The sequence below is a fragment of the Anopheles bellator genome, chromosome 1, assembly GCF_943735745.2.
Source record: "Anopheles bellator chromosome 1, idAnoBellAS_SP24_06.2, whole genome shotgun sequence".
Taxonomy (NCBI): domain Eukaryota; kingdom Metazoa; phylum Arthropoda; class Insecta; order Diptera; family Culicidae; genus Anopheles; species Anopheles bellator.
Window position 1 is genome coordinate 49,332,690 of NC_071285.1, and position 71,220 is coordinate 49,403,909.

A 71,220-nucleotide genomic window follows, 5' to 3' on the forward strand; every position below is an offset into this window, starting at 1 on the left:
ACCGTTTACAGTAACTTTAACTTTACCTTCGCTTTCTTTGGGCTACACTAACGTCTCATTTGATCACTTATCGAAAATCGGTACCATCACGGCCATCGCTTCGTGCTTAATTTAATAATTTACTAGTTAAACGCTTTAGTACCTTTTCTTTCGCGGGAGAGGGTTCCGGTGTATGATGAACGCTCCTGCTGTATTAAATATTCTAGTAATTATGTCAATGCCTATTGTTTCTTTTCCTGGTGTGTGTTTGTGTAGTGGTAGGTGCGTTATAATACCAGCATTCTGTAACGTTTAGCAACCCGGGGTATTCGCGGTATCTCTTCCTTGCCTGCGCGCCGGATTAGCAGGGATTTCTTGTGTGTTTTGTATGTGGTAGTCTGAGTAAGGATATGATCCCGTAACAACGTATGCCACCTGGTCAACTTGCAGCCACCGGATCAACAATGATTCGTGGGACCAGCATCGATTCGACCGTTAAAAAACATTCCGCCCCAAAAACATTGTCACTTGCCTTGTGGTTCCGCTCGCCACGTTCATGTTCCGGCATGTCCTGGAAATTAAATTAAATTAAACAAGTACTGTTCTCCCTAGGAAATGAGGAAATTGGAAATTCTCCCTGTGTTGTGAGAGCTGAACGCATTCGATGATTTAACGGTCGATGTCGATGATTTATCGGCTACTAGAGTCATCTACCGGGGAACAATGACATAATTCCACTGGATTGTTTCCTTGCTTTTTCGGTAGATGGCTCTCTGCCAATGTTGTTGTCTTGGATAAATATTTTTCTAAAATAAAATAAAATATATGTGGCCGAGCGGAACAAGTTTTGAATGGGATTTGAATCGCAGGACTCGAGGATCCTCTGAACAGCGCAACAGATAGCGAAAATATAAGATGTTGATGGGAATAAAAAGAACGTTTTATGATTGTTGATGTTGAAAGAAACGGATACCTTGACGGCAAAGTAAAGACTCGTAGCTAACGTCTTCCGCATCCCAAAATCCGGGGTCGTCGGGTGCGATCGGGATCGGTATTCCGGAGGTTGATCGCGGCTTTAAAAGCCCGCCTACTGATGTGTTCTATTTTAGTTTACTGACAGGGCCAGACTTGATATCTGCGCACAGTTGGCTTCCGTGCTTGTGAGAGGTAAGGGGGACGTCTTCTTCCGGTGGATGCGACTGTGGATCTGGGATCTGTACTATACACTGCTCGGGGGTGTAGGCGTACTGCTTTACACACCTTTTGGTCCCGTTTGGTTCACTGCTAGGCCCGCCACCAGTCTTCTGTCTCAAGTGCACGGGCTGAACTCACAGAAGAAGATGCTTATCCCGTGATCGGGATCCGGGTTCGGGTGTCGCGTGAAAAAGTGATCAGGGCAAGCAAAACGGGTTTGAGACCGATTGCGGTAATAAATTTTTAAATCGTTGCCTGAGGCAAACAGCCGGATTGAATGAACCAAAAATGGTGTCAAATAACTGAAAGGATTGCCCACAAAGCTTGTGACGGTAACCAACCAAACGTGGCTACGGTTCCCAGAAATACTAACAGAAAGGGACCGTATTTCGGGCATAATAAACTTGCCACACTTTTCGACCTTCTCGCGAAAAAGCGAAATGGAGTGGAGTCGTTTTTTTTGTGTCGTGTCGGTTTTTCTTACTACCTCTAACTATTTAGAATATGCAGTTGTGTGCCCCTTCAAACCCCAGTTCGCAAACATTACGCCAACCGACGATCATCGTCTTATCTTGCGTTTTGTTTTATGTATTTACAGATCTCGTCATAAACTTTAACCTACCGCTCTCTGCTAGGCGTCGGACTTTGGACTTATTTCGCTGCTAGGTAACCTGTATAGGGGATGGCAACTCAACAGAAGAAAGCCGCAGAGAAAGGAAAGTGATAACCGATTTTCCGAGAACTGAATGCCCGCAACTGTCTAACAGCGCAACGTCGGGGGCAACGTAACCATCAAGCGATAACGCACTGCTGGGGGTGCGATAACTTTAACGAGCAACAACAGTTGACGCAGGATGGTTCACTCGGTGAACAAGCCCTGGCCAATGCTTGTAGCCAACACTGCCATGAGCCTTCCGTCGGTGCCCCGGGCGGAGGTCAGGATTTTAAATCGCCAAGAATAAAATGGCCGATCTAACGGCCTTACGTGGTATCAACAGTTTCAACGTGTGAATGGGTTCAATGCCTCAATGTTTTTTTTGTGTTTTTGGTTCCGTTTTCTACAAACAACTCAACGCCTTTTGCGGTGGCGGCGGGGCGATTGGTAGATAGGTCCACCCCCCGAGGGGGCTGTCGATGCGATAAATGGTCACCAAATGTTACCCACTCATTGTTTTGTTAGTAGTTGGTTTGGTAGTTAAAACGCAATTTGTAATCAAAACTTGTTGTCTCTGCTCGCACCAGAGCTGGAACTCCTTAACGCCTAACGTCGGTATCTTGAAATCGGGTTTTCGCTGGCCGCTTTTCCCGGCGTAATTTTCTTAGAATCGAAACGTCTGGTAACATGTGATATTGCGGTGTAGGTCATAAATTTTTGGATCAAAAGTGTGCTCCTATAACTATGCGATACGCTCAGAAGTATCGGTTGGCCGCTCTCGCCAGTGATGAATAGTGAAAATATGGTGAGTTTAGTAATGGACTTTGATCAAGCGGTGGTAGAGAGAGTGTTTGGCGCACGGAACCGGAATTTCTTGGGACGAAAAAAAAGGCAGAATGGCCATTCCGAGAGGGACACTCTTCGCTGTCTTCGCTATACAACCGTTTTCCATCGCATCTACTCCGGCGTGTGTGTTGTGTGGGATGGCGCATGAAATGCTCTGTACAGTGAAATATTCACAATTCTAGTGCCGAGCCTAATAACGGCTCGGCCGCTGTCCCAGACGGGTGGAAATAACTGCTTCCCGTAACATATTGTCCTCATCGTGAATGCGAACGGCAATGAGAACACAAGTCAGGCAAAGAAAACGCTACCCTTCACGAAACCTGTGCCCCGGTGGCAACACTTCTAGGAAGTACCAATTTGTGTATCACTTGGGTCGATTTTCCTACCCCATTTGCTTTCTCAAATACCTTTTGGCCGGCCATTTTACATCTTCTTCGGTCTCGTAACGCGTTCGCGTTTTTTAAATGTTCTGTGAATCGTCAGCACCGAAATCGGGTGACTTTGCGGCCACCTAAAGTCGGTCCAATCCCATCCCGTTCGTTCGAGATCATTTGTCGGCGCCGGCGTACTCTCCACGGTATGCTAATATAATTGATTCCTGCGCGAATGCTTCCACTCGGTCGGTCGCACGCACGGTCAACGGGACTCCACTCTACATTTTCGTATGCAAACGTTTGAAAACTCGTCTAGGATTAGTTTATGGTGCAGCGGAATCTAACACTTTCCTTTACGCGCCGTGCGCTCGTTCCGTGACAACGGACCCCACGGCGGTCCCGAAATGGAAGCAAAACCTTTTTTTCTCTTTTTCGTTCGGTTTTTTGCTTTGGCTCACGAAGAACGAAACCTGCTGCGGCGTGCTGTGTGTGCCTAATTTGCATACCTCAACAGCGAGCAAAAAAGGACCCCCGTTACGTGCAAAGGGCTCGCCCCCGGGGGCTTCCGTAGGCCGTGCTTTCCGGAGATGACGGGAATGTATTCCTTGCGTCATCTGTTTTTGTCCTTGCTTCAGAAATTTTCTCCCAAATTCCTGGGATCCCGGCCCAATTGGGAATCGGGCGTTCGGTGTGTGTTTTGCTCGTCTTAGCCAAGGATCACTACCCCATGCTCTCGCCGGCTGCCGTGGCCGTGACTTTTCCTGCACATCTCCGTGTGTGCGTGAGTGTTGTTCCAGTATTTCCAACTAGCTGCCTTTGCCAAAGATGACCCGTCGTCGTCATATGCTGGTTCCGGTTGTATCTCTCTGTTGGTTGGTTCGTTCGGTTCGTGGTTCGTCGTCTGGCGTTCCGTTCGCGTCGTGTTGCGTGCTCCGTGCGATCGGCGTGCGATGGGCCGCCGTTCGCCAACTGGGCGCACACTGGTTGGGATGGAGCTGGACGGTGGGAACTGGTGGTTGGGAAGCGGGGTGGGAACGGGGCTAGGCGGTCCGCGGTCAGCAGTCGGCTTCGGTTTAGGTCATGCAGCGCACATACACCAGGGCAACTTTTTGAGGCAGCTCGCTTCCGTGTTATATGATGCTTTCGCGGTTCCGCTCCAGATCCTCGGTTTCGTTTTCCTGGCTGACGCTGGAGGCGGACGACGCGCCGCAGATCTGCATCTCGATCTCGGCCAGCCGGTGCTCCACCTCCCACTGCTGCTGCGCCAGCTTCGCGTTCAGCGAGAAGTTCTCCGACTCGACCGTGTGGAGCCGCTCGCGCAACCTCTTGATCTCGCCCTCGAGGGCCTCGTGCGAACCGAGCAGCGGTGTTGCGCCGGACGATTCGATGTGCGTCAGCGAGTCACACGGCAGTCCTGTGGCCAAGAGAAAGTGGAAGAGTTTTATTAGAAGCCAATGGGCAATTGCTATGGATTACTTGAATCGGTTTGAGCCTATAATTTACTTTATTAAATTTCATAGCAATTTACGAACTTTTCATAAAAAGTGAGGCAGTCAAATTGCTCCTAAGGATATGAGTTCTAGCATATTGGCATCCGACATATGGAACTGGATCGTGAAATGCCACGTATGGGTCGAGAAACGCATCCGAATTAAGGTGCCCAACGGAAAAACGGAAAGAAAACTGATACTCAGGTTCAGATACGCAGGTGAATCTCTAAACGGGGATCAAACCGCGGCATCGACTATAAATAAGAAACCGAAAATATACTCAAGCGGCCGATTATTGCGACGACCGTCGAAGAGTCTCTTTTATTTTAAGCTTTCACGCAGTCCGCCTAGAACATCGTGTTGTAGTTTAATTTTAGAAGCTTCTATTTGAGACACGTTTCGGTAAAAATACCAATTCGACCTAGAAGTCGGCCTGAAGACTCTGCGTTTCCACTATCCTGGCAACAGTTGGATTATTGACCGACAGGATAAGTTCCGTTCGAAACATTGGTACGGATCGTTCGCTTGCTAACCTTTTTATTGGAACTACAATGCTAGTGTTTTCGAACTAATTAAGAAAAAAAATGCGATGCTAAAGAAATTCGGCCCACGAACCGAGAATTGGGTGCAAATAAATTCTAAAGTGAATTAAAGTGAATGAAGTTGATTAACAAAGATGAAAAGAGCGAACATGAGCCCCTATGAATCACTAGCATTCGATGATACTTTAAGAAAGAGAGAGAAAAACATAACTAAGAAGGTGCCAAAAGAGTGAGAAAAAACAGTGAGTAATGTAAAACAATCAAAAGCCGCCTGGGGAGTGGATCGTTCTCCAGGATCGCCACAAACGGCGAACGGGTGGCCGTGGTGGCCCCAGGCTTACCTGTCCGACACGGCTGCGATTGAGGGCGGGCCAGATGGGACGTGGTTCGGCTGCGGGGCCGCTCCTCGGAACTGTGAACACTGGGGCTGACCGATCCGGGCGACTGCGGTTGGCGGCTGCTGCTCATCTCGCCACGGTGCGACCGGGGGCTGGCGATGCGACTGGGGGCACGCGGGAGGACCCGAAGGGAAACACACGGTCAAACGGACAGCACACGAAGGGCGTCAGAGCGTCTGCACCACTTACCTGCCCACCGCCGGTGGATACGATGGTACCATCATCGAGCCCGCCGACGTAATGGCCGTCGTGGGCGATATCCACATGTCCTCGATCGTGGTACGGCCCTTCGTCTCCACTAGACCTGGTGTCGATTGGCAGCGTCCCATAGCAACTTTAGTAAATTAATCACAAAAAATGGGCACACAGTTAACACAGTAACACTCTAAGACAAACGAACAACCGAACCAACACTGACGAGACCACAAACGGCTGGCTACGTAAGCTGGAAAAAGGGTAAAGGGCACACCGTCGGCCGAAGCCGATTTGAAATCTAAGCTGCTAGACTCCTGTGGGCGCACGGTTGGCGCGGTTCCGATTCCCGGAAGCCAGCGACTCGCATGCGGAAACATCAAAAGAAGCCCGTTCCCTGGGTCCGGAAGTGTCGTGAAATTATTTCACAACACACACTTCGGAGCGCAGGTATCGGAAATTGAGGAAGCACGTAGGTGCCCGTTGTCAAAATGTTCGCTTCCGGGAAAAGGGGTCCATTGTGCGCTCGGGATGCGGGGCAACAAGAAAGCTCACTTCCGAGAATGGGCGAAAAAAGTGTATTTAAAATTGTGAAACAGCCGTGAAGGGTCTTCCAAGAACTGCGCTGGTCACACTCTCAGACCGGTTTTTCGGAACCCTTCGCCCGCCTTCATAGTAAAGCGCTCCGATTTCGGCCAAAAACAAAATTATCCTGTTCAGCGGTTCTGTGTAGTTCTCATGCCTCTCAGTGTGTGTTTGATGAATTTGTGTTCGAAACTACCATCGAAAGCAAAGAAACGAAGCAAAGCAATAAGAAAATGTTGCCCGTGGTCGGGTGGTCCAGGTGCAGTCCTAGTCCTAGTCGAGCTGTGGACGGCCAACATCAAACGGTCTCGGAGGGCGAAACCGTACAGTTCCGCAGGCATCGGAAAATGGAAGCAATTTCAACTGTCCAACCCATCTCTAGGATCGGCTGTGTCCCTGGCCTGTGTCAACACCGAGCAGATACGTTTACTAGCTTCAGTCGCACTGGCAGCGGTATTGGTGCATTGATTGTGTTTAAATTTGGGTCCTCACCGCAGGCTGACTGCGATGTGTCCGGCTGGGTGTTCGTGAAATAACTGGTTTAAGTGTCTCGTCGGTGAGCCACCGCAGTGACACATTGAAATCAAATCTCTACAGGCTTCGAACGGATTGGATTCCGATCGAAATCAGGTGATTAGTGAATGGAAGCGTGCACAGAAATAGGAAGGGCCCTGTTGCCCCCTAACCGACTGAGCCTACCGCAAAGCTTTGGAATTAAGATTTATTCACCATCTAGTTCGCATGATGGGGTGAATGTTCGGGACCGGAAAATATCGGAATTTCGCTTATAGCTCGAAAAAGCTTTCTTCATTCTTTTAAATCTATGTTAAACCGTCCGAAAGGTCCGTTTTTGGTACAGATTTTTTAAACATTCTTTGTTTCCTCACCGTTCTTAAATAATGACTGTAAAATGTGTTCTGGGGTCGGTCAGCTTAGCGAATAGCCCGAAGCCACTTATTACCAATAAGTCGAGCAAATACGATGGTTGCGGAACGATATGGATCAAGTTTGTTTCGGAATCGAAAATGTGATGCCAAAACATCATAAGGAAGTTGAACTAAGAATAGTCTCTCCACAAATCCGATAGAATGGCCGATGGCCATAGTAGTAGCAGCCATTTATAGCCCATTTCGCTTAAATATCTTGTTCCTATTAAATAAAATTAGATCCAGTTACCATTTCGCGTAATGATTGGTTGCAGCACTTTTACCCTTTTCACTGAACCAATTCGAAGTGCGACGTTCGCAAAAGGGTTCACAAGACATCCATGTTTCCAAAATGAGGTTTCCTACATTTTTCACTCACTAGATGATCCCCAACACCCTAATTTTAGTGTACATCTGAGCTACTTCCTCTTATGATCTTTTTTCTAGGCTCTGGTTCAATAAAGGTCGGACATTAATCAAAGAATCTAGAGAAGGGCTTACGATCACTAAATTATTCCCATTCTTTTGCTCAGTTTATGTAGCTTTTTTCTCGACTCTCATCATTCACTGGTTCCCTGAGTGGGATCCCAAAAGAATTGTCGAGGTACACAAACATAACAACATAACATAACAGTTGTGTTTTCCATAAAAGAAGAGAAGAATTGGTTAAATCTACCAATTTCAATATTTTAGTACCATCTGCTGCATCTTTCTGCCCTGCTTTCAGTAAGAGTGTTTCTATCTTTTGAAACGTTTCTTGGTAGAAACAATATCACACAATGAAGAATGTTAACTAGTCACGATTCAGTCACGTCAATGTGAATGTTCTCGGTTAGTACGTGCGTTAGTGGTTGAAACAAATATTATAAAGCACCGACTAAACATGTTCAAATAGAGCAAGAAAGAATTATTCTATAGACCTATAGCGATATTAGTAAGAGTATCGTAATAAGTGTAAAATAAAGAAAATGAAAGCAAAGACTACGTTACCATCAAAATCGGAACCTCAGAGTTGTGGCGTCTGTATAACCGAAAAGAAAAACATGTTTCAAATAACAAACCTTATTCGCAACTCCGAATTACTAACAAAAGCATGACCTAAAACGCTAACAATTGCGTGCCCAAAAACAGACAGTAAATGTAGGCAAAACAGAAACAAATCGAGCATGGATGCAGCATAACCTCGGCAATTTCGAAGCGGAATCCCGCAATCGTTTCTCGGCAAAGCAGGACCTCTTCCGAGGATAGGTAAGCATATAGGGGGGCATTTAGCAGCAAGCGCAAGCCGAAAACTAAGCAACCAATAAAGGGGCAATCTATGGGCACCATTTACGAGTAGTCTCACACATTGAGATTGGCCACCCGGATGGGGGTGCCATCGCGTGCCCTGCGTCCCCGGCCACCGGCAGCATGCGGTGGGTAAAAGCGGAGAAAATAAAACTAAACAACATAAAAAAAAACCGCTATTCCAAGCAAAACTCGTCCGTCGGCGTATGGCCGCGCGTTATCATGGGCTTACCTTTCTCCAGCGGTGCCTTTTTGTACTTCTCCAGCCGCTTGACGGCGATGGCCTCGAGGCGGACGCGGGCCGCCGGATACTCCTTCAGCACGTCCCACATGTCCTTTTTGCTCAGCACGAACAGATCACTGTAGCCGACCGAGCGCACGCTGGCCGTGCGTCGATTGCCTGCCGAATGGTGGCATGTGGGTGGGGGCCACAAGTTCGGAGGTTCCAGATGGAGATTTTCCCGGCCCGGTCCCACCGCAGGGCAGGTAACGATCCGTAAGTTTCGGTGGCCCATCATCACGTGGCGGCGATCGCCGAATCCGCCGGAAGGCGCAGATTGGCGTTAATTCCGTAACGATGTCGTTCAAGTGTCGTGCGATAATCGATCCGCAGCGGTGTATATGTGTGGGTGTATGTGGGTGGGTGGGTTAGATTTTTATCGTGTTTTTTAAACGGGAACGTGGGGCGCAAGAGAAGAGAAACATAAGAATCCGATTAGTGTACGGGGCCGAGAAACGGGGAGCCGTTTCGGGTCGCATTTAGTGTCGAGGGTACGAAATGTGGACAAAATGTATCAAGATATACTTAAATGGAAGTATGTGAGTAGGATCGAGAAAAATAAATTCAAAAGAAGGCATAAGAAACCGATCGAAAAACGAGAGAGCGAGAGAGAGAGTGAGAGAGCAAAATAGAGAAAACGACAGCAATGAATGAAAACGAAAGGAAAAGAAAAGGTTATAAAAACAAATAAATACATCCGTTCAAATATGCAGTGTTGCGACACCGACGAGCGAAAGAAAAACTTGTCATGTCAAATTTAGCAATCGAGCAGCATCAAAGAATTGACCAAAGAGGCGCAATGGAAACGAAACAATCGAAACATTTAGCCAGTGCCGTAAGGTAGTGGAGTGGTTACCAAATGGAAGGTACAACATGGACAACTGAACACGGTAAAAACTCTATCAACTCAACTATCCCTAGCGCACACGGTGGGCGCACTAAATTCGGGGAAAACGGGGTGCACAACGGAGCAGCAAGGACACGAGCGAACCGACCGGAACGACGACATAAAAGTGGAAAAACTTCCTCAAAATAACATAAATGTTGACAGAGAGTAAAAAAGCAAAACGGAGAAACAAAGAAAACCGACCCACGTTCAAGAGCCCACAAAAGGGTTCATGTAAGAGAGCCGAGCAAAGACGGATGGGCAAAAAATGCAAATGAGACCCGTATGTTAGAGTTTGCTGTGGCAAAAGTGGGAAAAAAACAACGCCGACCACTCGAGCGCGAGAAAGCTTCCCCGAAAGGGACCCGCGGCCCTGGGTTGATGCAATTATGTTCGCATTAGCAACGGTGCAGTCCCGGTGCACCTTCGGGCTTCGGGATGGTTGGAGTATCGATTGATTAAAAATATGCTAATTTCGAACCGTTTCATCCGTTTTTAAACAGGCCCCGAACCCGCCCGGCCAGGTGATGCGCTTTTACCCGCGAAACAAGTTTGCCGAGGGTGGACCGCGTGGAAGTTTTATAATTAAGCAACTTTCAAATCGTCGCCGGAACCGGAAGTGGTTCGTTCGGCTCCGAAGTCGAAAACCCTTCGGCGAGTGGGCGCAACGATGAACAGTTCAAGTGAATCGCCTGATCGGGAAAGGATTCCACCGGCAAAAGAGTATCTTCAACGAGTTTTAAATCGAACAAAAAAAAGCTCCCAGAACTAGAAAAATTAGTGAAGTGCCCGTTATGTTGTCAGCCACTGGAATATCGTCGTAGGGTGGTGCGGATTCATGTTAATGATTACGTTTTCATTACCCGAAAAAGCCCACCGTCTGTGGTACTTCAATCAGCGCCCATTCACCACACCGTACGCACACAAAGCTCCCCAAGTGTGGGCTGATAAGCCAAGCAAACCGCCAACGGTTTAATCAAATTCATCCCTTTCACCCGTGGATTGGATGTACGAATTGAATTGTCCAATTAAGCGAGCTCGTTCAACGGAGTGGCAAGTCGCGAAGGCTACATGCGCGTTGATGTGCTCTGGGTCGCCTGTCGCTCCGTGTGTGCGTGAGCGAACCAGTGACATAATTTGGTTTACCCTTAGATCCCACGGCCCACCGTTGGTGGCACAGATGGATGCGAGATACGGAAGATGGTTATGTGCTTTGAGCACTTCATTTCGACATTTTTCCCGTTTGTTTGGGATGTTCATACGCACGCCGAACTTCGCGAGTGACAATAATGGAAGCGCTAACATGGAAAATTTTGGGCGTTTGAAGAGTGATTACGCAATCCACGCTCCCGAGCCGCCCGTTGAGGATGAGTACCGCGTGACACCTGAACCAAGGCGAATTTTACTCCGAGTACTTGTGACCCGGCCCGGGGTTTTTGGTGATAAATTTTGGCATTTATTTCGACACTTTGTTTTATTTTCAGTAGTCATGGATGTTATGTACAGTTTGTACATAATACATATTGATCTATTTATCGGGCTCTCGAAAACTGCCCTGAATATAAGACATCATTCTGGATGCATGCGATGTGTTTTTTGCCCCTTAAAGCCCCGTAAAAGTGGCAAACGGACTCGTTGGCTAGCACGTAGCGGTCTTCTAAGAAATGCCTTAGCTCAAGATTATAGCTGATTAATCGGCAGATTTGGAATGGAAATTTAACGAGCGGCACCTCGGAAAGCACCCCAGATTCAACAAGCGTCCGGAGATAAGCCAATAGGATTTAATTGTGATTTAGATTGCACCTCGAGTCGGGTGTGCGCAGACAAACTACGGTACGGCATTCGGCCAAACGTGGGGGACAACTATTTGCGTGCCTTATTTATGGGCACACTTCCTGCACCAGGCGTTTTATGTTTCCATTCAATTGGACAGTATTTGTTTTCGGGCCCCCTATTTAGCACCTTTAACCCTGGGATCAAACTATTTAAAACATGAGAACGGAATGAACTGAAATCAAACCATGTTGTACCGAGATTTGGGGCGCACAGCGCATTCGGGGGAGCGATGTTGTGCATTTTAGACTTTCGAACAATCGTAAGAGAGTGTAGAGCAAGGAAATCAAAACGAAAACCCATAACACCATACCAAACACACAACAACACGCACACTCGTTAGCCGATAATGAAGAGCGATAAAGATATTAGCATCCAATCGATCGAAATAGCAAAAGTAAAAGCAAAGTTCATGACAAATGAGCAAAAATAAAGAGAGGAAAATAAGAGAATGCTTGAGTAGAAGCACGGGCTCACGTGCAGCCACGGTTTCGGACAGTCGTTCGGGCAGGGAAAAACTAAACTAAACGTAAGAAGTAGAGTGAAACCGAAAGAAACGGAAAACACGAATGCACAATCGGATACACATCGACAACTGAACGGGGTCCGAAAGGGGTATAGAGAGTAGAATGAAACATTCAAAATGAAAACTGTCGGTGAATGACCCGTATCTAGTGGTAATGGTACTTGGAAGGTAATACTAGAGAACACGATATAAATATATTGTACTGATGTTGGTAAAGGTATAATAGCCAAGCAAAGCTTCTGAACGGAACGCTAGTTATTGATTACAGTTTCGTTACTTTGTTTGGTTTCGGTTTGTTTTCTTTTTTTTTTGCGGTTTGCTTTTCGCTGTTTAGTTGAACGTTCTGTTATTAGTTAGCTACTCGGTCGGTTCGGTTCTTGGGTGGCGGTGACGCGCCGAACCCACCGCCGGCGAACATCGAGAGGAATGATGGACTACTTTACGGAGTATGCAAACTAATTAGCGCTACATCTGCATCGCCCAGCCCCGTGGGGCCGCTGACATCGAACGGTGTCAACTGTCTTTCGCTACACTAGCATTACACGGGACACTAGACTTTGACTACACAAAGAAGGACACTGAGAGAGAGAGAGAGACACAGATAGAGAGTGAGAGAGGAAGAGCCGGGGCGGGATGATTGAAGATTACCAATACGCAAACACACTGTCACGCCACTAGGATTGTCTCGGGGTGGGGTTGCGCATAAAAAAGGGGGCTAATTTACTGGAGGCTAACTGTTTCGAACAATCGGCTGACGGAGAAAGTACGGACGGCGAATCCACCGAGGTGGGCTCGCCATGCGTCTAATACTTTCTTCCTTCGGCCAACCACGGGCACAGATTAGAGATTGGGCGAGCGAGCAGGACTCTAAACGGGGAGCAAAAAGCAAAGGGGCGCACTGTTTTCGGGACGGGATCGCGAGGCGTTTTGGGCGCGCAGTTGCGCCCGTTAAAGGGCTTTTTTGGGGTTTGTTTTTAGATTTAAATTTGATTTCTAGCTACTTGAAGGGGGGAAAAACGGTACGAATAGGTATAGGAAAGAGCAGAAAAAACCAGTGTGTCTCCTAGCTTTGGGCCGCGGCGATGGGGCGGCGACGGCGGCACAGCGAGGCACGCTCCTGCGTACGTCACTTGTTTGCATAGCTTGTTATCTATTGAGTCCCTTCTTGTTCCGCAGTTCCGAAGACACGTCGCGTTCGAAGAAACGACCACACCGGGCACCACCACGTGGGCCGCAATTGCGGCCCGCGGATCGGAGGGGCGGTCGGGTCGAGTTGCGTGGCATCTCGTGGCGGTGGCGCTGCACGATCTTCCACAATTGTTCTGTTATGTTCTATTATTTTCGCTTTTTGTTTTTGGTACGAAACCAAATACCGAGCAGAGCCGGGGTTAAGTAATTTTTTCTTTCCTTTTTCAGGGCGGGCCACGTGCACCGTGAACCGAGACTTGGTTCCGGGAGGGTCCTTGAGCCATGTTTGGCAGCACGAGCACGACAACAGCACGACATTGTGCGGCGTCCTGTGCGTCCGGCGACTCGCCACGAGTTGCGATCGAGTTTTGGCTTTCGAGGCGCTTTGGGTCCACCGCATTTTTTCTTTCTCTCTTTTTGCTTTTCTTTTCTGTTTGCTTACAATCTACACGCGTCTTGTGAGTGGTTTTAGTTTTTCGCGTTTGGTTTTCGCTTCTTCTTCGTTTCGAACACGATGAATGAGAAAAGATACAACGTCAATAACAACAGTATTTTGCTTGGCTATCATATTTACCGAGCGCTTTACCTGCCGTACCCATGTTGAGGATACTGATCTCCCCGAAGTACGAGCCGGCCTTCAGGGACGCCATCACCGTCTTGCCGTTGTCGGCCACCACCTGCAGCCGGCCCCGGTTCACTATGTACATCTCCTTGCCGACTTCGCCTGTTTGTGTGGGAAAAAATCGATCATTAGTAAAACAAGGCGCGTAAGTTAATTATCGAACGGGAAAGTCGTTGATATTTGAACGCCCGAACTTACGTAATTGGCAAGACGGGTATCAATCATAATTATAATTTTTTAATAGAAAGTCAATTGAGTTAATATTTATTAAAATTTATTATTAAATTGAGTTAAAATTTATCACTTCGGGGTGAAAAAACTCAAAGGAATAATGATTAGGTGATTGCTTTCATCCAAACTCTTATCAATATTGTCTACTTCCTAACAAGGCTCAATTTGCCTTCTTTGAACGCCATTTATCTAAGAACAATATTCAATAAGCACATTATCGTCTAAAAACCAAGCACACGATCGCTCGAGTAGTTTATAAAAGTTGGCTTAAAACGAGCAATTTTGTCGTTCTTTTGACTTTGACAGTTCGATTCTCGGAATCTGTGCAACCTAGAAGGTTAAAAATTTCAGACATCATTCAGAAAAAAAACGGACATCCTCAAACCTTAAAGTCGGTTTACGAGCGCCATTTTCCCCATAGTGCTTAACAAACCGCCAGCCTCTAAACGCGACAAAAATCTAATTGTGGAGCACCGACCAGCATCGAACGGTGTTCAAACCGGGGCACAGGGAAATCCCACGTCCAGCCCTTCGGAGAACGATTTTCTTCCGACCCACCCGCCGAAAACCGGAAACCGGGCGCCCAGCTGAGCGCAGGGCCGGAGGTCGGTCGGAAAGGAAAAATTAAGAAAATTGCAAACTCCACTCGGCGGGCGCCAACATCGCGGAATACGACGCACTTTGACGGCGATCTTCCTGTCGGCGCCGGCGCCACCACCGGGACGACTTACCTTTTCGACAGATGAAGTCACCGGGAGAGAACAGTACCGGCCGAAGTTTTAGCACCAGCTCGCACAGGAATCCGGCCTCGGTATTTTGAAATATTTCTACTCGCTTAAGCGTATCTAAGTGAACATTTATCGCTATCTCAGCCTGCGAACGACAGCGAGAAAGAGAGAGACAGAACGAGGGAATGAACAGAAAACGCAGATTATTGAGCCACGTGGCCAGCCGCCGTTTCGCTCCGTTGCTTACCTTTAATTTATCAGGAAGACATGATACAGCTCGCTCCTCGTCCGAGCACTTTTGCGTCAGCCAGAGGTAATCAAACCATTTTATGACCTTCACCTGCAGATGGTTGGGCACCCGTCGCATCCGCATGTAAGTCTTGACACCGTCCAGCTTGGCTGCGAATGATAAAGGGCGGAAATCAATCGATATCGGTCAGATAAAAATAGCCCACCCCAGGCAAAGGACGAGGAAGGGCAAAAAGAGAGAGAGAGAGAGAGAGAGAGAGAGACAGTGAGTGAGTTAATCAACCAAACCGGTCACGGGCAGCCCCCATCTGCGCGGTCGATCTGGAGAGCTTTGATTAAAACCGATTACCCAAGAGACGTACGTTACGTGTCTGCCCTTCTGGTCACGGTCTGACCTTTCGAGTGGGCTGCACTACTACGCCCTTCTGCCACCTGTTACGCGCCGTCGTCCTCATAGTCGGTCAGCATGCGGTTGCAGCCTGCTTCTTTGTTGCACCATTTAGTGCACCAGAGCTGGCACCGATCAGCCAGCGACCAGCCAGCGGCCAATGGCAATTGTTTCTCGGCGGGCACCACAAACCCTTTCCACGTCGGGCGTGAGTGCCGGGAACACCGGGTGGAGCGCTTCTGTTCCACTGGCGGATGGAACTGACCCTCTGGGGTGGGCCGGCTGGCGCTCGCATTAACTTCCGGTGCAATATTACAACAACGGCAGCTCGCTCGGGATGCATCCGCCCGCTGCTATCTGAGTGAGTCGGGCAAAAAAGGACACACTTCGGTGGAAGGAACCAAGCAGAAGACGAAGAAGAAGAACTGCTCCGGCTTTTACGAACTGCAAAAGATCGTCCCCGTCTCGTCGTCGAGCGAAGGGTGGCACAAGTTTTCCAACATTAAGCAGACTTTATGACACTTATCTTTTATTATGCTTGGCCTCGTCTCCTTCTCTCGCTCCCTAACCCCAAGCACCCACACACTCTCTTCCTCGCTTCTCTTGCTTGCTTCACCGAGTAGCGAGGAACCGGCCGGCAGGACCTTCGGCGATGGAGCGATTAGCAAACGATAGTGCAACAATGTTCCGGCAGCAAAATGGCATCCATCAGTGACCGATATTATCGTGTGTCGATAAAATGTGTGTACCGACCGCACCCACAGCTTGCCTGTCTCGCCTACGTCTGTGTGCCGTACAGAGGAAGCACATGCTTGAAACATTGTTAAGATTATCTCCCGGGGTCGGCCACGGCATTGTTTGCGGTAGACTGACGCCGGTTGGCACCGTAGACCGATTGAGATCGATCGTTGAAAGCGTCGAGCCCTTAACTGATTCTGAGTTTGTTGAAGGCCTCCGAGAAACGAGTAACGAGTTGCCAATAAATTACCGACCAATGAGAGGCAGTGTGTTCCTCCAACAAAAGGGCCACGCTTCCTGGCTTCCGATGATCCGATGCGGATTTAACACCCAAATTCATAATTTAAATCACAAGCGCCAGAAAAAAGAGGCACAGAACGAGAACCGATGGTGACTTACCCGTGGTGGTGGTGGTGAAATCGATCGTCACCGCAAAACCGATTCGTTTGCCCAAACGTATGTTGCCAATTGGTCACCCTCGGTACTCGGATCACCCGGCCGGGCGCTTAATAAATCACGTCCTTTTGCACGTCCTCTCTCTCTCTCTCTAATTATCTTTCGCCCGGTTGGCCACATGCGAGTGAAAATAACAAAAAAAAAAAACATAGGAAAAGTGTCACCAACAGCCCACCACCGACACCGATTGGAAATCAATCCAATTGTGGCGCCCTTTGGCCACGACCCCAGCAGCAACATAACGAATGCTGCGTGAGGCAGTTAAAAACACGTGCTGCCACCCCGATCCGGTCCGAGCCTTTCTTATCCCCGTGGCGAGTGGTTCGCGGTTCGCGAGCTGCCAATCGCTTTGTCCATTATTATGACCGGCCTCCCTCCTGGGCTCCACTCTCCGGATCCGCTTATGTTCGTTTCGATGATTTATGAAACAAAATCGATGCCACGCGCGCGCTTGGGCCATTTGTGATTGGAAGCGCCAATGGAGCAGCAATGATTTTGGGGTTGCTGTTCCCGTTTTTTCTGTTGTTTTTTGCTGCTGTCGCCGTTTTGTGTCCTTTCGGCCATTTCCGTTGGCCGGAAAGGGCAAACAATGGCCAGGCGAGGGCCAGCCGAGTAATTGCCACTCTGACGGATCGGCGTGAGGCGTGACAAATGGGTGTCAAACTTTGTTTTAAGCCACTGGCCACTGGGCTGGTGCCGTGCCCAGTGGTCGGTCGAACACGCGACACGACAAACACGACGCCAGGGGCAGGTGTGTTAGCACGCATTGTGCATTGTTGTTTGCCGTTCGCCTTGTTTCTTGTTTGGGTCAGCATTCGCAATCGGGTCCGCGTATCCTGGACCCAGCCGGTCGGGCCCCGAAACGCTCGAAACGGTAGACGAAACGGTTTGTCGGTCCAGCCGGCGAGAGCGACGAGTTTAACAAACCAATCGCCGGAAGTGCAGCTCGATGGACGGGTTGTGTAGCCTTGTGTGCCTTCCGGGAAACAGCTGCGTACTCGGCACCGTCGAGGTGTGGGCCATTATTTACGCAACAGCTTTCGTAGAACGATTGCTGTTCGCACGGTAGTTGTTGTTCAAAGTTCCAAAAAACAGACACACTTCCAGTTGATTCTCATCGTCCAATCGGTTCGTCGGTTGGCTCTTTGGTACTTGGAACGAGAAGTTCGACAGTTAAACGTAAACGAGGGTTTGTGGAATGTGCGTAAATGCTGCCGAACATGAAGAACATTGTCCAGTAAGAGCGCGTTTTCGGTTTGACATTCCAATCCCTCAATCAAACTCTGCCGATCATCGTAAAAGTAATGTCAATTTATTCCGCAAACAGTTGTGAGTAGGGCAGCGTCTATCAAACAACAAACGGAACTAACAACTGATTCTATTTTCTTCTTCTAAACAGTCTTCATCAAGAGTTAAACGGTGACTCCACTGACTTTGTAACTGGACGAGTAGAACCCAAAGAATCGATCGATTCCTAGGAGAAGTATCCAGGTGAATCTTTATTTTATCACAAAACAATATAATTTCTTTTCAATACTTGCATCGATTTCGATGCAGGCTGATCACGTCGATCGCAACTTGGTGAACCTTTTCCTATGTTGGACATCATTCAAACATCTTTTAAGTTAAAAGTCCTTTGCTGGTTTTATGGTCCCGCTTAAATTTGTATTAGTCTCATTCGAAATCTAGTTTAACTTCTAAAACAATCATCCTTCGACTGTCGTCCAGCTGGCCAGCGCTAAACAAACTTCCGAAGTGCAGGGAAGTTTAATGGTTTGAATATTCCACATTTTATCACTCATATTGACGTTTGCATGCGATTACCTCTTGTCTATCTCCCAAAAATTACCTCTACCTTGCTTCTAGCCTTTAGCAAAAGAGTCCTGAACTGAGTATGGAAATAGAATCCATTTAAATCGCAAGCAAACGATAGCGCCACGATAAGGTTGATATTATTACACTCGGATGCCCCATTGCTTATTCATAAGCTGCCGCATGCGAAAGCAATGAATCTTTAATTTAATTTTTATTTACAATATATATTGTTACCAGAAACAACATATGCCTCCATTGGAGTCCTAAATCTGCCGGACACTTCCTTCCGCAGGACGATCGGGCCGTATCGGAAACTGTCGTCAATATCTATTTCCGGTTGCCACCCCCGGTGCCGTGCCGGAAATTTTCGGACAACTTTGGGCTTCACCGAGGACGAACCCGTCGATTTCTTTTATCCCCTCGCAGGCGCTAGCCTATTATATAGGCCCCGGTCGGTCCGGTTCCGAGGTTGTTTGGGGCAGAAATAAATGTTAATCCCGCCTCCTGGAAACAGCCGGCCTGGGGCGACCGGATACGAACCTGCCTACCGCCTTTGTGGGTCACACAGGATTCGCTTCGCAGGTGTCGGATGACGCAAGCATCAGCACCATCATCATCATCATCGTCATCAACGCCAGCGACGAGCGAGCGAGAGAGGTGACAAACAAACCGGGATGCCGACGTCACGGGGCGCCCGTTGCCAGCAGCAGGACAGCGGGCAGGAAACAGGGAAGCTGTGTGATGTGACGGTAGGGGGTAGGCCGGTCGATCCTTGTGGGCCAAGCCAGGGCTTCCATTGACGTAATCGGCGAGAGATTTCCTTTTTGTTCTCGCCCGAAAGGATACTCAATGGCGTGCGAAGGGGCTCATTGGCCTTTGTTTCAACAGAAGCGCATCGGGGTTCAGCGCCCCACCAACCCAGGCAGGCCCCCAAGTCGACGTTTGATGACGCGGCCACCATGATGATGACGGTGCTCCGGGCCGGATGCTGAGCACGCAACAGAGTGCTCCCGAAAGCCGCCGCATGCAACCGAGTGCATCGGTGTTGGTGCAGTGTTGGTGCAGTGTTTGTGCTCCATCGACCGGCGAAGCGCCTGGCGGCCCTCGAGGCATCGAACTGGCGAACAGCTGTGGACGGCCACTCCGCTCGCACGCGGCCATCCTTAATGTCCTTCGCAGGTGCACTCTCTCCCTCACTCTCTCTCACTATCGCTATCTCGCTTTCCCTGGCCAGAGTTTGAGTCGCGGAGATTCGGACTGCTTCCCTAATCAAGCCAAGCCGAACCAAGCCGAGCCCACCGAACCCAGCAGCAGCAGTCATTGCCTGCGATGTGCTCAGCGTGTACATAACCTACTTTTTATCCCAACAACAAGCGCACACAGCGACAGGCAGCGAGGGATACGGGCACATAAACAAAGCTTTGCAGGGAGGTCACACTGGGGCGGAGGCAGAGGAACCGGAAACGAAAGCCAGTCTCTGCGGTGATGCTAAAAATAGACTCGCCTCGGAACGCGCCGCTTTTCGGCTGTCGCAGTGAAACGGTCGATAAATGTACGTCGGCAGGCCCCGGCCCCGGAGCAGGAGGGCTCCACTTTTATTTGCAAAAAGTGTACGTGTCCGTGTCCGAGTGTGTGTGTGCGAGAGAGAGAGAAAGAGAGAGAGATAGTGAGGGATGTTTGAGTTTTCCAGCGAGTCTAAAAATAGACCTTCATCCCTCATCGATTCCAGGCCATCCAGAGGAACCGGAAAAGTTTCACTGAATTAGGAATTCTTTCTCTCTCTCTTTCTCTTCAGCGAGCGCGTGCTTGGGTCCGCCAAGCCCCTCGGCGTTTGCCTGTGTTTGTGTATGTGTGGCACGATTGCGAGTTGAAGGCAAAGTGCACGCCGAAAGGAAGCTGCGAAGCCTGTGAAGGCAACCATCGAAAAAAAGAAAGGAAAACTTCTCAGCCGCTCAGCCTCGCCAAGAAGTCCAAGCTCGACAGAGAGCGAAAGAGAGACCGGAAAAGCCAGGCACGTCGGCGAGTCCTCTGTTTTGCATCATGTTTTCCTTTCACACTCCACACTCCACTCGCTGGCCGTTGGCCGTGTTTTCTTTTCCGCCCATTTCCAGGGACCAGGGCTTTTCTCGGCGCCTTTTTGTCGAATTTATTTTTGCCCGATTTTGTTTACGCTTCTCGATTCGAAGCCGATTTCGGTTAAGAAAACGGGGCCCGGTCCGGGTCCGGATTTGGCGCCGTTCTTGTTTGGTGTCCCAAAAATAAATGGACGATTCTGTTCCCATTTCCTGCCAAACGGGAGTGAGTCTGCCCGCTCGCTTGTCATTGTGATTAGACGTGAGCGGTTCAGTGGCGTGCGGCATTGGACTGACATTCCGGCAATCCGGTTCAATCGGTCTCGAAAGCGGATCATTGTCGGTCGACTCGGATTGGCCACAAGTGGGGAGGCCGGTTGATGATGCGGAACGCATTACGAGTTGACGATTCGGCGACCGTATTGAAGAAAGCTATATATACGTATGGAGTTTCTTTTGTTTTTTGGTAACATTTTAAAGCTGATTATGTTCCACGACCGGTTCTCACTTTGCCCACATGAAAGACCGGTTTGGTTAGCATAAAAATATGCTCGTTTTTATGGCTTTAGGTGCGAAACTTTCGCTGAACAAACTGTAAACTGGTAGCCCCCGGTTTTGTGTGTGCCGCACTTCGAAACGATGTCCCAACTCACAATTTAATGACCCCACACACTGACGGCGGAGTTTGAGGAGGGGGCTCTATTTGGGGAGCGCCAAAAACGGTGACGCAGAGCGACAAATAAAAGTTACCATGGTGGCAACATTTTAATAATAACTCAACAACAGGCCCCCAAGTGTTGAGGTGCCGAGGTGTCATGCGCAAGTTTACTTGCGAAACATAAACAAATGCCACACGCCACCACCCGTCTGCCGTCCTGCAAATGAAGAAAATAGAAAGAGAGCGAAAAAAAGTTACGGGCTACGTATAGCAACCCCGTCACTCGGCTGTCAGTCAGCCCTCGAGCCTCTGTGCCGTAAAGTCCTGCGGAGGCAGTAAAAAGAAAAGTGCACGAGGGCAAGGCGAAATTTGTGCTCGGAATCACCGAGCACCAGGCGCCTCCATTTCACGTGGAGCCCGTGGACGAACTTGCGCCTTTCACCGTTGGGCCGTTCTGGGAAAACATGCGCCCACCGCCCAACGGCGATGCAAACCGGTGCACCCGCACCCCACATTCGCCCCGCCCGATGGCCTATTTGTTCCCGGTGTTCTTTTGCGCCCCTGCGCTACACTTGCCGCTTGTTTGTTACTTTACCGCTTCCGGTTCCGGTTTGAGTTAAGGCGCACGGCGAACGGGAAGAACGTAACAAGTGCGCGGTGGGCGAAAAGTTGAAAGATTGTCAGAATACACTTCTTGGGGCACTTTTCGTCACTCCGACGATGACTGCCGCCCAGCCAGCCGAGCGGAGGCCCGCGCTGAAGCGTGAAGGAAAGGGGCCCGGAACGTGTGTATAGAGGATTTGCCGTGTTTCTATGCTCCGCTAGCTTGAGCGTCTTTCGACTCGTCGTTAGTCGGACGATCGGATCGGGACCACTTGTCTTAGGCCTTTCCCGCGAGTTTTCCCGGCAGCTCGGCCAACTAGCGCACAAACACAGAGGGAGCCGGGCCCGTGTTGTTCACGGGTAGTCAGTTGTAAAACGGTGTGTAAAGGGTGTCCTGTGCAGCTGCGATGCTCGGTTTGCGCTGAAGTCATGCTGAAGTTGGGTGCCCCAAATGCGAACCGCACGTTCTCACGTTCTGCCCCGTCACGTAGCGGAACGGATGGTTGGCCGGAAAGCGGAAGCTCGTTAGGCAGTTATTCTACACCCCAGCCCCGAAACCCCCACCATGCTGGCTGGCTGCTCGAAATGCATCGGCCGCCGGAGCTAACGATGGGCACTGGTTGTTGGTCAAAAGAGGTGGGCAAATAAATTGCCGGCCCAATCCGAACAGGCGGCGCTGTGTAACGAGTAACGGCCACTGTTTTTATCGTTACCACGAAACTGGTCAGTTCATTGTGATTTTTGTTGTCCGAAAATTGTCCGCCACCATGCGCCTCCATCGCACGCCACGCATTTTCGTCAAGCGTTTGCCACGTTCGACCCACACGAACGGAATTCGGGTAGCAACAGGGTGCTGCTGTCGATGGCTGTCAGGTTCAAGTGTCAGCCATTTGAGCGGGACAAAGGTACGCGGAACTGTCATTTTACCCAGCAACAAAAAGAAGGGAGCGAGCATGAGTCAGCGTGCGGAAAATCACAAGCTCCGGCGAGTCAAGCGGCGAGTCACTTCAGCGACAGCTTCAGAAAAAGTAGCCATTAGTCGGCCACATTCCGTCGGGCGAAAGAGCGTATGAATAGAGCCCGTGGCCCTCGGGGCCCTCCGTATTGCAAAGTCATGTCGTGTGTCAAGCAGATTCCATCCATCCATCTCAGCCCGAAACATTCGGCCCACAACGCCGGACGTCAATCGGCACAAAGGATTCGGTTCGTGCTTCTCGTTTTGCGCCTTACGCCCCACACATGGGCCGCGCCGAACGAGTGTGTGCGTCCTCGGAACTGGCTGGCATTCCGCGTTTGAACTCGGCTGAAAGGCCCAGCCCGACCCGGCAGTTGAAGCTGAAAATAGACCGACGACGGTGGCGACGGGGAAAGTAAACTTTTGAAGTGTATCACGCGTCATGCCGTCGCTGTGTGGAGGGCACCCACTGTGGAGGACGAAAAATGCAAAACATGCCCCAGTTTCCGGTAAGGATTAATGAATCAATGATTCTTGGGCCATCAAAATAGAGTCAAGTAGAAAGCAGAGCCTGTGGAGCTGCGAAGGCAAAGCAACACAGCATCGATTAGTTGACTGGTTGCTGGGCCTTGCCTAGGGTGCGCCAAATATGCGCGTGATTCAAGTTGGAATGTCCGCCTCGGGTCCTTCGGCTTTTCCATGGATTCCGTACACAATATTTCGCCAGAGCATTCCGAACGTAATGCTGAAACATTACGCTAAACGGCAACGGACGCACGCGTGGCACGCAGGTTGGTCCGCATAATGGCCATAATCAAAGATAGATCTGATGCGAGGTCCTGCGATACCGAGGGGTGCCCGGCCCGGTAGGAAGCCCCACGGCCGGCCGGACCCAGGGCCCCCTGTCGCTAAGAGGCATTTATGATAAATGGTTCGGGGCCAGGAAACGGAAAATGAATGGTTTGCGAGCCCGTTTGAAGTGACATTTGTTTCTTGTCCGTCTGTCGGGTGGGCTGTTTTCTCTCTTTCTGTCTTTCGTCCTTTTGTTTTCTCATTTCCTCCCTCTGACACTCGCCCATTTCACTGTCTCTTTCTCTCTCTCTCTCTCTCGGTCTGTCTTTCTTTCTTTGGCCAACATTCCAGCGAATCTCCTGGGATCACTTTCCTCCGCCCAGCGTTGTTTTCCTTTTCCTAGCGTCTGCTGGCACTGCGCCCCAATTGCGACACTCTGACATCATGTTTCATTTCAGCCCCGGTACCATTTGCAAGCCGCACTGTGTCTGTGCCCTCCACCTGGTACTCCTGTTCGTCCGGATGCCTCAAAACATCAAGTTAAATGACAGCCAAACCATCACCATCTACCGTGCGGGTCTTCCGGGCTTTGGGGAATGCTGAGTTCAGGAACTCAGAAAAAAAAGACGAAGCCCGAAGCCATCGGCGAAGTTAGTGAGAAAAAGTTGACACAAAGTCCACCAAATGTAGCATACGCATCCTGCCGGCATGTCGATACACCGCCCCGGAACGCCCGAGCCCACCCGGTATGCGACGGTTCGGCCCCGCTCCGTGGCGGAGCACTGCTGGTGGTCTACCAGTGTACCACATACATATATTATGTTGTCAATTTAACAGCTCCAGCACGATCGCATCATTACACTGGGCCACGATTTCGCCGTGGTCCTCGTGCGATTTGATACGGGCACACTTCTGGGGAGCTTTGCGGAGCTGAGATTTTCTCGAACATTTATGCTGCGTACGATGAGGACGACGGTTGAAGGATCAGCACGTATTCGTCAAATTATGTTTTTTGCGGCAAACGTCGGCCTCGGTGTGGGCTACCCTGATCCGTTAGTTACCGGGCGCGAAGTGACTTGCAAAGTGCCAAGCCAAGCACGGTGAGCGTGAAAAATGTGCTCGTAGCCGGTGGTTTGCCAAGAACCTCGCCAGAGGAAGCAGATGAAATTAATCATAAGCCACCTTAAAGCTGTTCCTGTTCCTGTTGGCAAACTTTAAATGGTTCTACGCACACGCAAAAAACAAGGGATAAAGGTAATTGCAAACGGTGGGAAAACATCACCGGGGCTGGGCATAACATCTGTTTCAAGCGACAAGCCTCGAGCAGGATCATTACTCAGCGATGCCTCGTCACACATCGGTTTAGCTCACGAAATGGCACCTCCCTGCACCCGGGCCTTTGGAGTTTGAATAATTCATAGCAATCACGTCGCGGTAATGCTGCTTGCTGCCGTGTTCTTATGTGGTTCGGCCCGACCCGGTGAAGCACCGTGTTGTTTCGTTCCGCAACACGCAACACGCGCGGGCCTGAAGGACGGCCGGAACGCATGTCAGTTAATCGAGAACGATGTTGAGTGGTGTGGCGAGCAACACCACTCGGTGACACTCTTGGGAGTGCGAAACCATGGGCCGGAAGTACACGTATCTTGGGTGGTTTTTATGTGGCCAGATTATCGCCATTGTGCCGCTAGACGGTTGACCCATAACCTTTACCTTTTAGTACAGCGCAGCGTATCCCGGGAGCCGATCCTAAACTGGCCGGGAACCGGGTAATGAATGTGTGTGCCTAGTGGCCAATTTATGGTCGAGCGATTGAGTTTACGTTGAGCCTTCTAGAATTAAACACAACGATATTCCAGGCGGACTGTGGAACCTTCGACGTTCGCTTCAATAATCGGAATGGCGTGATTTGATCAAACCAAATAGTTCCAGTTCAGCTACAACATCGCAGGGAGTTTCTTATTTTTGTGTGAATTGGAAAGGTTCCCCGTTTAGAGATGCACCTGAGTATCTGAGCCTGAAAATCCGCTTTCTGTCTTTCATACGGTTTTCGATAATGTCAGAATTTTAGTGATTTTCATATCCTTTGGAGTCCAATTATTTTGCATCGCAACGAGCGTACTTTACCTTTACCTCCTTTTATGTGCATTTTTTATTTGAGCTACTGGTGGATGAAAATATTGGCCTGAGCAGAACCCGGTGTCTGCAGTAAGATAATAAATAATAATTACCCATCACCAACGGGTAAATATTGGAAACGAACAAGCGGCTGTATCTTCCATTTTGGCGTCAAGATATCATGTGTTAAATGCTGATGATGTCAGCTCAGGCTTGATTGGGATTTCAATATTGAACTCATAGTTGGCTTTCTTCGTGTTAAGACAATTTTAGTTGACCGGTCACGAGAAGCATTGAATCGGTTCGCCTCCAGGGACTCTCTGGAAGTGTCCCAACTTTAACCAAACTGTTTCATCAGTACAGTGTTTTAAGCCCGACTGGTCCAGGATGGGATTACAGAATGGTGCTAATGCAAGCCAGCAGGTCATTCTACAGCTTGAAGAAACTAATTCTCTCATATCTCGTGTAGAGACGGACGAAGCTGGGGGTTCAGAAAGCAGAAAGTTTATAATCTCACTATTCACATACCCATGTGAGATATGGACCGCATCCAAACGAACGAAAGCCTCTTAGCAGCGACCAAGAGGAAGGTGCTCAGATTGATTTTTGGCCCGCTGCTTACAAACTAAATGTTTCATCATGACAGGACAATTGTAGCCTGTGCCAAATTCCAAACTACCATCTAAGGACTTATCTGGCAGGGTTTGTTATTGAATTATTATCTTCGTTACTGTTGGACTATTATTCGAAGATTTTTAATGAAAAAGATCACAAACAACTCGAAGTAAACCTCACCTGGGTCCCCTGGCAAAAGCAAAAGAACGTGCAAAAGTAACCGCAACTCCGCGAGTGAAGGCACTGAACGTAACAGAAAGCAAACTATCTACGTGGTTCGATTTCAGTTAACGTGTCACAACAAGTGCCCACAAATTGTGTGTCATCCATTGCGCATCAGAAGGCACCATCAATCCAGCCCAGCCGTGAAACATGATCACCCGCGCCGCGATTGGGCAGGCGATAGAAAAATTTGCCAATCAACGGCGCCACAACGCGCCCAAGACGCGGCTCGCAAGAAGGTGTTTCGCGAATAATGGCACCGAAATATCGGGGCCGTCACGATATCCTCGCCGACCCGACGATGCAGCCCGATCCTTGGTGCCGTGTGGCCGCAATCAATAGCAAACAAATTCGGCGCCACCATCAGTGTGGCCGTAATTCAATCACCTCGTAAATGTCATCCAAATCAAAAATTGCATTGTTCGCGTGAATTGCCGCGCGGTGAAAATCGAACCACGAACCACGGGCTCGAAGGCAAACACAGACCCGTCGCCCTTCTCCCGGGGGGGTACGGAGAGTGTGCGTTACGCAGATCGATCGGCCCCACCGCTCCCGGCATGTGTTCTGGGCCAGATCGATAACCGGATCCCTTTCGAAAGGACGAACGGCACGACGTGACGTTGTACGTTTTTCGGGAGAAAAGGACCCGTGGTGGTGGCCGGTGGTGGTGTTGACGAGTGCTGCAATCGCTTTCACACCGATAAGCACTTCACGTGCCACCTCCCACCGCACCCGCACTTGGCACCGGTCCACCCGACGGAACTCAGCGCCCGGTGTGGCTGCCCTGGCCGTGCGTCAATCACGAACACGGGGCCCCTTGCCGGTTGACACCTTGACGGGGGTAACGGCGTGTCACGCCGTTTTTCCATTTCCCATTTTCTCGTCCAATCTCCCCCGCCCGCCGCGCCGGGGGTGGCCTATGAAAACAAGGAGCAAGAAACCGGGAAACCGCTCCAAGGGGAGGCCCGTGCTTCGTCACCACCGCTGAGCCGCCGAGAGCGGAGATGAAATTGCGAAGGCTTTGGGCGCCATCATCCGCCCGTGTCACCCGCGCACCCTGCCATGTTTGTCACACATACCGCGCACCGCGCACCGATCCCCACCGGACGTCGGCACGGAGTCAGCACGGACACTCAGGAATGTTGCTCACGGAGCTTCACTTCGTCTTCCAGCGAAGGTCCTGCGTTCCCCTCTGCCTGTGTGTGTGTGTGCGGTAGGACACATTCCGGAAAAGGTGTTTCCTTCGAGTGACGGAGGGAAGGAAGAGAAATGGGCTCCAGCGCGCCCTGCGCAACAAATCTAATATGTAAATCCATAAAATATTAAGATTGTACAACAATTTTATTTGCGGCCCGGAGCGTCGGAGTCGGAAAATTGCCTCCTGGCCTATCCATCCATCACCCCTCCCTCCCGCACCGGTACGGTCGGCCGACAGGAAGCCCGTCTAAGGATTCGTCCGTTCGCCGTCGGCCGGCCATGTCTGGGTAATTTGTTCATCTCCTGTCATCGGGGCCTCGGCTGTTCCTTGGTCCTGTGCGCGATTGTTTGGTGTGCACCAGGCCGAAGCTGCAGGACTACGTGACCGGGAGGAAAGTGAACGCTGCACCGGAACGGAAAGGTGCACTCGGGACCCCATAATCCAATGTGCTTTAATACTTTTATATTGCCCCCCGAAATGGGCACGATAATTGACTTTTCTTACTTCGCGTGGAAACTGGAGCAAGTTTTCGAGGAAAACTTCAATAATCCCAACACGAATTAGAATGCAAATGCGCAGCGCAACCAGAGCGCAGAGTGGGACGACTTTGTTAGCAGCGCCCCAAATCGTCAGCCAACCGTTGTGGGGGCCGTATTTTCCGGTCCAAACTTTTCCCCAGCGGTGAATACTTGCGCACTTCAATTAGCTAACGCACGACGCAGCCAGCGAGACGATGAAGTTTGTGCGCTACTTCTTCACTGCACCGCTGGGACCTCCGGCAGCAGCAGAAGGAAGCCTCGTTTCTATTGCTTACGTCACACACAGAACCCGGACACGGACCGTGGTGCGCGACGTCCTCGGGTGCATCGGAAGTTAATTTATGTTTCATTCATCCGGTGCACGGCGTACGGGTCACTTTTAATGAAACATTATGCACTGCGGCCGATCGCAAAGTGCCGGGCACGGTTCGCAGGGCTGGGCAAATTTGTGCGAGCACAAAGTTGATCGGAAGATAATTTCCGCCTGCTCCCGGCGGGATCGTATCGATTATGAGGCCCCGGCTCGGATTGACGGTGGGCGACGGCGATGAAATGTTTTAAGCACCGTTAACGCAATCACCGGTCCTTTGGTTGGTGCCAGTCGCTACGGCATTAATTTGTGTAAATTTACTTAACTTTTACCGCTTGCCGATCTACTTACAATCGTTTTGTGTTGATTTTAGTACTCATTGGCGTCGAAAATGCAGAGGAGATTCCTTTTTTCCCCGCGACGTCAAATTAACAAACTAACGGCTCCATGGTGCAGCATAACTTCCGAAGGGTCGGCAATCAAAAGTTGGCTCAATGGAACGAGCAGCGAAAGTACCGCATCCGGGCTTCAAAATTTCACTCCACTTAACCGATACTCGATGTAGACAATCTGAATTTTTCCAACGGTTCCGAGTGTCCGGCTCCTCTTCAAACCGGACAATCCATGATTTTGTGGCGACTCTCAACACGTTCTATGAATTTGGACGGTACGCACTTGGTCATTTTTCGTTCAAATACATGGGAATGAAAATCGATTCTCTTCGGTGACTGTAGCACAATTCTGTCAGAGGAATCGAAATTCCACAAACGAACGAAGCGCGACATTCCACTAAATTGTCGCTGACACGACTCGGTCTTTCTCCCTTTTTTACAGATTAAATCATAATAAATTATCTTAATTTTTCTCTCAAAAATCTGCGAAGAGTTTTAATCAGTATTTTCGGCACTGTGTTGACTCAACGCCGAGAAACCATAAAAATAATTGCGACAATGTAGTCGAGGACGATAACAACCGAGGACAAACGTAGGCCGGACGTGAGACAAAAATTCTTTTGGGAAACAAAGCGTTGGCCGAATCCGGCCGAAAATCAATAAAATGTAAGGCAATTAGTTTGGATTGCTGCAAGCCGGTCGAAAAGGTATTTAAGGCCGTTAAGAGGTCCTGAATTGACCAAAATTGTGTCTCTCCCATTCCAGGTATTTGCTCGAGAGAAGGTACGTGAATCGGATAGATGTCCGAAGGCTTTGGCCACCACACGTTCATGTTTATGCCGTCTCGGCGAACACACTATGAGATAGACTTTTATTACAAGAACATGCCAACTTGGCAACGGAGCAGCAGAGTGCCCCAGAAGAATTTGAAAGGGCCCTTCCGGCAAAAAGGTACTTTGACAGCCATTGGCCATTTTTGGCCGCGACAAATGGGAAAGAGATACAGCGATTTGGGACGTTAAAAAGTGCCGCTTTCCGCCCGAAGACAACTTGAGACACGCTCCGTTGGCTTGCTCTTGCCATTCTCTCTGTTGTGTCACCCTGTAAACACCGTGGTACACTTATGTTTGCGCACTAGCGCAAGGGGGGGCAAAACGGTTGGCCGTCGGCCAACAGACCAACTGAAGAAGCTTCTTGGGTTTTGGCGGTGGTTTTTCCCTCTTCGTTTCAATCGTTTTGCTTCGAAAACAAACACCACGAGAGCGTAAATAATGGGCTCAAAGTGGAACACGTCAACAGATAAGATATGTTGAGAAAGGAGCAAACAATGGCCGACAACGCAACGCAACCGTTCGCCAGGGAGGGAAGACTAATTTTTGTACAAATTTCGAATCACCCCGTCTGCGTGGTGCCCGCATAAATTCGTTTGCAATGGCGGGTCTAATCAAAATGGTCGATTCGACATCATCACTTTTTCGCTGCCAATTACACCCCTTCAAACGACCAGCATCGTCATCGTCACTTGCGACGAACCCATACACCATTTTATGGGCCGTTAAGAGTAGCTAACGCTGCGCGGTGGGAAAAGTTTCCCTGTCATTGTCTCTGCCAGGACGGACAGTCCTGGATTCCGTCCGATGAGAGTTGCGTTTTTACAGCGCACGAAGCAACCATTCCAATAACAGTCACTCGAAATTGACGGTCATCGATCGGTCAACTCTCTGTTTCTTCACCGAAAGAGAGAGAGAGAGAGAGAGAGCTTGTGTATGTGTCACTCAACCAGTGACAGTGACTGCCAGAGCTTTCGGTTTTTGGGCCTTTACTTTCGGCCGTTTTAGATCCTTTCCACGGGGAGTCAAGCGCAGAGCCACGCAGCGATGGTGGTGCGGGGCTAGCACAGCGATTCCGGAAGTCGGCTCCACCGGGTGGCCGGTCTGATGAGTGAAGGACAATAAATTTTTATTCCATTGTTTATTCAAATGTGTCTCCTCGCAGCGTGGCCCAAAAATCGAATCTGAAACCACCACCCGGGGCTGGGGCTGCAAAACGCAAAGAAGCCACCCGGAGGCCGGCCGGAGCGTTCTATTTCCGGGCAATGAAAGCCGCCCTCTGGGTGGGTTGTTTAATTCCAACAACCATCATCCATCACGGAAATCGACTTTCGCCAGCATTGGGCTGGGCTGTTGTCGCTGACTTTGTTTTTACAATCGGCGGCCTCCGTTAGCCGTCATCGCGAGCCCCGAGTTTTAGTGGCCGGTGTTAGTGCGTTATCGATCCGACAACCCCTCGACCAGTGAGGGTGGTAAATCACGGCGAATGCAAATTTCGAATTTCGAGAATGCTTTTCGAACCTCGACCGTCAAGTCGGAAGCCGAGGCGAAGGGACGAGATTAAAGCCGGAGGATAACCGGCCGCCGATTCGTTTGCGTTTGACAATTACGGATCCAAAAGTCGATAAGGACACTTACCTTGGAACTCCTTCCGGGCCGCACTGACCGAGGTGACGATGTTGGCGACGTGGCCAAGCACAGTGGCGAACAGCATCAACCCGAACAGGAGCTGCGCGATGACGAACACATACTCGGCCTTCGAGCGGGGCCGCGGCAGGTCGCCGATGGTGGTGAGGGCGAGCGTGCACCAGTAGTAGCTCTGCAGGTACTGCTTCACCACGTCCGCCGACTCCGAGTCGTGGAAGACCCAGTTCTTCGAGCCGAAACCGTTGTTCTTATAGATTATGTGGTACAGGCAGCCGTTCCAGTGAAAGATGACCAGCAGGTAGTGGATCAGCGAGGTCGAGCGGAACAGGTTCGGGTAGTTGGTGTGGCGCTCGGTCCGGTCCATGAACGCCCAGAACCGGTAAATCTTCACTAGCCTAAACGAGCGCAGGATCGAGTTGAAGCCTATCGATAGGTATAAAAAATCTAACGGCAGCAAGCACAGGCAGTCGATGTAGAACGTCGTCGAGTTCATGTAGTGCTGCCGGAGCTTGGTCGAGTCGGTCTGCAGGACGCCGTCCTCGAGGTAGCCGGTGCGAAAGTGGAACAGGATGTCTACGAGGTATAAAAAGTCGGAAAAGTAGTCGAGACAGAACCACACCACGATCGACTCGCCGTTGATCTCCTGGAACGCGAACCGGTAGATGATCACCCAGAAGTTGTACAGGAACGCCATCGAGACCACCATCGACCAGTAGTAGCAGAGCCGGCCGGCTGGGTCAAACACGAACGACCACCGGCGCCCGTTCGACTTCCGGGACGTGGTCGAGCAGCCGGACCGCCGACCGAACCTGTCGAAGAGACCAAGCTTGAAAAAGAGATACTCCGAGCGGAATCGAGCGTTGAATAAATCATGCAAAGCATGTTTAAGGCCAAACGATGCTTGCCGGAAAATGGTCATTAACTGAACTTCACGAGCCCACGAGCAAAAGCCAACACGAATTTCCGTAGGACATCGCCTTCAAAACAGAACTGACCCAAAGCTGATGGATCAACAAGCAACCAACTCTTGGTTTGGCCAACGAAAAGCCGTGCCAAAATGGCGATCACATGGCGAGTCAATGTTGTACAGTTTATGGAATACCATTTGTCTGCTGAACTGCCTGTCAGGCATCTTATCGGTCCGACTTTTCCACGCCATGCCAATGGCCCTGCAACCAAATAGATTTTCGAATGCCACAACTGTCAAGCGAAAACATTGAACCATTTTCGCGAATTGAATTTGTGGCTGGAAAAAGGAAACGGAACGAAACGAAAACAATCGCGCGAACGCATAAAACATCGGACACCGTTATCGATCGTACACGGCACACACGGTTAATGATTTTTCCGTTAATGATATCGAATGGAATAAAAAACGGAAAAAAACGAAAAACGTTGCTGTCGCTGCGATAATTGAGAATTGATAGTTTACACTCGAAATGGGTTCGATTAAATTTAACCGACCGAAGAGGACGAAACTCACATGTATCGGTCGGCCCCGTTGCAGGTGCTTCCGGTGCCGGTGGCGCCGCAGGGTGGAGCGGCCAGGTGATTGGTGGAGGCCCCCCGGGTCGGGCAGGGACCCATCGCGTTGGCGTTCGATTCGCGCGGCCCCGTGCGGCTCCACGAGCCGAGCAGTGGCTGGTCGCCCGGTTTCAGCTTGCTCCGCTCGCGCTTCCGGTCCTTCCGCGACAGGTCCATCTCCGAGGTGGTGGCGGACACATGGGAGTGCAGCGGGCGGGACGTGCCGGACGCCGACAGGCTGTCGCGCGACGAGAAGAACCCCTGCTGCGATATGCTCTGGCCCAGCTGGGGGCCCGACATGCCTAGCTTCGAACTGACGATATCTGTGCGAGAGAGACAGAGAGAGCGAAAGAGAGAGAAAGGAAACCGATTTGGGGGTTAATGGAAAACACATACACACCCCCTGGGTTCCCCGGGAGGATGGGAATTGAAAAAATCTCAAAAACGAACAAAATGGCGGAACAGCGGAAAGTAAAAGTCTGCGCGGTAAGTGTCTCATAAAATCATCGCGGTCGTAAAAAGTAAATGTTACACATCGCCCCGCTCTCAGATCCCACTCGGCCTCGTCCCGCTGGCCGTCGAGAATGTTGTTCGAAGAAGCGAGAAAAGCGAGCACCGTCACGGATTTCCCGCGCGCGCGCGCGTACAAAGAAAATGGACGATAATAGACGGGTGGGCAAAGAAAGAAAACACATTTTCCGCGAGTCCGAGTTTGCGGCAAAGTCGGCAAAAGTTGGTGGCCTGCCAGCCGGCGGGCCGGCGATTGCTCAATCGAATGAATCAAAGTTCCGTGGCCGGCGGAACCCCGGAGCACGGTGCCCATTGAATACTAACAACATAATTAGGACCTTTGTGAATAGTTTACCAATTTCTTGTCCGACCCAAAGCATTAATTAGCATAACGGTGGACGCTGGGCCCCCATTAATCAGCAGTTTTTAAGCCTGGGGCGCACCTTTACTCCACTCCACCACCGGATGCCCGTTGTTCCGTCGGCCCACGGCTAATCCTTGGCGAAACAATGGAGCCGAACGACCGACCAAAGCCTATCCTGTCAGCGTCGGGACGTCGGCCCAAATTTATCGCCATTGGAAGCAGATGATGTGTGAGTGCTGATCCTGGCCCGTTCCGGTGTGGGGGCGCGTACATTAAAACAAACGACGCCTATCGGGTCACCCCTTTTCGATGTCCGGACGATAAAATCGAAACGCAACGTCTCGGTCCTGTGCGTGAGACCACAGATCATTATTAGCACACAAACACCAAACGCACCGGGAGACAGTTTTCGTACACCGGACGGTCGACCCACTTCCGTTTCCGTGGGCCGTTCCGGAGGCGGATGAAGCGCCCAGGAAGGTGCGCATCAGAATTCGGATGGGCCTCCCCGGCCCGCTCGAGGCAGGAAATCCGATCCGATCTGACCGGCCGGCCGTTCGTGTTGTTGTGGTGCGCCGTGGTAAAAAGGCCATTTTTTCTCTTTCCGCCAATAAAGGATGCCGCCCTCTTCCTGTGCTTAATGTGTGCGTGGCAACCACGGTTCCAGTTACGCCGATGTCGCCGAAAGCCGCCCCCAAAACACCTTTGCCAAAGGTCACCGAGCCTTGTGCATAATTCGTCAGCCCCCACACATACACCCACCCACCCACAGTCTCTTATCAAGAAAGGTGGCCAGGGATTGGGGGTTGACTTCGTTTTATGCTGACTACTCGCACATTCACCGGTTCGCTGCGAAATGGAACGAAATCCGGCACGGACTCGTCCCGTGACCAAGATTTTATATGTGGACCGAAATCATAAAACCTATTTCCGAACGAGAGTGTGACGACGTGGCACACGAATCCAAACGGGCGACTATCGAATTTCACCCGGCCTCGACCCGAGAATCGATTGAAAATTAAGACGGAGATTTGCTACGACAGCAGGTCCGTCCCGGGCTCGGAGGTCTGCGCCGGAAAGATAACGTTGGCCACTTTGAAGCGCCGCTGTGCTGTGTGTTCCAGCTTCTCGGTGTGATACGGGCCATCAGGACTGGCGGTGGGTTGATACGACCACGTTCCGATGCAAGATGGCGACAGCGAGCGCTAGACAACATTATTCAACGGACGGCGCAAATAAGCGTATTACGAGTCCCGACGATGGATGATTATGATGTGCGCAGGATGATGACAGTGGGCATCGGAGCGAGTGCTTCAGGTGCCCAGGCTCCTGAGCTCGAAGGTCCGCGAGCTCCGGTGATGGGTCTGCCTTTGCATAACACATGGGCAGAAAAATCTCGGAACCAAACAGATAGATAGCGGCTGCTTTATTGCCCCCAAAAGAAAACTGTTTAAAATTTCATGACTCATAAGCTTGTGAGTTGTTGTGTTAAAGGTGACACTTTTTTTGTTATTTTCCAAACAATGGATCGAAAACAAATTTTTTTTTGTTTTAATCTACACTGCTTCCACTGGATTGGAAAAATACCATTCAAAGGAAGCTCAAGGCTTGATAAGTGTTATAAGGACTGCGGTCCATCAGAAACAACAATAAACCGTTGGTTTGCTGGATGATGCAGAATGCAATGCCGACGTCCAAATGAAGCGGTAACACGAGAAAATATTTATGAATTCAAGAGTTCACAAAAACGTTTCGAATGATCAAAAAGTGAGCTATGCGCCATTTAGATGACATTGTAAAGATATCAAAAGAACGATCGTCATCTGATCGTGCAGCGCGCAACTGTTGTATCTCGTCCAAAGCGCCGGAAAGGGCAGTAATCAGTGGAAAAGGATATGGCCTCGGTATTTTGGGATGTGTGTCGTTAGATATTCATTGACTTCCTTGAGAAGGGAAACCCTCATCAACAGTGAATTGAACTACGAATTGCTCCCACATCCACCGTCTTCGCCGTAGATTCTCCAAGCAACTGCTGTGGCTGTTTACAGGCTTCAAACAAACCCTCACCGGTAAAAAAAATCGGTCGAATCCCAAGGTCATCGATGAAGCCTTTTTCGAAGCAAAAGATAGACCATTCTACAAACGTGCGTTTGAAAAGTTAGAGCGGCGTTGGAATGATTGTTGTGTGGCTCTTGATAGAGAGTGGCGTTTTCCTTCATAGACCCAGGACTTTTTGGCCCATGTGTTACGACCTCCGACAGACAATAGGGAGAGAGAGACCTCCGGCAGTTCCAGGCTTGGACGAACGACAAAACAGTCACCAAAAAGGATGGTGGGTCCGTTTCTGGTAGCCAGCGGCCGGCGAGTGGCGTGTCCGGTTGTTGGGTTGGGTTTTGCCCTCCCCCTCCCAACACTCCCCCTCGCGCTTACCCATGAGACTTTGGCGGCTCACGGAGTTGCGGGTGCGGTCGGCGGACGACGGCTGTACGGTATGGTAATCGGAGCCACCGGTTTCGAGGGGCGGCGGTGGTGCCAGATGCATTACTGCCGCATCCGTACCGTTGAGCGAGTGCGAGTCGAGATGCCGCGACAATTTTGTGCTGTCAAAACGAGCATTGCCGTCATCATCTAGAAAAGAGAAAAGGCGGGAGAGAAAGCGAAACGTCAGTTGGCCGTCGACGGTTTGGAGCGGAGGACGAATGACGAATGGAGATGACGGGTGGCCGACCCGTGGAGGGCGCGGGTGGGTGATGTGGTGAGATCGGTGGGGATGAGTGACCCGCCCCAGGTGGCGTAAAGCAATCCTAGGACGCGGAGGGTGTTAACCGTTCCTTTCTTTAGCGCCCGGTTTTATGGCCTCAAAAAACGGTTGGCATCCCAAAGCCTCGGGGAAGGCCGTAAGGTCCCTAATTAGGTGTTTCGGAGTGCCGGGGGTATTGCTGAAAGCTACAAAAAACCAGCACTCCAAACCCCGATTCGGCCGCACGAACGTGGCTGGAAAATTTATGCTGAATACTAATTGAGAAGTGCCAAAGTTTCGGGGACTTCGGCCTTTTTGACGGCCTACGGCCGAAAGAAAGTACAGTAAGTGAAGCCCCAAGAACTTGAATTCGGCGGGTGTCCGTTTGCACCTATCTGGCTGGGGCTTCCATTTGGCTGCCATTATGCTTTGGAGTTGAGTTGAATGTTTTGGAAGCGCGCCGATAGAGATGTACCTCCCACCTTCAATTGCTCAGGTTCAATCTGGCTCGGTGCATCCAGCAACAAAAGTTCTACAACCTGCTGGCAACGGAATCGTCAATTATTAAATTCCCCGCCCCGGTAGTAGTCGAAGAAGTGCGGAGGGCACCATCACAACTCCCCACGAGTGGTCTCAGGGCCTATCGGTAACGCTTCCGCTTCACCGAGCGCAAGGCATCCCGTCAAAGACAGTTACAAAATGTCATTTCACCGTTTGCCGCAAGTCCCGCTGCCGGACTTCAAAAGCTCACTCACCAAGTCCAATATTTGGCTGGGAATCGCCTCGGCAACCACGTTTCACTCCCAAGAGGCTCCCGGCAACCACGGCGATGTTTGTGCGATGCTGTGGCCGCATCCCCGGGACAGGACGCTGGTGACGGCGACGAACCGTCGTCAACAGCACTCGACAGCTAAATCTCGACGCGGAAGCAACGGGAAAGTGATGTGCGCTTGGCCCGCGTCTTATTCAATTTATGCTCCGCTGGCCACCCTCCGAGGCCGGGCGGCCGAGCGCTGACAAAGTTTACCGTGCGTCCTGCGCGTTGAAAGCGGAGCAATTATTAAAGTCAGCAGCTTTCGGGCGTATTGCTTCGGCTGGCGGCCGCGGCCAAACTGTCACACGGCTGTCGGTCACGGCCGCCCTTTCCTCGGCCCCAGCCACGGTCCGGCCCCAGCTTTATGCTCGAGCGCAAGATGTGTCGCCCGAACTTCGCCCTAAGTGAAACCCATCTGGATAGAGAGATTGGGGCCGGCACGGCGCAGCCCGCCGAGGAATGCTGCCAAGCGTTCCCGGGCTGTCTCTGGAACATTGTAGCCAATTTATGAAACGGACCGACCCACCACCAGCGGATGGCGAAGTTTATTGAGTAGCGAGTGCTTCGGGTGCTGGAGGGCGCCCCGTGGGGCTCCTATCAGCACGATAATTGCTTTAATTTTAGATGGAAACTAAACGCTTGGCCGCATACCCGGCGGATGGGTTGGCTTTATGAAAATTGTACCGCGCACTTTGATGGCCAAAACTTAAACTGTGCTTTACGTAAAGTTTCATATCTTAATTTGGTTGGTCCGTGGAATAGTTTCACTGAAGACACGACATTCGATTAGCAGTTTAACATTCATCTCGTGAGATTTGCTGGAGTTTCACGCATTTTCAATCACGACTTTATGTACTGCGTTGCAATGTTTAAGGCGAGCCGAATTTTGTTGCAAATCGTTGCAACGGTTTTTTGCGCTAATAATAATAATAATAATTGATAATAATGAGAGTAACAAGGTCCAATTTCTGTTTCTGGTTTCTGCGGAACTAACTGACACTAATGCCTACTTCCAACTTCAAAGATCAGTTGCAAATAAATTTAAATCCGAACCCAGGACTCCGTTTGAGCAATTTTAAGGTTCTTTTATAAACTTCATCATGCACGCGACAAGTTATGGCCATTTCTTCTACAACCAGCCGCACCCGGAGCGACGGAAGTCGCCCAATCACCGGCACGACCAACCGACCGCCTTACCGGGTGAGGTAGTTCCCGTTTCGTCACGCTCTCGTCGTAATCTTACTCCCAACGGCACGTTTCCACGGGAGCGGCTGGCGGGGCAAACATTCACCCCGAGGAGCCCCCGGGCCCGCCGGGCACTGGCCTGATAAAGGTAACGCTACCCACCAGCCTACACACGGCCCTAATGGGTTCTCGACTCTTATTATTCCGATCAAGTCCGGCCAACATATCCTGTTGAGCGGAAAGCGGTGGCCGCCGGCGGTGATCGGTGGTGCCAAAATCGGTCCCAGAATAAATAACAAACACACTCCGCTCGTCGAGGGTCTCTTTCTGGGACACAAGGGGGGCACAAAAAAAGCGCAAAGACTCTACGGCACATAGAATATCCAATATGTTTTCTCCACTCGACGGATTCGGCCCCTAAGCTCGGTTTTGTTTCCTTCTCCCCTATAAGCCACCCGGGGGGCGGCCAAGGTTCGACATTTCGAATCTGTTTTTCTTTTGCCGAGTGCGGATCGTGACGGTGTCCCAGTCGGTGCATGTGTGTGTGGGTGTGTTTATGCGATTATCGGCAGGAGTTGAGCCTGCCCACGGTCACACACGGCTCAGTAGGTGAGCACTTCCGGTGACGTGAGCATCGTTGGCGGCATGCGATGGTGCGATGGCAAGGGTTCAGTAACTCCATCAAAAGCGGCCGACAGAGAGAGAGAGAGAGTGTGGGGGGGTCGGGGGGGGGGTGACCGAAAAAAACTCTATCGAACCGCAACCGCAGCACAACAACCGACGGGAGGGACGACACCCCATCAACAGCAAAGGGCCCCCCGAGGTCGAGCGAAACAAAGTGAAGGAAGTGCCGAGTTAATGAATGGCTCCCGTCTTCCCTTCCCTCTCGCCAACCGCAGGTACGTCCGGGGGAGAGGCGCGGTCCGCTCTCACCTACGATTGGTGCCCCGGGAAGTCGTCCTCGAAAGCTGCAAGCTTCGGCAGGAATCAGCAGGACGCGAATGGAAACAACCCCACACACATCATCCAGCCAGCCCCGGGAAAGCAGTTCCGATGCCAATGCCGGCGCCAGCGGGTTAATAATGCGTAAATTTTATGCTCAGCCCGGGCTTTTGATTAAAACTTCTTTCGCCACACGAAAGGCAGCATTTTTTTCATCATTTTTTTTGTTTCGTTAGTCCCATCGAACGGGGGTGGTGGCATGCGCTGGGACGCTCGGTACGTAGGGGCGAGCCCGGAAAAACAACTCGGCGGGTGGCTCACAAACGGGCTGTGGAATGAAAATTGACGCCTTCGACGACGACATTCGATAAGCTTGTCTCGGAAGTTTTGCGGCCAACCCGTGCCCGTGTTGGGGTTGATGGTGCCGCCCGCACGCTAGGACCCCCCGAGAAGGGATTTAGTTTCGAGCACATATACGAGCACACAATGCAATGATTGTGGCGCGAGAAAAGTTGCGTAAGAAGGCGATTATGAGAGAGCATTGAAGGCAATATGGTTTCGTCGGCTTTCCTTCGATTCGGGCCACGTCCTTGCCAGTTGATTCGCCTTGATACTGTGTGCTTGATGATCGACTTTCTGGAACTTTTCCGTGTCCGTGAAAACATCAGCATGCGACTGACGGTTGCCGTTGGTTTCGCTTATCATTTAAGTCGAAATTATCACTAATGGAGCATCGTGTCATTTAGTTGATTGACCAGCATTGATCAACGTATATCTGCCGACTTGAAACGGTAAGCCAAGCAGTGACAGCAAGGATGGAATTTGCACAAACAAAAAATGCCAAAATCCACATCCACATTAACAAGAATTGGCATTTCCAGTTGATCACTTGAACGGTGAGCATTCCGTTGTGCGCCGCAGCTTGTTTCTTCCGGCGGTTTCTGATGCAAAATAGTTGCTCGTATAACAGATTCCGCAGATTCCATTTTAATTTGCTTTACGATTAAACACCCCAGAAGAACATTATTCACATGCAATAATGCCATTATCATTCCTGTTTGAATGTTACCGGCCATATTAGTAACGAAGGCCATGCGGGGAGTTTCTGGTATGAATTTTCAAACAAGTTTATTAAGAGATTTTCTGTTTCTTTCATTTGTTGCATTATTCATACTTAAATTCGTTATAGTGGGCGGGAGAACATTCTGAAGTTAGGTTGTCGTTCCAAACATCGAGGAGGAGCGACACGGCGTGATGGATAAAAGGCGAACCGGCTTGCAAACAACAACAACAACAGACGAACCCAATTTGGCTAGTTTCGACGTCGTTATCTTTTGCAAAACTGTGGCAAATGCTGCTTTGAAGTCAGTATTAATGGGATCTACCTGCAGGCCACTATCAACATTAGAGTAGCAAGCGTACAGCGAATGGAAAAGGTTTGTCGATATGGCTCTGAGCAGGGCGAACCCATGCTGCTGGTCGGAGATGCAAGGATTAGAGTAGGACTAAAGGAACAGCTTCGGAACGGTTGATTAAACATACTCATTGCTGCCTTTAACTTGTGGTTGGGAAGCACCCCAGAGTCCTTCCATAACGATGGGAAAGTCCGTAAATCTTTTTCACGTCCTCTAATAAAGTCTGTAGGAATATTAACAAGGCACGTGCGTACATGCCCGGGGTCTTTAGTGGCATCGATGATCACAGATTTGGAAAGGGTCGACCAAGATACACTGTGAAGGTATAAGAACTGTCAAAATGACTTAAAACCAAAGACGCAATGGCTTCACGTGAGAATACGACCAGCAACACCCATTAAGTTGGTCGTCCAAAACTGTTGTCGGCTCCTAAAATTGCTTCAAAGAACTGAATCAAGTGCCGAATATTTTCCGAGAATCAATTAACTGAACTTTCCACATTCTGTAAGCAAATTATATTTGCACAAAAGGTAAAAAGGTTGACAAACTCGCTCACCTCAAAAGGGGGCGCACTTTGAAGGCTCGATGTGAATACAAGTTTGGCAAGTTTATTTGCAGTGGTTATTGTTGAATGTTGTGAAAATTCGTCTGGATTTTCCTTACGAAGCATGTATCTGCAAAAACCCACTAAACTCTTCATTGAGTTTGAAACGATCGTGAGTAGAACCACACAAAACCCGTTCGCATTCCTCGATGTCGATGCCGCTCCGTTGGAATGCAATAAAAATCACGCGAGCCTCACGTCAAAGCGGCGCATCCTCCAACCACAGCCAACCCGCGCGGTCCCATTCCGGAAGTCAATGGACTGGAAACATAATTTACACCACTCCGAGTCGAACTCGCAGAGAGTTTCGGAAACGTCACGGATGCCCAATGCTGCGAAGCGTACGCCAACAACGCGGCGCGGCCACCCGGACGAACGGACGAGATGGCCGATTTGGCCGAGGAGCACCGGAACGTGGGCAACACACCGACGTGGCCAACGATCGCAAGCAAATTGGAGGGAAAATTGTGCCCCGTTTCCGCTTCGGGACCGCATGATCCACGCACCGAGTTGATGAAGGCCGGAGTTTGTTTGGGGCTTGGCTGGGTGGTTTTCTAATTATTCAAATGAGTTTTCACCACCGGGGAAAACTTTATTTCACACCCGCACGACACAAAGGAAGCTTCTCCAGCGATGGCATCCGAAATCCGAACGGTCGGTCGAAAGAAGGAAGGAACGAAGCTCTAATCTTTCCGACATTCGTCTTGTTCGTCATCCGACGACGGCGTTGACCGATGATGATGGGTTCGGCCGGCGCAAAGTCATGTGTATTCAAATTTGGCCTCCCTCCGTCTCTGCGGCCGCACCGGTTCCAGTGTGGCACGTGTGCACGTGACCGTTGGCTCCGGTGCATCCTCCGAAGGCGGGACAGGATGTTCCCCGCCTGACTGGGCGAGTGTGCCGGGTGTGTAAGAAGCGATTAGCGTGTGCAAGCAAAATTGCAAATTGAATGATTTATGTCCAGCCCAGTCCGCCGCCCGCCGCTTACCACCCACCCACGGCGGATAACATTTCTCGGCCATGAATATTAATTTCGTGCTGACGTTTCCGATCTGCGCTGTCGGGTTTCGTTGCGAAAAACGCTGGCCCCAGGGTCCGGTCCGTCCGGCGCTCCGGCTTGATTGATATTTTATGCAGGATGGGGTTGAATTAAATTTATGCTCCTCTGCCTCGGCCCGGCACTTGCGCCTTTTTTCGGTGCCTTTTTCGGGAATTTCGAAGTGGCTTTCTGCAGCGTGCCGGCTCGGGAAACAATCTGTAGCGCATCGAGTCAGTATGCCGGGGAAATGCAAATTTTACGCCATGCCGTTTGGGGCGCAGGACCAAAGAGGGACCCTCTCCGGCTAAGTGCTTTCCCCCCTGTCTTACCGTAGTCATAAAGTTTTCATCTTTCAACCCACCATCCGAGATGGGCAGCTTACACCTTGGCTTGGATGATAATTTCAACACGAACACATTAACTCACGGGAGCTCGGGATTGGAAATGAATTGCGAACCATTTTCCCACACAAACAATGGGCGCGCCACCCAGGGACGGGGTGAAATACTAAGACCACCGTAAGACCGACCGAGCGGGGCGCACAAAGCCTTTCGTCACGGTCGCGCAGGATGCTCGAGGAAAACCCACTCCGAAACCACGTTGTTCGGTCTTTGTCCTGCGGGAAGCTTTGGGTGCGAAGTAAGCAACCGGATCGATAGCAACGAACTCCCAAAGCAATCACTCAACGGTACCGTACGGTGCGGCGTGACCAACGAGGGGGGCGCAGGGAAATCGGAATATTAAATTTCCCATTTCCCCACTCCCAGGGTTCAAAAACCGAGGATTCGAGCGGTTCAAGCAGCGGGCGCGCGAAGCTACACTGACTGACGGCTTACAAATGTTCCGATGCCACCCCGGGGGCCGGTTACGGGTACGGACCAATGCCAGTAATTGTTCCGTTTGTGGCTGTCGCGGTGCCGGGAGTTTTCGGAGGCTCTCCCAACACCCAAACAACCCCATTCCGGATTGAGGCCTGGCTTGAACCGTTTGGCCTCTACTGTTCATTTTGCATCGCTTCCGAACGCTTGGTCCTTAGGATTGCACCAAAGCTGAACCGGGACCGGGTTTTGGCGGGAGGCACAGAACGCTACCCACTTCGTGCCCGAAGTTAATCATGCATCCGGAGCCTGGTTTGGAGAAAAGCACCCTCGAGAGCGGCCCTCGATGGTTGTCGGCGACCTAACCTAAGCGGAAACCTGTTGAGCGGACCGATGAAACCACCGGCCTTGGTCTGGGACTCCCTTCGAAGGATGCATGCATGCGCCGATGATAGGCCCCTAAGGTGTCGGCCGACGGCACGTCCGAAGCCGACAGCAGTCTGTTTGTTGGCTGGTATCGTTCGGGAAAGGGCGACTCGCAAGTTTGGTTTGATCAATTTTAAATGAGTCTTTCGGAACGTTTAAGGATACGCTTTTGGTTCGAGTCCCTGTGCGAGATCCTTCTGTGTGTTTATGTTTACCCCAATGTTGTTTCTCTCGTAGATCGGTCTCCAATTAATCGTAAATACCTCACGAGGGAGCCTTACTGGCCAATCGGCTGGCTAACACTAGAGTATCTTCGTATTAGGAATGATCGTTAGGAAAGATCGAATTATCATTGAAAAGGTCAGTTATTAGTAGGTCCGTCAATCTCCATTAAGTTACTCAACATTTATGATTGAAATAGCTAAACAAAGGTCTACCAATCTTGAGTGTGAAATGGGTTAATTACTAAAACCTATCTTCTATGTCTTTTTATTCTGACAATACAGAAGCGCAATTGTTGTAGAAATTTAATAATTTGTTGATCACTGTAACCATATCCTATGTGACCAAAATACCAACACGATACAATAAATGGAGTCATTGTTGAAGAAGGAGAATAGTACCTTAAATGTATCTTGTTTTAGCAAGGTTGAGTTGACTTTAGTTAGAATTCATAATAAACACTTCTAAGCCATGTTGCAATCTATCGTAGAGAACTTCATATAAAATGTGTGTTGAAGTTTATTTGATAGTTTCATTTCCATTTGAACAGAAAAAGGTAAGTACCTTGTTCAAGCAAATGTTAAACGTGGAAACATCAACCAACTTCAAGAACAGCGAACCAAGTCTTTGGGTTCAGTTCAGCAATCCACTTGAAGTATGAAAACTCTCCAAACTAAGTTTCCCACTGGAACCAACGCTTTCTCCATAAACTCCTTTGGCGAGCCTGAGATTCTGAGCCGAAACTATTACAAAGCGATTTATCTCAAACGATTGCCCAATCGTTTTTTTGCCATTTTAACTAACCTTCCTTTAAAATGTTCCATTTACACGTTTTCTATTTTTCCGCTAACAGCAACCATCCCACTAACCGACACAAGGCGCTCTCATATTGGGTCACTCCTTTTTCCCGGCAAATTAACGTAACGCCACTCCTCCGCTACTCAACGAAGTGTTTTGTTTGTACTTGGCCAGCAATTACTATCGCTATTACTATCGGCCACGCGAGAGTTGCCGATGGAAACACTCTACTCTGCTCATGTTCATTACACGAACTCATTATCGCGTACGATCGGCGCTTCGAGTCGCGGTCGAGGTTCCCTGCAGTCGATGGCGTGGAATGAAACAAACCAGACAAAACGAACCCCATTCCATGCTGCCAGCGCACCTGGGGAGGTCCCCCAAAATTGGAGCACACAACGCCACAACTCCAGTCCGGTATAGAGCCACGACATGGTCTATGGTTTTTATTGTGGCGCGAAAAAAAAATGGCGAAACCAGTAATGCGCTCGCGAGGAGCATCATCCCGGTCACTGCCGTTGATGCGTCACCCCGAAGGAAGGACCTCGGGCGAAACTCCGACTCACGAGGGCTCCGGTGCGCAGCTTTTCATTTTCCACCGTTAATTAATTTAATTACATTTTCAGAACAGAAGCCGACCCGCGCACTCGAGTGTCACTCTCTCTCTCTCTCGCCCAGTCACGGGCTAGCATGTTGTCTCTTTCTGTCATGGGCTACAGTTTGCTAAAGGCTCCCCAGACACCGAGCGTAACGTGGGCTTATGGTTGACGCGAGCCGACTGGAGCCACGGGCGAATGGTCCCGGAGAGGTTAATTTCTTTTGGCGCAATTTCCAAGCCCACGGCGGGCACGGCAATCGGTGACAGCTCGCCGAAGGTGGGGCCCTCAATGGCATGCGGTTCGGGCTCGAGTTTCTAGGTTCTTTGGGCGCCTACCCTCGCTTGCTGGGTCACAGTAGTAGTCGGGTTGCTGTCTTGTCCTTGCCCTGGCGTGCCGAGTGGACACTGCACTATGGGGAATTTGTATGGGACAGTTGGGCATAAATGAAATAAAGGAAAATCCCCGGACTTGGACTTGTGTTGGACTTGAAACTCGAATAAGACACTAATCGCTGATGGGTGTAAAAATACAAAGGAATATTAATTATTTGATATCTTCCTCCAAACTCATATCGATATCATCTTCTTGATTAAATATGGCATTTCTTACAACATAAGGTAAATCAACTTATTTTTTGATATTAGGAAATAAATAACTGAAATTCTTGCCGTCGGGCTATGGCCCCTTTTCTCCCCATAGTGCAATGCGGAGCTCGCCCGCATCAACCCCTTCGCCATGCGATGACAGGCTGACAGCAGAGCACCCGACCCATCCACACACCCATACATTAGTGGAACCGTTTAAGGACAGCACCGGGACCCATGGGTCCTTTGTGGGGGGCGAATGTATTTGCGTATCCTTTTCGCTAGTTTTCGCCCCCAGTTGAGTGCGGGCACGTGCAGTGCTGCCTGCAGGAAGCCTACAGCTTGCGAGCAACACCCAAAGGTCCGGCTTTCCACGACCTTCGACTTGGGGCAACCCGCCACCGTAGGAGCCGAGCCGAGCGACCCCGAGCAGATCCTGTACCGGAGATGAAGCCCGAGTTGCGTTGCAAATCCGGACTACACTCCGTGGTACCAGCGGGGAATACCGACACCGGCTGACTGCTGATGGCACCGGAGGGATATCCGGACCGACCGTGACTGGGTAGCCTATTTTTAGCCACCAACTCTACGCCGCCCGCTGTTAATGATGTAATCGTCGCGTGGACGGCAACGCGGGCAACAATTTCCTTCGCTCGGGGTTTGTCCAATCCGTCACCAGCTTTCCATCAAGTCGCCCACCACCCGGCCGCCGAAAAGGTAAACAGAAAACCGGATACCCGCCCGGATAGGTTGGCCCCGGTGACCTCGGGTCCCCGATGGGCTGCCACCGGGCCTAATGAGTGTGGCAGGCGGGTGAGTGACACCTTCGCCTGGGCCCCGAACATCACCTGGCGGCGCTGCGTGAAGTCATAAAAATAATCAAACTCCCCACGCCGCGCTGCTGGCGATGTTTGGCCGTTGGACCAGTAAATCTTGACCCCGCCTGCGGGCACCCGGTGACAGGGATCCGCAGGAGCCCGGCCCGGCCCACCCGTGGCCGGTCGGGGAAAGTATGTAATTATGCAAATTTAATGAATTTTTCGCCTCGCGTCCGGCCGGGAGTGTCCTTTCGCCGGTTTGCGTGACGACCAATGACCCCACCGAAGCCCGCCTGTCACGGCGCAAGCGGTGAGGTGATAAAGATCATGGCGTGCGTAATCGGATACGTTCGAGGAAAACGTCGTGCGTCGGACGATGTCCCAAATTATGGGGAGTCTTCCAGTCGGGAAAATCTCCGGAGAAACTCGTCTTTAATTGCCCTTTGCGAGCCCCGGGCTTGACACACTCGGTGAAACCGTCGGAGCTGCACGTCAAACATTATCATCGCACACGCCACGTTACACCTCCACCGAAGCGTGGTAAATCGGTCCGTCCGCGTCCGGAATGGTGCGAAGGATTCGCAAATTCACGTGCCCGAGGCAGCGCCATAAAAAGAATGCTCTATTCGGTCGCGTCGGGTGGCCAGTGTTGCCAGCAGTACAATTAAAATTTAAATTGGCAACAGGCTCACGCCCCGGGGGCACGGATGACGCCCGACGAGAGACATTAAACTACTGCGCTAATGAACATTTTAATTGCTGCCCCATAACCACCGGCAACGGCCGATTTTCGGAACCAGCCGGGCCCGGTCAGTAAATCAAGTTTCGGTACACTGCAGCCGGTCGATTGCGCCATCTGTTTTTTTTTTTTTTGTTTTTGCGAAAGCTCCCTGACGACCAAGATGGCCGTCAGGCAACGTAAGTGGCGTGGTCCGAACCAATCGACTCGAGCGCTCGTAGCTGCCAACAACACCCACACACCCCGGCAACATTCACCAATGGCCGATAAAAGGTAATGAACTGTTCAACTGACAGATACTAACTGATCTCTAATTAAGTTAATTGCCTCGTGTGTCGCCCTCGGGCCACGGGCGGGACCGTGGTTACAGCGGTTGACACACGCTCCGCAAGCGGTCGTTTGACGTTTCGCCACGTTGGCGCTCGACCGCGGCAGGACACTCCGCCAGGTCGCCGGACGAGCCCCCCGACGCTCCCCTGCAGCGACAGACGCTCGATTGCGAAACTGACACCTCTTCGATAGTGTCGGCCACTAAGCTCCCCCCCAAAAGGTGGGAAACCACCAGGCGAAAAGGGAGAGAAAGAGAGAGAGAGCGAGAGAGAGAAAAGGCAGGTTAAATGAATTTGATAAATTAATTGTAACTAATTCCACGGGACACACTCACCGAGGTTGGTGCCTTGGCGGGGCCTAATGGTCCCGCAAACGAGCTTTCCACAAGTCGACCCCCAACATCCGGTCAATTTGCAGCCCGTACGCAGCGTTTTAAGTGCTTGTAATGGACCGGGAACCGCCGGGCTTTCTGCTGAGCTTGGGTGAGTTTTTCGCTGGGGTTGCCTTTTTTTCGAGTCAGTCAATTCCACTCCAAAGTGTCAGGCCACCCAACTCTATTCTTTAAACGTGGTCAACGTCGGCCCGCTAGGTCCAACCAATTCCGGCAGCAATCGGTGGCGGCTACGAACTTCCGGCAGCCGGCACAAAAACCGGGACCATGTTGATTCGGCATCAAATCAACAACGGTTCGGAGGCCGGACGACGGGTGCAAATAAAAAACCATAAGCAATTGTCCCTAACGACCTCGACGGTCTAATTGAGCCTCGAAATTGGCCCACCGGCGGTGGTGGTCGAATCGAACGGAGCGCAACGGCGAAAGCGGAAACAAAACAAGCCAGACGCGACCAGTCTGATCGTAAAAATCGAGCAACGGCAGCGTCTCGCAAGCAGATAGTTCCCGCTTACGGCCGCGAAGGAGGCCCGCGGTCTTCGGAATGCTTCGGCTCGGAACCAATCGATGATGATGGTGATGATGATGTAGGCCGGCCGAACGATAATAATGACGTCGGGGGCCTCTCCGATGCAGCAGCAGTGGGATTGGTTCAGAAACTGGCAGCAATCGGGAGGTGTGCCACCCACCATCCGACCGCCGGAATGGCCGCCATTTGATTGACAGTTAACTTTTTATGCCCGACCCGGCCCGGGGCCCGATCCCGGTCAGGGTAATATTTTCTTATGTTTATGTGCATTCGATTCGGATTCGATAGTTTCCATGCTGTTCGGGGTGGCTGGCGGCAGTTATGCGGTTATGATTATGCTGTGCGCCGGACTCCGGTTGGGTTGGCAAACTCGATGGCTGCGAGTGTCCGTCGAGTGTAATGGGGAGGGTGCGGCAAAGTGATCTGATGGCTAGCGGAAGGCGAAGCCGGGACGGGGCGATAATGATGATGACGGAGGAGGACGCGGAGGGAATCCTTCCACGGCCTCCCAACACACAGTGGGCCACGGTCTTACCTGGGATGTAGCGGGGTCCATTGGTGTGCCCTAGGGAGAGGCTTCCGTAGGAAACATGACCGGACTCGGTGCCGCCGGAAACCACCGCGATTTCGTCGAGCTCGTGCCCCGGGGACGTACTGTTGGCGGAAACGAGCCGCGTCGAGGAGGTGCCGGCGGTGCCGTGAGACTCTTTACGACCTCGGAACGATAGCACCAGCCGTTTGGCTGTGGACATGTTGGCGCTAACTGTAACGAGAAGCGGACGAAGAAGCACAGATAAAGCAGGGCAGAGAGAGAGGAAGGGGGTGGGGGGGTTAAATCCCCTACTAGCGGTTCCCGAGATTCCAGCCAACGGATCTTATGCAGATCCGGCAGGTTGCCAGAGCGTGCGCCACACTGCGGCCATCTTGGCAACGGTCCACGCACCGCCCGGCAGGAGCAACAATTTCCCCGTTGAGGCGGGCACTAGATTTAGTAAATTATCGGCTCACCGATGCGCGCCCGGCACATCCTGTTGCACCGATACGGGCGGGGAAAAACCACAGATCGGGCCACGGAATTACCGACCGACGGTTTGTGGTCACCGCAGCTCAGCCTTCCAAACATGGTCCGTGCCACGCCACGCCACACGCCGTTTTGGCAAAGTGCCTCCGGTGGCCGAGTCTTCGGACGAGTTATGCGGACAGCACGGCACATACCTGCCGGGGGCATGCAAGATTGTGATGCAACACGGCCACACACCGCCCGCTGAACGGGCTGAGCCGTTGGCCGATTTGGCAGAGATGCGATTTATCAAACGATATTCCAAGAAGGACCGGCTTGTTGCCACTCGGTACAACACCGACAACTGTTACCGTACTGCCATCCATTATCTGAAATGCGCAACACGACATAGCTTAACATTCGTGCAAGTTTCACGCAGACCTAGCTAACCTATCAAAAAAAAAGGAAATTTCGAGCGATTCGCACGAAATAAACAGGAGGATGAAAGGTTTACGCACAGCAATGCTGATTGATGGTTAGTGATATGTTAAAAAGATGAAGGTAAAAAGGTTTTATAAATTGTCTATCTTTTTGACATTTTCAATCCGACTCAATCCGACAAAACAGGAAAGCCATTCGGTCTCACTCATGCCAACCTATCGACACAATATACTCATTGCTGTGGAAATCAAATGCAAAATTAGGCTGATTATTGAACCATGGCGCGATAGTACTATTGTGGCCAAAAATAACGGAAAACACTTTTCATTGATTGTCGTGTTGGCAGGAAGTCCTTCCAAACCGGACAAACTTGCAACAAAGAATACTATTTGAGTGTTGTGCGTGGTTTGCGTAATGCTGTACTTCAAGAAAGACATGATTTGAGACAATTCTTGGTTCCACTTCCTCGTGATGTTTTTGAATTACATGTTAGGGATCATTTTGAAATCATTTCGCCATAAACTCGACCCATATTGACAACCGCATTCACATGCCACGACAGCAACATGCGCCTGTTTGCTAAAATCAAGAGACCGATCCGAGGACACTTTTTAATGTCAATGTTTTATATAGGAGCCGATAATAAAAAAAAATGTTGAAAGCTTTTTCTATAAAGAACTTTTCGAACCGTTTCGGAAATTGAAATAAGCTCAGACATTGGTGTATTATATAGAGTAGGGATAGTTTTGAGTGGAATGTCATAGACTTTTGAGAATATAGAAATATTTTTCGTAGGCTAGTCATAAGCAAATTCCCGATATTTTTTGGTCAAAGTAGTGAAGCCAAAGCTGTAACCTAATTCTCCGTTTGGTTGATTTGTTGTTGGATTTTGGTGTTGAGCCAGATACGGAACAAATATCGTGACTATGACTGCTTCATCTTCAATTGAACTTACTTCGTCTATTTCTGATTATTGTGTGGGTTGGCTGAGTTAGTCTTTAGATTTAAATTTAAGTTGCTATTTTAAGTCTCTATCTACATATTTAAGCGTATAGCAAAATAAGCAGCGTAATGAAAACAAGAACAGAGCTAAATTGCAACTCAGAGTATCTCATCTAAGTTCTTGTCTCTGTGACAATAGTACACCAGATCCGTCTTTTGAAAGTACTGGACCCTTCTTACTGAAACAACACCGAAAGCCGGCGGGGACCCAAAAGCTTCATAAATCAAACGCTCCACCATAACGGGCGATCGTGTTTCTTCGCCTCTTTTTTGTAAATTCTCGCCACCAATCATCGAATTCCTCCGCCGGGTCCTTTTAAAGACCAATTAACTACTCAACCGAAACCCCAACGGTGCCGACCTAATTGGCAATTGACAACGGACTCGTTTTTCTGCGCTGCGCCAGCCACCGGTTTTTTGCGATGGTCTGCCAAGGAGACCGTCCCGAGACGGGCGCTGTGCGCAGCGCCAGCAGGAAACGTACCCGCGGGCAACTCGGGGCGTATGACATATGAGCTATCGTGAACTGCCCGGAAGTGCTAATATTTCTTGCAAGACGGCCACACGGTGCGGGGTCCGGCAGAAAAACAGTTGCTCCCCGCGGGACCATTAATAATCCGCTTGATTTGCGGCCCCTCTCTTGGCGGACACTCGCCCGGAGCAATTGCGGGCCGTAAAAAGTGAGCGATTGAAGTCGGGAAGTCGAGTCTTTAAGGCTCCGCCTGGACCCCTTTAATGTCCGATTTCGAATTCTCTAACCATTCGTTAATTCGTTAAGCGACGAGCAAAGGATCACGCGCCCCTCCGGAAGTGCCAACAGAAGGGACTCGATTATACGACTGGCGCCCTCGTGAAGCACCTGGGCAAGTCCAACAAATCACTCTCACCGTGTGCTAACGAATTAAAATAGGGTCTCTGGTTGTTTTTTCTGGTCTTCACCTCTCCAGCTTCGAAACCTGCCAGCAACAAGCGTACGGTGGTGTGGTGCAAAAATATGGGCCAAAAGTTTAAGCCCCGGGATTAGAACGCGTAAGGACGCCAAGGCGGCAGACCAAGACCAGGCGTGGTTGGGCCGGGGAAAAAAGTTCATCACCACGAGTTTAATCCAATTTACGAGCTGATGACTTTTTATTTCGTTTATCCCGTGCGGTGGTCGCGTGAGCGCCAGCGCGAAGTGCCACAATTTGTTGGACTTCCACCGGTCACTGCCAAAACCGGAAGTGGCCGGACTGCGGTGACAAAAAAGTGGACAAAGGCGCACGCGGTGAAAATGACAAACCACCCAATGCCACCCAGTGTCCAGATCCAGGCGGCACGGTGAAAAAGAACGGAAAATTGTTTGCACTTTTGCGGTCGCCACGTTTCACTTCGGTTCGGCTTCGGTGGTTTGCGCCAAGTTCGCGCGAAATGTGCCAGAAAGCCATTAGTCTGGCCCGAAAGACATCTGCATAATCGGAATCTGCCGACGAAAGCGACGCTCGAAATGGCAAATTAAGCTAAGACTGGCACGGAATGGCACAGAATCGCTACCGAGTGGCACGACTGTTGGCGGTGGCGTCATTTCTTTCAATCGCCAGAAACATATTGTTTGAAGCCATGACAACTCAAGCGAAACTGTAGAACTTTTGTGTTTTCTTTATCCGGCATCCGCTCACCTTTTCTGTTATCGCGGACGCTTGCCGTCGATGCTGTCTCGCCCCATTTCAAACTGGGTCGTCTCTGTCCTTGTGGACGATCTAATAAAACTTTGCGGACTGGTTCGTCTTCCGCCATTCCGATGACATGACCAGCCCATCGGAGCCTGGCGAGGCTCCGGTATGCTCTGCACAACCGTGAGGGTTTCGTCAGTCTTGGACAGGATCCATGTCTCACGCTTCGAAGTACATCGCGCCAACATTACATGTAACACCGACGTGCCGAACACCCGGAAATGGTCTAAAACCGAAATAAGGACCATAAAGAGAGATCCGGAGCCTCCGGACGAAGTAAAAGGCACCATAAAAAAATCCAATTAAAAACTTCGAACCTAATATTTATGGCTACACACGGGGTGTTCCGGTGGTCGCGAATACCGAATCCAGGCACCATGCCTCCCACCCCCGGGGGGCACCACCGCCGGCTCCCGGGGGAGACGACGGGCTCAAGCCTACCCACCGTAATTCTCATTACGGTTTATTTTGTTGTTTGAAATATAGCCGACCATAAAGACAAAATTAATTTTCGGCATATTTTCGGTGCCTCATTGAGTTTGGAGAGCCCGCACCGCTCTACTGGCATAAGGGAGCGCTCGGCCTGTTCCCCTTGGGGCATCCCGAGGCCGAAGGACCGAAACAGGAAGTAATGAGAGGCGCTCGCACGCCCCACCGAAGGTGCAGCCGTTTTCGGTCCTTTATTGCCGCTATCTCGGGTCCTTAATTTTGAGGTGAGCTCAAGTCACCCGGGGAAAGGTATACGGGAGCCCGTCGGGATGGCCGCACGGACGGACGGCAAATTACTTTGGCTTGGCATAATAATACTCGACAGTATAAACAATTATTGCAGCTCACTGGCCGAAAGCCCGGCCGTAATAAGTCGCCGGGACGAGCGTCGGTGTTTGCTTTCCCGCTGCCCGCTGGGTTTTGCGAGGCTCTCGCTCTGCACCGCGCCTGTTGTTAGTTCACCCAACAAAAAAAGCCTGTCATTAGGTTGATCCTCACTTGCGGCTAGGGGTCCCAATCTCTCTCTCTCTCTCTCTTTGTAGTGAACATACTTCATCAACGCACTTCACCGAGTATGTAACTCACTTCGACTTGGCCGACGAACAATCGGACCAAAATTCGGTTACAAATTGAGCACATTGGCAACAGTTTTCGGTGAAAACAGTGGTTCATTTGAAACCGGGCACCCAATCCAATCAAAGGTACAAATTGGACTCGACCAACTTGGCAGTGGCAAGCTCGTAACACAATCTTCCGATCCCGCTGCCGAACCCCGAGCGCTGCCGGGTAATGGATTCATTTTTATTCTCCACTCTTTATTAGCTAATCTGCTCCAGTTGGCAGCGCCCCAGTGTCGGTGCACAATTTACCAGCAAAGATGTCCGCAGGGTGCGCGCCCACACTCCCCGGAACCCAATCCTTCTTCCGGGAATACCTTTCAAGTTTCAATATCAATCAACCTGGGTGTGTTGTGGGCTAAAAGCGTCAGCCGCTGATGAAACTCCCACATGACGGTAACAATTTTTCAATTTCACTCACAGTCCGCCCAGGGCTCGGGGACGGGGATCGAACACTTGCCCAAGACCGTCAGCATCACCGCAGCAATGTGTTTGGCCCATAGTTCTTTCCCTGGACTGACGGCCTGGCTCGGGACCCGGGAACAGCATCCCACTATTGGTTTGTTTGCCCAGGCAAATCGAATTTCCAGCGAGCAGTTTTGGAAAACGGAGCCTCTCTCTGGTTCGGTATCGCTCCCTTGCACTCTCTCTCACTCTCTCTCTCTCTCTCTCTCGTGCATAGACTGACACCTCCGGCGGACGCCATCCTTCCGGACGTGTCCTAAGCAAACATCAATATTGGGATAAACTAGATTTAGTATGGAGTTTTTCTATGCTTGTTTTTTTTTTTGTTTTTCGATTCGGATTTACTTTTATGTCCCGGCGGCCAAGCATCAAAGAGCGCACGTTCGTGCGAGCCCGCACAGATACATAATTGAGTGGCCTCCATTTTCACATCCCGTGTTTGGTATAATTCGGAAAATTAAATCGCACCGAAGCCCCGAACACGCTGCAGGCACCGGCGTCGGCCGGTTCAACCCGTTTTCCAGTGTTTCCCAAACGGCGCACAGCTCACATTCGATGAATATAACATCACACAGCATGGCGAATCGGGGTGGGCCCATGCGTGGGTCGTGGCGGTTTTTCGCCGATTTTTTACCTATAAATTCGACAAACAACGCGCTGATTTCAACTGAAAGGATACCCCATAACCAACGGCTGGGCGAAAGTTGCTGTCCCAGCACGTTTAGGCCATCACGTGAATTTGGATGGGACTCACTCGACGACGAAGGTTCGATTATTGGTTACATGTTCAAAATCGCCTGGAGTCTGATTGGATAGTATAAGCCCGTACTATAAACCCGTACTCGTACTGTTGTATATGACCTTTTACTCTGTATGACCATTTTCAAATCTTGCTTGGGCGGATTGGTCTAAAGATTTAGATTTATGTACCTACTCTATTCCAGTCGTTTAAGGGTACAGCTCGATGAACTCTCTTAACAAACAATTAATTTAGAGTAACTTTTCAACTTCTAACTAGAAACAGGTAAATTCCAACCGGAATTCAGCCAATCTCGGACTGTAGCCACGCAGAGCTGTAATCGTGTTGCGACTCTGCAATCGGCCCGAATGCACTCGGATGCCGGCAAAGCGGTTAACCACAATCGAGATGACAGTCTCACTCGTACGATATGTGTGGTCAATTAAGGACTCCATCCACTGTCCAGGAGGTGCATCAGGACTCCGGCAAGAAATGGTAGCCCCCAGGGTCCAAGAGGTAAGCTAATTCGATGATTGTCCGTCCGAACTGTGGTTAACTTAGTTTTGGTCAGTTTTCCAACGGATCAAATGCTACCGGCATCCCTCCGTGAACGGTGACCATAACGGCATGCAATGTTTGCAACATTAAAAACAATTCGGTTACTACACAAATCTCATTTCATTCGTATATTAAACAATTTTAATGGAATTGACTCAAAATGCTCGGCTTCAAAACTAAGTTTGAAAACCCATCAAAGCTTGGGCCAAGACTAGCTTCTTGTATCTGACGGCAGTGGCCAACGAAGCATACGGTCAGCATTAATGCCCGAATGGCTCTCCGGAGCATATGTACGGCCCTCGGGCCGCCGGAGCAGAAATGTCGCGCATCCACTTCTTGGGGCGTCGGTAATAAAATGATGGATTGATTTCTTGCTCCTGCAGCATTCCGCCCGCACCGACCCGGCTGGCCGCAGGATGTCTCTGCGACAGCGTGCGACGTATCTTCGGCGTGCACGTATCCAAACACTGCGCCATCCGGTGCGGGAACCTGCCCCGCGTGACCTGATCTTTGGGACTCGGTGAAGCTTGAAGCTCCGATAAGCTGCGCCCGTCCCCGAGACTCGCAAAGCATGCACGCTACATTATCAATCATAACGACCGAACCGGTGCGGGCCGGTAGCGCGGCAACATAAAAGGGTTATTAAACTTTTATTCCATTTCATGCCCTTGATTAACCAGAGCTGGCCGGGTGGCCCTGTGAGGCCAAAACAGGACGTGCTTACTGGGCTCCCGGATGATGATGATCGGCAGATGACAGCGACCGGTGGCGACCGTTGACGCAGTCGATAATATTACACAGCGCGGACTCTCGGCGGTAACATCTCGGCAGCGAGGCGGGTGCCAAAGGGCTCAATAAAGGCTCGCTCAGGACAACCCAAGGGGTGACGCCTTTTACCCATCGTGCACCGGTGATGGATTGGTGGAACCATGGGAAGATTATGGGCCCGTTATCAATGGGGGCCGTATTTATGCTCCGGTGGCCTGCATCGATTCATTAGAGATTTCGCCGCGCTGTTGCGTTGCGTCCCGGTCAGCGGGCCCTTTTATGGCCGGCGCTCGTTGGCGCGCTGTGAAAGTTTTAAGCGCTCGGACGACTTTACGACCCTCCGGGAGGCGGCCGCCCGAACTTTATGCGCTTTTATTAGATTGAATCAGCGAACGTGGCACATTTCACCAAACATTGTACCGGATACAGGGTGAGCTGACACGCAGAAGGACCAGCCAGCAGGTCCGCAGGATGGCACAAAGTGCACACACGATGTTGATACTCCATAACGGTATTTTATGTGCTACAAACAGTCTTTTCTAGTTTGCGTGAACCTTCAATAAAATTGTCACGAAAAAGACGATGACGACGAGATTCAGAGAGCTATTTGGAGCAGGGTAATGAAGTCAAACGTTCTTGTGTCTGCAACTGTCGTTTCCAAAGAGTATATTTTCAAATTTCCCAGGTAAAACCAAGATCATTCGATCAGAATACAGATCGTATGAACTTATTGAGCCACGTACTGTATGGTTTGTTCCGCAAGTGGAACCGTTTAATAAAACAATCTCCCGACTGTTTCATGAGACAATGGCAATCCCACAATCAACCAATCAGACCACCCAAACGGTGCTGCATCGGTTTATTGGCCACCGGAAGCGGGAAGAAAAACAGATCCTTCGCCCGATAAACTCCCACTTCCGCAGTGTAGGGTAATAAATATAATTATTCTATTTTATTACGCGTCTGGCGGTAGGATTCGCTTCCTTCTAGGCCACCGGGAATCGGTACCCGACTCGGTGGCCCCCAATCATTAATTCTCCGTCACTTAACGGAGCGCGTCCGAGTGAGGACCGAGCCCCACAACCGGGACCGGTCCCGGTCCCGGTCCCGACAGGAAACTGGTCCAGAGCACGGTCCAATGGTTGCGGTGGTGCCCAACTGCTTCCAAAAAAGGAGGATCCTTTTTTCATCTCACACAGAAAGCCACAGAAACTAAACCCCACAGGGCGGATATTCCTCAATCTGCCCGCGTTTGTGTGTTGGAACGATAAAGAAAAACGGCACGTTCCAGCCCCAGGATCGTAAACGGCCCGAGAGAACCAGATCCGAGCTCATCTTAATTACAGACTCCCCCAGACCCAGACTGGAAGCCGCTTTTCGGAAGCGCTCCGGCCGTCGATTGACCAACGACAAACTGACGGACAGCGTACGTCCATTTCCAATTCCAAGGACCAGCCCAAGGCTTGCACCCATCCGTCTCGGTTCCTCAAATCCCAGAACCGGATTCTTCGGTTGGTCCGATAAAAACCCTGGTACGGCCGCATCGTGATGCCATGAAGCTGCCGGTGGCGTGACGTTACGGGGTACGCCGATGGGTTCCGGAGGAAAAACACACCCCAACATAACCTCCAACTGAAAGAGCATTATGCCTCTCTCGAACCATCAGCCGTTGACGAGCGCCTGGTCCGGCAAAGTCCTGCGGCACACGTCCGATGGGTCGAATGGAGGCAAAAAATGGTCCGAACAACCGAAACACTAGCCCAACGCGGGCCATCGCACCACACAAGGACCACCCGACCCATCGTGCCGTGAAAGGTGGCGTGAAAAAGGCGGTTAATTACGGTGCGGTGCGTCCGCCTGGGGCTGGTCCGAAGTCATGGACACTAGGTGGAAAGGATGATTGGGAACCTGCCACAAGAGCGCTGTCCGGGGTTGGATTGAACTCAAAAATGTACCGATTACGTACCTCTCGAAATGTGGATTACGTCCGCTAGTTACTCTGGAACAGTTGGCAGTTGCGGAGCGTGGAGAAAAGGGCATCTTCCTCGTGCGCCCACCCTCGTGTAGCCCTTTTGACAGCACCCTCTAATTCCTGGGCGAACGCGCTTCTAGGCTGGCTCCGACGCACGTTTCATACCGTGCCGCCATCTGGAACCACAGCGCAGGACGTGGAAGCAGGACCTGGACTCCTTGTCCCGTCCCGGATTCTTCGGTATTTCGGTTGAATGCAAGATAACGACTCGCAGGAACGCTTGTTTCGCTCCGTCGGCAAGCGATTTCAACTAGAATGGCCCTCACACTTCACGGACACTAAAATTCCCGTCGCACACTACGCACTTCCGGCCTACGCACTTCCGGCACCACAATCGACCAATGCACTTTCAAGACCTGCACTTGCCGACTTCCGGACTTCCTCGGCTTCAATAAGCCATCATTTGGACACACTTTTTCGAGGACGTAAAATCACTTTAAATAGCAAAACAACAAAACTGTAGAATTCGCATTCACAGCGATGCAATGGTCTTGAGCCACTGAGCACCACCACTGCACACTGTTGTGCCCCGGAGTAATTACGTAACCTCACTTTTTGTTGGGCAGCACCCTGCACGGGACGTTGAATGCTTCTCCGCTGAGGTAGTGCAACACAACGTCTACTAGATCACGTCATCACAGAGCAAACACCTCCAGGCGTAACGCGTAACTTTGAACTAAAATTAAACTCATCTCTCCAACGCTCGTCTCGCTCTCTCTCACTCTCTCTCTCGCTCTCTTTCTCTCTCTCTGTCTCGGTCAACAGCTGAAGGTGCAATGGACTTTCATTCGCACGAACACACTCACACACGTGTGGGCACACGCTCTGTCTGCTGCCTGGAGTGCTAGGAACTACCTGGCCGACCACCGCGGAACTTCCGCTATAAATAGCACCACGACCACCACGTTCTTTATTTATCTGCCACTTCCGGCTTCCGTCCCGTCCCGTTACCGGGGGCTACTTCGTGGGGAGGGGGATGCGCCGTCGGTTGCCCTGGAAATGACATTGGAGAAAGGATTAAGAGATTTATAACGTTGCTGGCGAACGGGTGGTGGGGCGGATTCCATGCCCCACAACTGGTCGCCAGCACTTGCAGGGGACGACCTTTTTTTTGTGGGGAAATTGGGACCCCCACCTTCCGATTGGTCCAAATTTATCCGACGCCGTTTACGGATCGAATCCGGATTAAAGCCCGGATACACGTCGGGATTATGGCGGTGCATCGGTGTCGGATCGGACAATGGTGGAAAGTACCCGGAAGAAACTATGGTCAGGGTTTAATTCCCGGTCCACGGTCCCGAATCATCATAATCATCATCGCCCCTCGGAAAGCTCGTCCGAACTTCGCACTTCTTCGCGTGCCTCTCGACTTGTGGTCCGTCGAACTTCCGATTGCTTATCGCCATCTGCACAGTCGATGGTCATTCCCTGCCGTGCCTTACACAGGATCATTCACACACATACACACACACACACCACTACACTCGAGCACGGATAAATACTTCCGCAGTGGCAGCGATATGGTCCAGCACGGTTGGCGATGAAATGGCTTCCCTGCCGTCTTTTGGTGCCAGCAAAGCGACAAAATGGTTCCCAACCGCCTCACAAGCCCGGAAACGGAGACGTCCCGTCCCGCTCAAGTTGCAATCCACTCCAGACAACGGCTCCAGGGTGGAAGGAGGGGAGGGGGCACCACCACCCACCAGAGATTGCTGACACGCTCCGGTGGCACGCGTTTGCCACCGACTGACTGACTGACTGACTGACTGACTGGCACGGACTGGAAGTGTCACCCGTCCTACCCGATTCCGGCAACACACTGGCCGACATTGGCGACCGCCGACCGGGGGGAGGCCCTTGACACACATACAGCCACAGTGGCGAAGGACGCGCGCGTGCGGAGCTCCGGGAAGCGTGGACGAGCAGCGCGAGCTTGGCGCGCGTGGAAAACTCGCGCGAGCTTTCCCAGCATCCGAACCGACCGAACCGAACTCCAGCCGTGCGCCAACTGAGAGTGTGCTTCAATGGTTTCAAGTGACGCCGCTATTGGTGTGCGTATGTATGTGTGTATGTGTATGTGTATGTATCCAATTGCGACGCTCTCCCCAATACGCTCGGCTCGCCATTTCGGAATCTCTCTTCGCATCGCAACGCTCCGGTTCGATTTTTCTCCCAGAGCAAGAGAGAGAGAGAGAGAGAGCTACCATGCACACATACACATAGCGGTGGCAGTTAAGGACGAAATGCAACGGTGTGCGTGTCTAGCGAATCGGAACGGCCGTCGCCACCAGCAAGCCAACCCGCCTGTGCTAAGGATCCCTGCCAGGTGGCCTGGAGCAGGAGCTTCTTCTTCATGTTCCGGGGACGTCTTCGACCGGCGGTCGGCGTGTCACCGCGAGCACACTCCTCACGGCAACGCGGTACCGCCGGTTCTGCTAATCCTTCCCCCGAAACGGCCTCACGTGTCAATTGCGTGCACAATGGCGAGTAGCCTGGTGACCTTGAAAGTTTCCTTTGAACCGCACTGTTCCGAGCCACCGAGTTCGACGCCACGGAACAAATAATTAGAAACCGCTGGTCGGTCCTCTGGCTGAGCGATGATCCGAAAAGCGTCGCTTCCGGCCTCGTGTTTGATGCATCTTTAATTCGGCCCGACATCTTCCTTTCGGTCGCTAGGCCCGAACGGGCCGAACCGAAAATAAAACGGACCGCAGCAGCGTGACGCCTGACGACGGCTGGGATGTGGAAAGTGCGTGGAAAATTGTGAAACGATAACCAAGATGCGTGAAGCAGAAGTTGCACGAAAGGTTATCGCTTCTACGAGTGAGCGTGTGACATGGTAATCCACAACCGAAAGAAAGGATAAAGCAAGGCAAGTGTGTGTTGGTGTGCCCGTGTAGGTGTGCGTGAGAGAGAGTGGACGAAGAGAAACTCGCGCCGTCAAACGGTGGCGCGGATAAAGGATATTCAAGGCGGAAGGGTTCGGAGCGAAAGCGTAAACGCGCGACGATACCCTTTCTCCGCGCTGCTTTTATGTTGGTCACTTGATGCCCACTATTGCCGTGGGCCTGAGGTTCGATGCGTATTGCTTGTTTTATGCTTGGGAAACATTTAGTCACACAGTTTTATTTAAAAAACTAGACAAATCATAAAAAGTAAGCAAAAACCAGGAAAAGAGTTTGACGCCATTACAGGTAGTCAGCAAAATATTACACAACTAATACAATTAATTAATACACAAACAAAATGAAATTTAGCTACTTATAAACTAACCGATGGAGAACGCCAAATGGTCATTAATGCGAGTTATAGTGGAGAAACAAACAATTATAATTCAAAAAATATACGACCAAAGGGAGGCAGCAATCGGTAAGCGTATCAAGGGTTGTGAAAACAAAGCTCTCATCCATCATATGCAAGCTGTTTGGGGCAAGAAATCAACACACAAAAAGAGTTGATAAACGTACAGTGAATATCTACTTCAGAAACCCTTTGAAATCTACCTAAAATATTCGACAAAACTCAAATCGGAAGGTAAGGAACTCCCATTCGACAAATCTGGCCATATTTTGAAAAAAATCTGCACCAAACTAAGGCCAATTTAAAAACAGAATGGTACTTGGCTATCGACAAGTTTTAAAACCTTCCCTATTGTGAGAAAAGTTCCTCTAGAGAAATACATTTTTGGTATGACTTAACTATCGTTATGAGGAGTTTAAATATTTCTGGTATATGAGGTTTACATCAACATCCGGAAACAAATTACAATGGCATCATGTTCGAAGGATTCATTGTTTCCATGAATCCCACAAATTGCTAGCATTTCCTCGTCATGGTGACTCGAAAGCCTGCCAACACTTGACGAAAGAAGAAGTCATCCAGTAAGGAACAACTTTTATTGGTGAAAATTTCACCGTACAACAGGCTAGATTAGCAATCCACATGACACAACTAGTCCAGAAGTACCTCGTGGATGATTACAGCAAGGTTTTTGGCTACTCACATCGCAGCCCAGATCAGCCAACCCATTTGGCCAACCCATGGCTATTTAGTCACCATAAAGCTTGTGAAAAGACCCCACACAATTTAACAGAAAAAGCTAAATTAATCAAAACAATCTGGACCAAAATAGTAACTGACGACTGTAGGAGGGACCACGCGACAAAAGCATGATGTTTAGTAACATTGTCTGGGCGAAGTGCAATGCACTGCGCATACTAAACTTGTTTTCACGTAGGAGGGATTTAGCTTGTTCTAAATAGGCGTAGGTTTAACTGTTACGAATGTGCTGTTTCGAAGCGCTGTTGGTGTTGAGTTTGATTGGTCTTCAACAACATAGAATGGAAGCATCGGTACACCTCTATTATTAGAAGCACAAGTTGGGCAACGAATCGACGTCGAAGCCGACGCTCTTTCGAGAACCTTTCGCCGGACGCCATTCAGCATCTGCGGGGCAAAAGCCGGAAACTTGCCTTGGTTTAAAAATAGCGAAAACTTACAAACTTTAACGCTGATGGAACCACCAAACTTGCTTATTGCTTGCCCACGTTCTCCGGCATCGGGATCGATTTGGAGAAAATAAATTGAGTTCGACTCGTCCGATAACTCAAGCACCAAACACGCAAAGGCACCGACCGTCCAGCCAACCATCCGTGTGGCGGGTGGAAAACTTCGTCCCCGACCCGAAGTTGAAGTGCCAGCGGCGGTTTCAGAAGGCTGCCAGAAGCTGGCGGAACATTTGTAATGGATGCCGAGCAGCAATGCCTGCACAGGTTGGACACGCTTGGCCACTGCCAATCGCCATGCTGAGCTATCCGTTTTGTGACTCTTCTTCTCACAGCTGCCCGCTCGCATCTTTCTTTTCTTCAGATACATTTGTGTTCTTCGTTTTCGGTGGATGTTGGCGCAACACCACCAGGACACCCGGTCAGCAGAACCGACCGGGCAGGAACAGCAACAACAGCGGTCTGCAGCATTCTTCATGCAGATATCCGTCCGTTGGGATTTTCTTTCGCCTGGCCCGCTCAAAACGGGTGGCCCCAGCGGGCGGCACCGGCTAATGCAGCGAAAGAAACGGCCCGAGACGAGAGCTGACGAGGGACGAGAAAATTGTTTCGCTTCTCAACGCCCACCCTACCAGCAACCTCAAAGAAGGTCCTCCACGAGTCGCAAAACGCTGGCCCGTTCTCGGTGCAGTGCTAAGTGGACCACGGCACGGCACAGCACGGTAATCTCCGGACTCCCTGATAGAGGCGTGATCCTTTTCGGTTAGTTTTTTTTTCTTTTCTTTCGGCACAAGAATTAGTGTATCGTGCGGTCACGCGTGTCTCGAGATTGAATAATGGTGAACGCGAGCGAACGGGAGGGCAATAGAATTAGCAACCGATACCGGGAAACCTGCGCTGTGGCCGGGAAATTTCGCCACCCGGGTCCGGCTGAAACGGTGCCCTGCAAGGAACGTGCCATGGCCACCGACACTCGCACATTATCGCACACTAAACGAAGAAACGGGGCTACGGTGTACCGTCAGCCGATCATACGTGAGCGAGTGTAAATTTTTGCTTAACAGGACGCAATGCTGCTCCACACACAGAGAGAAGGGAATTCTTTTCCTCGAACGGATCGAATGAATCGCCTGGTTCGATTTGCCCAAGAATCCGGACCGCAAAGTGTCCCAAATCCTGCAAGGCGATTCGATACAGTTTCGACGTATGCGTCGGCAGCTTCCCGATTGATTGATGGGTGGCCCGGCGCATGAGGAAGAGATCCCCTTCCCGACAAAGTGGGAAACCGCATCGAGGCGTGACGGAGACACGTTCCTTACACGGCTAATCATGCAGTCTGCCGTTTTTCGCAACGAGCTCCGATCCGAGCCTTTCTTTGCCTGTATCACATTTCTCGGTTTTCGTATTTGGTGCATTCAGTCAGGGAGGGAAAACCGGCGATACGCTAGCGGAACGCTTAGTGAATGTTAACAACGAAACATTGCTGCAGTGTCCGAAGCACGGGGGTCTTCGGTGTGCCGTGAAGCAACCGTTATTAGATCGGTATCGATCAGGCGGATTATGCAAGTATGCTGCAGAACGTCGAATTTGGGTCGTAAAGGGCTCAAACGCCGTGATGCTAACTTTCATCGTTGCATAACTTCTTAAAAAGGCCGGTTGCAGCTCAGTCCAGCATCGCAAACGTTCGTTCGTGCCAACAATCGTGTGCACGGGAAGTTTTTGTGAATGCCGAGCATAAACCGTTCCCCCTGACTACCGCGGTGTAAATGGAAAATAAACACCCATTTTTTTCGAACGAGCGACTCGGTGGCCCGCCACCGTGTCCGAGTGTCCTTCCATTTTTAGTCCGATTAAACCGTTTGAATAAACTATGACGGCATTGTTCTCCAAACCAACACCGGAGCGGGAAAACCGAAACCTTCCACACAGAACCGTTGTGAACTATATCACAATAAACTATTAGCGAGTAACGGCAAACACACAAACACGCATTGCCTCACACGAAAAAGGACCTTCAAGGCCGGCGCGCCCGGGTCCTATGAGCGACCCCGCGCGATGCGAAAAGTTCGTCTCGGCCCGTGAAGTGATGTTTTATTTTATGTTATTTTGTCCGTCTGTATTTCGGTATCCACCCGCAGTCCCTGGAGATTGCAGTCCATGCGTAAAAGCCCTCGTCCACACAGAGACAGCAAACGACAGAGTTAGAGGGAGGGAGGGCGAGATGAACGCCACGGGTTAAGGGATCGCAGTGAAGCGGTTCGGATGTCCCGCACGGTCCGAAAGCACATAATTTGCGACCGTGGACGTTCTGGTGCGGTTCCGGGCACACCGCGCACCACACAGTTCGCACCTTTTGCGCCGTCCTTTCACTTTCGCTCCGCTGTGCTCCAGAAAAAAAAGCGCAGAAAAAAGGAAAGCGCCCAAAACCGGCAGTGGGCCGCAAAAGAAAATGCGGTAAGCAGTTTAGCAAAATCCAAACTCCACGGATTGCCGCAAAACACAACTAACCGAGCGCGCATGGGCGCACAGGGGCTCAACCTTCAACCCCTTGGGTGGTTGCCGCAGACAATCAGATTTTCTGTTTGTTTTTTTTTCGGTTTGGGGTGGCAGCAAAAATTCAAACCAAAAATTGTTTTTCACAACGCACGCGTTAAATTTCCATTTCGTGTGCCCGCGATGCATCAAACGGCACGGCGCATAAGCTGGCTGGTGAACGAAATTACCTACCAACTTATGCGCCGTAAGTCGGGGCGATTGGGCTGCTAAGCCCTGAACCCGAAGGAGTGTCAATCGCCCCCGGCGTCCAAATTCATCCTCCGGGGCTCGCAAGAAGGCAGTAAATAGAATTACGGCATCCACTTGCTAGAGAGTGGCCACAGAGTGGTGACAAAAAACCTAGCACCGTCGGCGCGCAAAACTTCATCATCCCCAGTCCCCAGCAGCCCAGGACGATCTTCAGCCCATTTGTGCCGTTTGACGAAGGACGCACACCCACCGCTCGCTCGCTCCAAACTCCGAAAAGGGCCAAACTTTCGGTGACTTCGGTAGCTTTTTGTTAGTTAAATAATTTATGGTGCCACTCTATGTCGGTGCGGCGTTTGCCGGAGTACATTCAGTAAACACACAGGACAAAAGCGAGTCGGAGTTTATGCAGTACGGCTGTTATTTAGTTGGCGATTGAGTGAACAACCGGCCAACGTGAACCTGCAGTGTCTGCGCCCTATTGGGAAGGTGGAGCTTCCTTGTTTTTTTCCCCCTACACACAAACCATGTATAAATGTGGCTGCGGCTTAATAAACAGAGTGTGTTCATAAACACAACCAATATGCTGGCGCTGACCGCTCGAGGCACACTTTCTAAAACAACAGCAGCTCGGCGCAGCGCCGGCCAACATTGAAACCGAAACCGTTCGCTCAGCACCGGGCAAACACGGCACTACATCGCCATCAGGAAGCCAAACATCAGACTCCGGCCGGGTGCGTGGGTAGTATTTACGCACCGGAAATGATTTACCGTAATCGCTAATCCTGCAATTGCACCACGGCGGCCCCCGGCGCACGTAACTGCGCGGTGGGGGAAGGGCCATAAAGCCGATTTAATAATGCCGGAAGCCGAGCCGCGAGAAGCTCGAATCGATTAATGCTGCAGCGCGTGCGGCACGATGAACGGTTGCGACAGGATAATTCCACGTCATTCAGCGCGCCCGTTCGCGGCACAGTCTTGGCGCTTCGTTTTACGTGCGTCGCGATATTTATGAGCCCGAGCACCGGGCCGAACCCTGAACCGGATGTAAAGAATGAGTTTCCAGCCGCGGGTTTGCGAGCAGGCGCTAATTTAATCAAAGACAACGAGTTATCTACTGGAACGAACGGCGCTCCGGCACGGGTTTCGTGGAAAGCGCCAAGAAAAGCCCCCTAGACGGAGGTGCCATAATCATCCCTCATTCAGACCACTCGTCTTCAGTTCGTTCTCTCTCTCTCTCTCTCTCTCTCTCGGTCTCTTCTTGTTGGCGCTTTCGTGGCGGGCTGAAGATTTATTCAACTCGTTTCCATAACTCACGCGCCATACATCATCGTGCGTAAGAGCCCATCGTGATACTGGCGCGCGATATAAATTCAGCGCCACCACCGGAAACTCCGCACGCCACGCCAGCCCAGTGCCCCGTTGCGGAGGACGAGAAAGGATACCGAGCTTCCGAAAGGGCGCTCAGCCGAGTCGGACATCTTTACGATGGCAACCTTTTCTTGGCCGAACCTTCGAAATCCGGCGCGCCGAACAAAACCATCCGCCCGCAAGGATGTCGCCAGGGGGGAGTACCGTTTCCGGTACGGCCGTGCCACGCGCGGGAAAACCACGCGCGAGTTCGACGGAAGCGTTTGATGAACAGATTCCGCCGCTCCTGAAACGGGGGCTTTGTGGGTTTTCCGGCGGGGTAGCCCGGACCCGGACAACGGGTACTGCAGATAAACCATCATCAAAGGGCCGAACCGAGAGTGGGGTGTGGGTGCACCTTCGAGCGATAAGACGAACCGAAAACATTCACCCCGAGCAATAAAACTTTTACAATGTGGTTTTCTTAATTGGGTGCGGAGTACACGGGATCTCTGCAATTTCCTCCCGCGCCCCAGAGCCCGCACACACACCTACGCACACATGTCGAGCCCGGGGCTGGGAAAGAGTGTGTAATAAACTCGTCTATCGCTCGCGCACAGCTCGTATCTTCCACTTATCCGTCCGATGCACGGTTCCATCGTAATCGGCTCCTCTAAAATACGGCGTGAAAAAGGAGCCCGGAGCTTCCCAGTTTTCCTCGTTCCATTCGCGCACATACGCAGACACGCGTTGTAGACGCAAACTACGCAAACAGCTTATCCGGCAGCTCGGCGTGCCTAGCCGGCGATCGATGGAGGCGCATGGTGGCCCACACTTCCGATGGAGGCGCATGGTGGGTCTGATGCTTTCGGAAAACTTGTTAGAAATAAAATATCCTTTCCCTTCGCCCAAAAATTGAAGCCACAACTTGAGGCACCCGGACAGGCCCGCCCGTAATGTCGTTACAGACACACAGGCACGCGCCCGCGCGTGTTCTATGCATTCTGAAGCCGAACCGTCCTACTTCTCGAAACTGGATGCCTCTCAAATGCCCGATAAATGATGCGGCCTGTTTCAGCCTCCCACACCCTTCTCCCACCATGTATGTGTCTCGCTCCCTGAGGCCAAAGTAAGACGTGTTTCTTGCATAACGGCTCTTGTCCTATTGCCGTCTCGAAGATCGCGCCACGAAGGATGCCGGGATGCTTGGCTGTGCCGCCACAAATTCTCTAGTAAAGGGCTTGTGTTCACTTCCCACCGAGGAGGGTGGCCAAAGCCGAGCGGCGGTGGGAAAATCATTGCTCCACTGATGAAAAAGCGCACAGAAAACAATAAAAAGGATATTAAAAATCCTGCTGCTGCTGCTACTGGTGCTGAAAAGTAGTAAAACAGGAAGGCTGTCGGCTCGGCCGCCGGCTGAGGCCGCTTACGTGCCGTTGTGCCGAGCGACGAAACAAGGAGGGGCGCCTGTGGCCTCCCAAAACAAGCTCCGAACGGAGCCCAAAAAAGGGAGCAGAAAATTTCGGTTCCACCACCAGTGCTCCGGCGGAGCACTGGAGCAGCGAAAAGCTGACACATAAATCACAGGACTTTTAGTTCTTTAATTTATCTGTCCATCCTCGGCTAACCTCCACGGACCTCCACGCCGAGGTTCTGGACGGGGATGGCACGACGGACACGTCCTGCCGAGCGAATTGCAATGCCCCGACCACGACCGAGGCCGAGGGAAAATTGAAATAGGTTCACGTAACAATCGTTACGGTTTTTCATCATCAACACGAGCGAACGAACGCGGCCCGCAGGATGGGTGGCCCGGCTTTTTCTGCCAGCCTTCCCTCCTGGTGGGCTCCCGTCTAAGCCGGGGCATCGAATGGCTTTCTGGGTTGCCTATCAACAATCATCAGCTGGTTGGTCGGCAGGCGGCGCCTTTATGAACATTGACGTGAGACAAATAAATTTATTATTACTTGTTTCGCCGGGCGCCCGCTCCGTCCGCAAAGGACACATGCCACCGAGCGGCCGACAACGGCAGAAAGGACGACGACAACGATGGGCAATAGAAGCCATGTCTTGTGCGATTGTCTACGAAGCAATTGTGGGTCGCGTGCGCGATCACCACGTCCTTTGAGGGAGAGTTTGACAATTTAGACGGCATGCTGCCTTTCGTACGCCGTCGTTTCGTCTTGAAAAGCCCAATTTGGTGACGTATAATGTTGCTTGAAGGACGAAACGGTTCCGTTCAAGCAGCAACGTGAGGCAGTAAATGGTCGCTAGGAAGTTTATACGAAGTAAAACAGTGAAAAATATTAGCCCTTATGCTGTATCAGGTAGAGTTAAGGGCAATAAAATGAGCGTTAATATGAAAATGTTCTTCATTCGGAGATTTTCACTAAACACTTTTAATCCACTACTTTTTCTGTTGTCTATTGCTTTTTCTATTGTACTGTTTGCCAGTTACAGCACTGTGCGTAAACTATGTTAGCTGCCGGCCAAGCAAGTGTTTCAATTCCCAAACCTTTCACGTTTCGGAAAAATGTCTTAGAATCTGTTGAACCCGGGTACGTGTTAGACCCGGCAAATAAAACCTTGTTTTTCGCAATACAAACCGGCACGCATACTTTAACGGTTGCGACTGTTTCGCAAACAACATAAAGAAAGGCAACAGAAACACAGGAGCAACCCATTGTAAATAAAATGAATATGCCCACCGACCTTTGCTCGCGTGCCGTTAATGGACTTCGTCAATGGCCACTTTGGGCCTATAGCCGTAACGCAGAAGGAACCCTCTAACACCGCCAAAAGCAGCGTCAGCACCAGTCAATGAGACGCACACGCTAATCGGTGAAGTTTTCGGTTTCTTATTTTAATTCAATTGCTTCGACCATTAGGCAACCCTAAGTTCGGTTGGCGGCAGGGATGAAAAGTGGCCACCGTGAGTGTTATCCATATTTCATGCCACTCTTAAAGCTGTCCAACAGGCGGCCAGTGTGGCCATTAGAGGCTCATTAAAGTTGTAGCCCTCGTTGTAATAAACCGTGCAAACTTTAGAAGCCGACCCAAACCCGGCCCAGCGAACAACTATCAACAGCATCACCATCGGCACCATCTTCGGGCGGCTCGGAGGGTCATGATCGGAGAGGTCAGAGGGCTGTGGTGCCGTGGTGCTAGAATGTGATTAATTACCGGTAGTGCGAGTCGGTCGGCGTTCGCGCCCAAACCCGGTCCGGTCCGGAAGGTCGCCGTGATCAGCACCGGGCACGGGACGTGATCTTCCACGACGGAGCGAAGCGCGGGCTAATGATTGATGTTCAGACGTGATAATTCTCAACACAGACACAAACACATCAACACGCACACGGTATCGTTCGTGCTGATGAGGACAGTCGAAGCACTTCCGGGAGAAAAAGTTGCTCCGTCGGCTGGCTGGAAAGAAAACAGCCCGAAAGGATCCACATCCTGTCCGACGGTGCGATAGTTTAAGGACGGAAATCATCGCTTAAGAACCACACCATGCCACCGCGCTGCAACAGTTTTCTATGCGCAAGGACACTCAACCCATCAGCGACTCTGGGCGCTCATTCAATCTATGTTAATGGTTTGTTCTCGAGCATTTGGTGCGTTTTGTTTTTTCACCCACTTTCTGTTGACCGCCGCTGTCCCCGTTCGATGTTTTTTCCTATCGCTCGCGCTCCTTGGAGTGACAAAATTGATGGATGATGTCCACAGCTCGGTTTCCAAATGTTCCTCTCCATTAGCTACAAGCTCACGGAGTGAGTTAAGCATCCGAACCCTCCGGGACAGGATGTAGGAAAAAAGCTTAATTGTCGAATCCGTTTACGTTTTGTCACCAGCTCGTAAGTAGCTGGTGAGACCGTTCGGACTAAGCTCTCACTGGCCGGACATGATTGACCATATGTTGAGCATATTCCAAAATACATCCGTGTGTGCTCGAAGGTTCCACGCTGGGCATGTGGTGAACCTATAAAACACGCGAATGGCCGGCACCGACCATCATAATCATAAAGTCCAAAGCCACTCGAATCGGAGCATAAA

General features: G+C 50.8%; 1 protein-coding gene across 1 annotated transcript; it reads right to left on the bottom strand.

The window, feature by feature from the left end:
* Positions 1–4,178: 4,178 nt before the first annotated feature.
* On the bottom strand, positions 4,179–58,583 carry LOC131216733 (cyclic nucleotide-gated cation channel alpha-3). The gene is made up of 12 exons (XM_058211293.1): positions 58,505–58,583; positions 49,286–49,513; positions 36,188–36,385; positions 32,843–33,206; positions 31,351–32,168; positions 15,010–15,161; positions 14,766–14,907; positions 13,756–13,905; positions 8,701–8,868; positions 5,668–5,812; positions 5,422–5,582; positions 4,179–4,462 (listed from the first exon to the last, which is right to left on the bottom strand). The coding sequence occupies exons 2-12, from the start codon at positions 49,500–49,502 to the stop codon at positions 4,179–4,181; spliced, it is 2,799 nt and encodes a 932-aa protein (XP_058067276.1). The 5' UTR covers positions 49,503–49,513; positions 58,505–58,583.
* Between the last annotated feature and the right edge of the window lie 12,637 nt (positions 58,584–71,220).

What these genes read in the sequence shown, in the direction of transcription:
- LOC131216733 (XM_058211293.1), bottom strand. Translation starts at nt 49,502, where the DNA reads ATGTCCACAGCCAAACGGCTGGTGCTATCGTTCCGAGGTCGTAAAGAG. An exon ending in AAAGGCACCGCTGGAGAAAG is followed by an intron (nt 5,813 to 8,700) that starts GTAAGCCCATGA and finishes AATTTACTAAAG; the next exon opens with TTGCTATGGGACGCTGCCAA. An exon ending in TATCCACCGGCGGTGGGCAG is followed by an intron (nt 5,583 to 5,667) that starts GTAAGTGGTGCA and finishes GCGTGCCCCCAG; the next exon opens with TCGCATCGCCAGCCCCCGGT.